The sequence below is a fragment of the Patella vulgata genome, chromosome 3 (assembly GCF_932274485.2).
Source record: "Patella vulgata chromosome 3, xgPatVulg1.2, whole genome shotgun sequence".
Classification (NCBI taxonomy): domain Eukaryota; kingdom Metazoa; phylum Mollusca; class Gastropoda; family Patellidae; genus Patella; species Patella vulgata.
Window position 1 is genome coordinate 69,258,951 of NC_065881.2, and position 72,089 is coordinate 69,331,039.

At 33.8% G+C, this 72,089-nt stretch overlaps 1 protein-coding gene across 2 annotated transcripts; it reads left to right on the forward strand.

Moving 5' to 3' along the window:
• Positions 1-33,584: 33,584 nt before the first annotated feature.
• Positions 33,585-58,475, forward strand: LOC126816893 (homeobox protein caupolican). 2 transcript variants are annotated; one of them, XM_050543694.2, is made up of 7 exons: positions 33,585-34,178; positions 38,416-38,661; positions 39,693-39,796; positions 41,296-41,657; positions 47,208-47,873; positions 56,049-56,199; positions 57,597-58,475. In XM_050543694.2, the coding sequence occupies exons 1-6, from the start codon at positions 34,110-34,112 to the stop codon at positions 56,084-56,086; spliced, it is 1,485 nt and encodes a 494-aa protein (XP_050399651.1). In that variant the 5' UTR covers positions 33,585-34,109; the 3' UTR covers positions 56,087-56,199; positions 57,597-58,475. The 2 variants fall into 2 exon arrangements, with proteins under 2 accessions (XP_050399651.1, XP_050399652.1); XM_050543695.2 differs by having other exon boundaries at positions 33,587-34,178; positions 41,323-41,657.
• The last annotated feature ends 13,614 nt before the right edge of the window (positions 58,476-72,089 follow it).

The window sequence follows — 72,089 nt, forward strand, 5'->3', positions numbered from 1 at the left end:
AGATTTTTCAACACTTCATTTCTATATAACAATTTCATTTGTTTGCATTTATATGACATGGGAAATTATTCTCGTAATTGTCCATTATGTGTGTTTATATTAGGGAAAGCCATTTAATCTCAGATGAATGTATGTAGCAATCATTTAACATGGTCGCCATGCCATTAATTCTTAGTTAAACATGTAATTCTTTCTAAACAGATTGATACTTTATTCAGAACTTCCCACGCTTCGCAAGATGGTGTCAATCTGTAGAAGTGTCCTATTTCAACCCTCATGGTCAAAGTCAAAAGAATATAAGAAAGGAAAGTTCTGATAAAAATGGCTATGTTTTGAAACATAATTGCCCATATCGGTGCTGGAAACCAAAGCATTTTTCCTCAAAATTCAACAAGATTATCAGAGAGGATAACTCTAGGGGTATCAATGAGAAACCTAATTCCTTTTTTATAAAAAATCACTTAAAGCTGCATTTCGTTTGAAAAATACATGGTTTATTCAATTTTTTTCTAAAGAGGGTGGAATCTAATTGGCTTATACTGAATTTGTTAAATTGTTTTTATTTATTTATAGACGTAAAAGCAATAGAAACTAATGACTAATATTTAAGTCAATATTTTTTTTGTCCACAGTAAGAGTAGGTTTGGCGTTGGGTCTTAATTTGTTACTTTGCGTCTACCCGAGTACAAGAAAACCAACGAATGTACTGACTTAAACTGACTTACATGGAATTATGTTCCGAATTATTACTATTTTTATGAATCCAATTAGAATTGATCAAATTGAATAGAGTGCATGTTGATTATTTTTTGTTGTAAATTATTATTTTTGTGCAATTAATAAATGTATCAAACACATCATTAGTTTTGAATACTACTCTGGAAACATGTTTATTAAAGCAAATACATATTCTTTTTTTGAAATCTAAAAGGTTGATCACTGAACATGAGGACAGTACCGTTATTTTATCAAGTTGTCTAACCATAAGTGTGTATTGATTCGAATCTTAGCAATTCATCTAGTTTATTATTTTCTGATAACAAGATTATTCTGACAAACTTCCTAACTAGAAAACAGGATTTTATAACTGTTAAAGCTGCCATGCTGTAAAAATAACACACATTTCCAAAAATAATTTACTTTCGCCGCAACATGGTTTCCATTTGACAAGTTAGAAATTTTGATAAAAATCGTAAAATGTGTGATATTTTTTCATCATTCACCTGTTCAGTTGATCTATGTTTAATGAAGAATATTTAGTCTGTCAACAAAAGTTAGAAGGCAGCAGTGATGTGCCAAGGTTTTGCTTAGAATACCCGCCGTTAATCACAACATATATAATAGCGATTTAAAAACAAGAATAGGAGGGGGGAACCTATATCATCTGGACACGTGTAGCACAGATGAAGTACAGGATTTTTTTTTTATCATAATCACAGATTAATATAACTTGTGCACTTTTGTAAAAAAAAAATTAGCAAACCCTCTACCCGTGAACTACAAAATCAGGGCATATTTTATCTGTCCCGCGCAAATCTAAAGAGAAGACCCTAATTGTTGTTGAATGCGCATTCGCATTGATCCCCTCTCCCCATGAATCCGACCTACTTTAGTCTTCTAAAGGGTTTTAATCAGTATACCTTTAATTTTTGTTACAGAGAAATAGATTTTAGTTGAATTTTTATGTCCCTGTAATTATTTCTACCAGTTATCAAGTGTCCTGCATAGCAACATAAGATAAGTCGCGTATATGGGACCTAAATTTGATGAAATGACTCCATATAAGAATATACATAGCTGAAGCTGAAACATATTTGTTGCAATTTTCGCCATAACAACTCTTTTATTTACTTAATGATTTTAGTGCAGAACTTTCTTTTAATTGTTGAAAGTCTCCAGTGATGTATAGCTGTATATCATATCAATGTGATTCCCCTATAATAATACCACATGTATTCACGTGTCTTGGTTTGCACAAAAAGAGAGAAGGCGTATGTTGTTTGGTTGCTGATAAACATTGGGCGGACATGCGATCTACATTATAATTAGTCAAATATGCCAATAGAATATTTTTCTTTTGGTTAGTAATATTTCTAAAAATAGTTCTGCAAGTTTGATGGATTACTTAATCATGCAGGGGTCAAAAAAGTTTCAACCCAAGACAACAAAGCTTAACCGAAGGGAGCCCCGGGGTGCCAGAACCGTAAAAGGACTGAACAGGGTAACGATCGTAATTTATTAACGAATTTTGAGACATTTAATATAATGAGGGGGCTGAAAGAAGGAGCGATCAATATTATTGACTCAATAAGAATAAACTCAAAACACACATATCACTGGGGGAAGGGGAAGCGCGGATGGGGTATATCTTATTGTTTACAATTAGTAATAAAATACGCAATAAGAGGAAATACTTTTTTCTATTATTTGTTCAAATAATTAGCAATATTGATGTCATTGTAAATTGAAGAGACAGCCACGTCTTATTTTACAAATTATTTTAAATTACATAATTAAAGTTTTCATTGATGATTGTTATCGGTGTTCTTATCGCCACATTTTATATATCGCCATTTTGTTCCAGACCGATCAGATTTTGATCCAAACCGGAAGCGTGTCAGCGACACCTGTTAACATAAAATGTGTTCACTTCAGTTTTTGTGTGATATAGCAATTTGCTGGGTGCCAATGTAAGTATAGTTCAGACACATGTATTATCTATATAAGCCACAAGTTACTTTGAAGAAACGACACTCAGATTTAAAAGTGAATTAATAGAGCAGTTATATCTTTAGATTTTTTGATTGGCTCATTAAAATCCCGGAAGGGGGCGTTAATTGCTGGCAGCGAATGTGTAAACTTGGTTTCTTTCGTTTTATCATGTAGCGAAGTTGCAAAGGAAGTGTTGAATTTCTTAAAACCTTAATTGACACTAAAAAGAGATTCCAACTTCGATAATAAAGCATGATAATGTTTTTTCTTTTCCAAATTTAATACGGTTAGAACGTTGCTCTATAAAGTAAAACTTAGATTTTGAAAATCTAGTGATATTGTTTCTGACAAGAGCCCATCATGGATACAATCTCTGGATTATCAGAGTTGGAATCTATTCAAATCCTAATTTGTTTTATCTTGGTAGGCCCCATGTGTGTTTGTATGTCGTTTTTTTTAAAATAATGCCTATTATCTCAGGATTATCAAAATCGAAGTAAAATCTTAATTTAATGGTTTTATATTGGGGATGCCGGATGTAAAAGTTTTAGTATTAAAGGAGCTAAATCGCTAATATTTGGGACCTAGGAATTGACACAAATGGTTCTCGACTCATATAATAATGTACCGGCAATATGAATGTATATTATATGAACTGATTTACATTCAATCGTTTCTCTAGCCTCTAGTTATTCCAGTCTACACCGATAGTATTTATTGCGTATACACTCCAGATAAGAATATGGCGTTGCCGTTTGACATGACTTGTGGAATATGTCTAGCCTCGTTCTTCAAGTCCGTTGTTACAAATGGCACTGAATCGCATTATGGTACACGATTCGTGTACCAATGGTAAAATGATTATTTTTTTTTTCAGATAATGGTTATCAGAAGCCCATCTTTTCCCGGTAAGATCACAACACCAATGTTAATTTAAATTGACAAATAATTCGTGTTTTCAATGTTGAAGACTTTGGATAATATTGAAAAATAAGTATTTGTATCGTGTTTCTATATAAATCGAGTTGACAAATATATGATACACCTTTATAAAGTACTACAAAAGGAAAACTTTCCCAACTTCTCTATCAAACTACAACGTTTCAAAATGACATTTAATGCTGAAATTCCCGAACAGATGAGGGTTTTATCTTGTGTGCTAGAAAGAGTAACAATATTCAGCCCAGTGTACAACACCCGCCGCCAGTTAATTATGAATAACCTGGAATTCATAAGCCGTTGTTATTTGATAGAAGGCAAACATAAGCAATGGGACACCAATAGACTTATTTGAATGCAGTTGTTATGTATAAATAAATGAAATGAAATGTGGTTTAACGTCCTACTGTTCTGTTCCGAACTGGGCTAATGAAGACGGGCGTACGCCATACAGTGTGCTATGGAGGTAAGTTTTGCCCGGACAGCGGCACTACAGCCTACTCTTATATCGAATTCCAACTGTCAAGGGGTCTTTTACGTGTTCGCCAATATGTACAAGGGACCTCGTTATTCCGTCCCATCCGAAGGACTAGACAACTGTTCTTATCAGGCTCTCCGTCCTGCATCACTGACTAGGGGGGTGCAGGACAGATGATCTGACAAGAAAAATCAGGTGTTCTAAAAACATTCCCTGCTTTGGACATGACAGCTATCAACATCTAATGTATATTCAAAAAATGTCCAGCGCCGGCAGCGCGAAATTAATACATAGTAGTCAGAATCCCAATTTCATTTCAATCGATTGTGTGTATAGGAAATGAAAAGGAATGGGATTTAACGTCCTAGATTATTTGGCACCAACCGAGATAATAAAGCCGTGCAGTATGCTACTAGGAACATTGGCGTTTCCGCCTACTCTTCATCGAATTCCAACTGTCAATGGGTCTTACACGTGCAGGTGAACGTGTACACGGGTGGGCACCACATTTTTGTCCAATCCGAACGACTAGATGCACTTTCGTTGCCAAGGGATCCGTTCTGCACCACTGACAAGGAGAAACCAAGTTTGAAAATCTCGATGACCTTCTCGGCCAACATCAGGATCGAACCTTCTACCCCCTGGTTAGTAAGCTATACTCATTCAAATGTAGGAAATAATGTGAGGGATTATTCATATTGACTTTATGGTATTTAATCAGAGTTCCAAAAAGTAAGCAAGTGTCAAAATGTTACAAGAACCTTTCTGCAAACAAAAACGTCCAAAATGAGTGACAACCTTTGTTTCCTTTTCATCAAAACATTGAACTGGGTGGCATTTTTCTCTTTAAGACGCATACATCAACTAATTTTAACAGTGCCATTATGAAACTAAGCTCCGATTATAAAGCGGAATACGAAATACAACTGGCAGGGAGATGATTAATCGCCTATCGAGAAGTGATTAGAGGCTAAAATTGATCCATTGGCCCAACATTACAGCTTCGTGTTCCTAAAGAAAATAGGCTTTCACAAAAAACAGGATTGACATGGGTATAAAATGAAAAAGAATCGTTGTCGCATTTTCCTCGGACAATAAGCTGTGTGTAAACACTAAAAGGACTAATGTTGTTTGCTCACATTAAGATTTCAATGCCATATTTATCCAATTTAAATTATCCACCAAATTGAGCACCAAATGGAGTGGAAAAACGAACAGAATATTAAAATGTTGAGATTGGAATTTGCATAAGAAACGGTTTCATGACGTTCGCAGCAGATGGGAAGATGTCGCTCACTAAAACCTTGGACAAGAAACATGTCAGACCAACTTTCAAATATTGCACACCAAATGGCGCCACATTTATTTGGTCTGGGTTATTAATTGTAACAGTTTAGTTGTCCAACACACGAAATGATGTCAGCTTTTCAAGTGGAGAGTTTATTAAAATTCTAGTGACAGCTTTCCGTTAAAGAAAATTAAAGATTTTAATAAAATGTTTTGTAGTTCCCTAGAATTACCAAATAAATTTACTTATCTTCTAAATATTTAGAATTTGTAATTATTATAGGCAATCAAAATTAACTTACAGCTGTAACTTTATATCTAACCCCCTTGAAAATATTAATATACGAATTCAAGAACTTACAGCTAAATTCTTAAAAAATAACTCACTAGAAAATATTTTAATGTAACGTTTTTGTTTATTAATTTCTTAAAAGCTATTATTAAAATGCATAAACATCCCTATTGTTCTTTAATAGGGATACGCGTTGTATCATAAGGTCTGTCATTGAGTCAATTGGCGTGGTTTCGATTCTCTGGTTGTACGTGACAAGGAGTAAGGTCGCCTGTGCAACCTCGTGGGTTTTCTCCGGGTCCTCTGGTTTCCTTTCACTACTAAAGACCCCTACGCGCAAGCGAATTGTTGAAATAAAACTGAACCATGTCAGTTCCAAAATGACCCAGTTTGTGTTGAGTGGACGTTAAACCCCATTTCTCTCTCTCTCTCTCTCTCTCTCTCTCTCTCTCCTCTCTTTGGTGCCCCGTTATCTCGGTCAAATTATTCGCCCTTCAAGTTTAGTGTAATTCGAAACCTATTTAGTTTAAAAAATATATTTTTATCCCATTTTATTTCAGCGTAATTAATGCTTCAGATATTCAAACACAACGTATAAACAGTTGTTAAATATTTCCTGTTGAATAAGTAAACTATTACTGATTATCGTGTAACGGATGATATATTTGTGTAAATATTAATGAAGTAGAATTCTTGCCTGTTTTTGTGGGAAAATTTTATAGATTTTATTTGAGAGTGGTGCCAAAGCGTGAACCTGTTCCTTTTATTTTGACGTTGTTTGAAAACACACCTGGTTCGAACAAGGTACAGTGCAAATTTTATACTTGTTCATTTCATCCAACAGACTCTCGAACATATCTCTTGTACGTCTTCCATGTCAAATTGGGCCGATTCAGACGTTCTACAACACAAAATGCGTGCAAAGACTCGTTAATACACGCTTGCACCTGTTTTCCCGCGTTACCAGCAGACGTCAGTCAAGGCAGATGAATATTTCTTATGACAGATTTCACCAGAGGGGCCTATCAACAATCACGTGATCGTTTAAAGAACGGAAGTGTCGATACAGTTTTTACCAAATGAAGTGATCCGATGCTATCGTTATAGTCTCGATCAAATGACATTTGGTTATAATAACGCGTGTATATTTAACGACTGGATATTCTCGGTTATTATCTTTTAAAGTGATGGGTGCTTGGTTTTGAAATGACGGGAATACAAGTGGGTATTGATCACGTGATAAACTAACAGCAAGAATTCAACGAACCGAGAAATAAATAAATTACAAATCTCACTCCCACGAGACTATATAATCACGAGATGATAAGTGGAAAATGGAGGGTAAATGAGATAAAAGTTATCATCATCATCTTCAGTAAACAAGCCTTCAATTGGCGTCATTTTTCTTCGTTTAAGTAACGATAGCCAATTTATCAGCGCTACATGCATGGCGCGCGCGCTTTCGTGATGAGCAGACGACAGGCGTGCCTGGATTTCGGGGTTTTAATGGAGGATGAATAATGAAAGGTGAAGTTTGATACAAGAAGCAGAGGAAGACACGAGGGTCTAGTGATAAACAGACAGACAAATGTGTTAGGAAGATGAATGAATCATATTCTTAACACAAGTCGATAAGATTGTTTACTCTGAAGCGTTCAAAGTAGAATTCGGAAGCAAGATTTATAGTATTTTTAAACTGGCCCGTTTCATGTTCATGTTTTATCAAAATAAGCAAATTTTATTTACAGTACATGTTTATATATATTTAAAATTTCCTCCAATATAACACTATTCAAATAAATACAGGGAAACTGTACAACGCACTGGACATATATAAAAATGTACTTGAAATATAAAAAAATGCGATGACTGAGGTTTTTGGTGCATTCATACGAAGGGTTATTGCGGACTTTAAAAAAAAAGAAATTTAAATGAACATTGATGGTATAAATACGTTTTGACATCCAATTTCCAAGTCATACGTATTTAAAGAATTCAAATAACGTTTTTGAAAAAAGAAAAATAACGTATTTTAAATAGATCTGTGCTTGATTTTTTGGTAATTGGGTAAACTGAAAGTTATTTTAAATATACATAGTATTCAAAATCAATTACTTTTTTTTCGCGGGGAAAGTAATAAAGCCGCTTTAAATATATTTTTATAATTATACAGATTTGGTAGTAAATATCAGATGATTTTGTACATTATTAAAACCCCAGCTGTAGGTATAACTCTTAAAATATCAAACACATAAAACACACCTAATTTGTAGAATTAACCCTAAGCATATCTCATGAAAGGTTTATCTGAAAATCTACGACCATAAAACTCAATCTCAGATAATCATCACGGTATCAACGATGCAGCTTAATATGCTATAGAATAACATCATTTCGCACCCGATGTGGCCATTTTGGGTCAGAGGTCAGCTTAGGGTCATTAGGGTTAAAGTGATAGCGCGACCTGGAGGCAGACTAGTGTATGATGAGCAGTTCAATTGAGACATCTTGAAGAAGAGAATGATAAAATCAGGAATTAAGAGGGGTTTTATTTATCAGTAGCGTTGCAGTTCGTTAATTACACATTAAGACAGATTGAAGATGAAATGTAAAATAATTTTGACATTTTAATGAGCTGAGATTACATTCGCCAAAATGGAGGAGAAAATGACAACTTATATTCAAAGAGGACAAAGTTTGACAACGTCACTTTATTTCTAATGGATAATAATAGTTCAAAAAGAAAAGTCTTCTTATCTCATAATATTATTTATTTTGTCCATTTTGGAAAATAAGGAATTTAATTTGCAATGTGAAATATTCCGATTTTTTTATGCACATAAATAATGATACTCCGATCAGTAATACCTCTTTTTATTATGCTGATAATATTCCTTTAGTGGCTGATTATATTCAATATAAAAGCACCGAAAAGATATGCAGATAGAAATCTTTATTTACATTTGGATAACATATTATGAATTTAATTTAAATACCCACACGAAGACATGTTTTAGCTAAGTCCCACTTACTTTATTTAGAAATGCAAATGGAAAATCGTTGAAACAGTGCAGCAAGTCCGATATTAAGGTGCAATCTAGATTTCAGCTGTACCGTACACGACGTATACCCATGTTCTCCGGTTTCGTTAGAAAATTATCTAATCCATGTCCCCTTGGGTTTCAAGGGGCTTCATGTTTGTTATCATCTTGAAATGTCGGTCAGACGTCGTCTGAGCAACGGGAATTGATAATTTAATCAGCGTATTAAACTTTATTCTATGTAATTTGTGTTTGTTTTGTGTTCTAGCGGTTGTCTGGGGGTTGTTCACGCTGTCCTGCTTGCCCTATTACAAGTTGAAATATAATAGGTTGTACAAATCCACGTCAAGTATTGGTATTCGGCCATGTAACCCAACAATCGGGAGACAGTCAAGCGCTTTTTACATGTCACCTTATGTACGACCATATAAGTTAATATATTTAATCTGAACGGTAGACGTTTTACTCTTAAATACATGTCAACGTGCAGACATATTACGTCGAACATGGTATGTGATCTCATTGACATTATTAATAAAGTTATGTCCACAGAAATTTGATGCTACTTTTATTATGAAATAATCTGTATAAAACCAGCCTTTAAACATAATACACATTGGATTGACGAAGGATAATAGCACAATAAATCCGATTCGATCTGTTTTGTATTCAACCACAAAGTTTTTTTTACAAAGAATATCAACGACTGAATCACGACTGAGTTTAAACCCTTTTGGTCGATGGAGTTCTAGATAAACTGTATCTTACTACCTCTCACACCCTCGCCCTTCCCCAAGTCTGCTACAAATCAGGGCGTCTGGAATGCTATATGTGTGAATTGGAATCATAAATTCCAGAAATATTTTTAATACTCGCCTCGCACGTCGATTGAGATTCCAATAACCAATAATGAAAATATTGGATCAACCAGTTGTAGAAATGAAATGAAATGAAATGGGGTTTAGCGTCCTACTGCAACCAGTAGTAGAACACATGAGATTATTATATGGAATATAACTACTGTTTATAACTAGTTTTTATTAAGGTGTCATAAATATAACCAGTGGTTGCCAGGCAAGATACGTCCACGTTTTGCAAGAGATGGATAGAGAACAAGCTAAAAAACAGAAGCAACTGTTCGTACTATCAGGGGCCATAATCCAGGAATTTATAGTCTGAATGCGCGAATATCGAAATGGGCTGAGTTATTTGGGACATAAAGATATATTTTAAGTTTCATCAAAATCAGATAATAATTGTGACTTCTAGAGAGTCCACAACCTTGGTATTACATACTTTTACACTATTTGCGTACAAGTGGCGGCCATTTTGTTCGAAATTCGAACTCAACCTTCATTAGGGTGTAACGGCGATGTATTCAAACGTTTTTTTAACCGGATAAAAATTGTTACCTGTAGAGGGACCACAAGCTAAAAACGCGATTTTTCGTACAATCAAGGGTCATAACTCAGGAAGTGACGATCCGATATGCGCAAATATCGAAAGGGACCAAGATCTTTGGGTTATAAACACGCGTTTCAAATTTCATCAAAATCAGATGAAAATTGTGAACTCTAGAGTGTCCACAAGCTAAAAACGCGGTTTTTAGTACAATTAGGGGCAATAATTTATGAAGTTTCGATCCGATACATGCCAATATCGACAGTAACCGAGATCTTTTAAAGATAAAACTATATTTCAAGTTTCGTCAAAATCGGATAATAATTGTGACCTGTAGGGAGTCCTCAAAACAAATTGTGGACGACCAGACAGGGTCGACGACAATATACGTACACATGAAAATGTTGGCGTATAAAAAACATGATGGGGCCTTCTGTATCTAAAATAATACTTAGTTAATGATGGCCAATCCCGGACTTGCCACTAATCGCCTTGAAATGTACCTAACTTAATTGAAGATTTGATGAGCAGGCCTGTATCCTTTTGTTTTACATGTTCCATCAAAGATTTCAGCGAAGGTTATGGGTAGCGCTTGCTTGTTTTGACCATATTATGCAGTTTATATCGTCGCAGGTGATGCCGAATGATGACAAATATCTATGTAAATATTGAACCGAAATATGCCATTTCTAGATTGGTATTCCTCTATAAGAATCAGCTTTCGCAATCCATCAAATGACGGGGCCCAATTCGCAGAGCCCAAATTCGCCCAGGGTTCCAATTTGATGGCCTAAAACATTTGCGGGAACATGCTACCACATGTGTGGGGTAGAGCGCGTCGACGAAGCGTTATTCACCGGGACCCAGGTCCAATTCGCCCGGGGCCTAATTTCGATGGCCCAAAACATTCACGGGGTGATGGTGGTTAATTTGATACCACATACTATGTGGAGATGGAACGCGTGATGGGCGAGAATACACAAATACATCTTTGATTTTATTTATATAGATTGTGTTTTGTATCGCACTAAAGGTGAAAAATATATATCGCAAATGATGTTCTAATGTGGAGTCACAGTAGTTCGGGGAGCACCGCACTAGCATACTAACAAGGCGGTTCCGAGTTCGATGTCGATAAATCTCCTCGGATTTTTTACAGTCTGGTTTCCCAGTGTCAGTGATGCAAGTAAATGACAGAGTTTATTGTTACAGTTATTATAACATTATGCCAGTAGTCATAGGACACCATAAATACGGGCTTGTTACATTACCCCCCCCCCCCCAACTAAAACACAGCGTCTCTAACTACGCATATATGTCTTGTGTGGATCGAATTCGGACCACACAGGCTTCTGATTCAACCCGTTTGAATCTGTATAAAAAAAGAAAATGTATAGACTCAAGAGATTCTATATCAAAACAAAGGCCATTAATAAATCTCTAAACATTTTTTTATATTCAAATATTTTTCAAAATACATTTGTTCTGACAAGTTGTAAAGACAATGACAAACACCTTTTTACCCTCTAAAGATAATTACAGCTGCTTCCAACACAAATTTGTCACAACAATGTCTCTTGATAATAGATTTTATGCTTCACTTTAGTTAAAAGAAATCTGTGAATAAATTTGTTCTGACAATTCGCAATGACAATGATATGAAGCTAGTCATAATTTTTGCAATTGTAGATACGATGTGAACACGATTCTCCGATCTTTTTATTTCACAAATCAGATGAAGAACAGATTTTTCCGTTTTTTTGTATAAGGGACAACCATAGCAATTCATCTCTCTTGTCTTTCCATTACAAAAAGTCGAGAAAATTGTGAAATATTTCTAATTTTTATGGTCTTTTAAATGCTCTATAATGTGAAATGTCTTATTGTATAATTTTGTCCTTTGATCTATAAAAAAAAGTTGCCAGTAATTAACGTGATAATTTGTTTAAGAGTTTGACATGCGTGAAATAGAAATTTAAAAGTATATCATTATTCTTGACAAATGTTTTCATTTCCTAGAGTAAATAATTATTTTTAACTTCAAAGGTTATGACTCCGGGTCTTCTGTTAGAACTTGTCAGTGTATATCAAGACAATTTCTAAAATATGAAGGAGCAGTTAGACGGAGATGTATTGGCCTTTATCAGCAAGAAAATATGAGAAAATTTGTATAATCCATTTTAAAAGATTGTATGCCATGCATATTGTATTTACTTGTATTTAAAATATCTGCGCGATTAAGAAAAGCAAACTTCGTTTTAAAAGTCCAATATAAACTCAATTTCACGTACAAATAGCTTCCTACTCTCCTATAAGTTTAAACGAAATTCAAGTTTAAATCTCCTTTAAACCTTCAATAATTGGGATGTTAGCGGGGTCACAGAACCCACTAGCCTGTTCTATATATTTAATTGTATCGCCATCTAATTGGGGGTTTAAAGGGTCACATAACACACTAGTTTGTTCTTTATTATTATTGTATCGCCCCAAATCAACTCTTCAATAATTAGGGTTTTAAAGGTCCTCAGAACCGACTAGTTTGTTCTATATTTTAATTGTATCGCCCCAAACCAATCCTTCAATAATTGTGGTTTAAAGGGTACCAGAACCTACTAGTTTCTTCTACATTTTAATTGTACTGCCCCAAATCAACCCTTCAATAATTGGATTTTTTTAAGTAAGGGATCCCAGAACCCACTAGTTAATTTTATTGCCCCCAAATCCATTCAGACAAATTTGGTGCCTTAATCGATACAAAAAAAATACGGTCGCCATTTTGGAAGCTCACAAAACATCTCAGATCTGACAATGTCCTCATATGCTTTGAAGGTCTGTTATCTGTGTGTGCCAAGTGTTCCGCCACAAACATGTACCCGCGACACGTGAACATCTGAGATTTGATAATATTGTCAGATAACCATTATCATTTTTGCATTTATATATAAAAATTAAGAAGACTGATTAAATTTTTGTAACGAGAGTAGAATATTTGTGATTCTCTTTGATATTGGTATTTGTTTCCCACTTGTGATTCAGTTCGTCTCGCATTGTTTTTTGAAACGAGTTGGGGGTAATGTCTGAAATTTGATTTTATATATTTCGAAAGGTTTACCGCTATTCTCTTTATTTTCTCGTTTAAAACAAGGTGGTCAAATTACCAATTTAACTGAACGACAACTATAAAAGAAATTTAATATCAACCGGATAAGAATAAATGATAAAATCAAAATAAAGACTGTTTCTCTAGATTGTATCATTATTATAATCATCAGCAACTGTTTGATGTTTAACCGAGAATATATCATCTTCTAATCATAAAAAGACTAACAATTTTCACCGGAGCGTAAAAATGGCAACTTCCGCTATATTAACAGTTATTACTCATTTCAGGCTGTTGAAAGCAAATTGGATAATTATATAGGTTGCTATATTTGACTTTTTTCGCATTTACCCAATGTTACATAAATATGATTTTTATTTGGGAAATTAATTGAAATACTATATCGATAACAATTCAAGTAAAAGCATGTGTGTTTTCGAGCAGGACGCGCTTGAAGTATCGCGTTTCGCCGGGTTGTAGTTTATTTTTTTGTTGTTCGGTTCGTTATTGACAGAATCAAACGAGGCATATTAAAGAGGAAATCCCAATAGAGTAACTGTTAGAATATAATAACAAGAACCGGGTGATTTTGTCTATTACTTCGTTTCATAATGAACACTAATGGGACTTTTCACGCAATCTGAATCCCTTCGGCCCATATTTCCATACAGGACTGGAATCGCGGACAGCAAAATCACGTGGTTGACAACAAAATTCTGTGTTCCAATCAAAGACAACACGGCATACAGTCCCCAGGTATCGCTAGCGCTAAATTAAAAGACTGCCTCACATCGAGAATGATTTCCAGTTCTTGTTTTCTAAAGAGAAACCATTATTTTGTGGTTCATGTCTTGTTCAGATTTCTCCCACTTTTTGCAATTTTTCAATTTAGTCTCATTTTCTGTCTTAATTGAATTTAAAAATTGAAGTCTTACACGAGAACTGTGTGGGTCTAATCCCCCACGGCCAAGAATACCAATTCTGCGAATTACGATTTTATTACGTATTCGAATTAAAACGCGTGATTGTCCTTTTGTTTTTGGGAAAGCCAAAGTGATTGGTTTTGTCGCGTCACTTGACTGCAGCTGAGTTATGACAGAACCGCTTCCTGTCAATGATGTTTTAAGTATGAGCTTAAACGAAATATATCTATCAGTTACGGAACCATGGGTTTGCAAGGTGTATTTTGGGTATTAAAGGGTCCATTTATATTTCGCTGAGGTCCCTCTCAGTTTTCATGAAAACATAAACTTTCTATGAGTGATCCAAGCATTATACCTGCCATTTCATGTTTAACAATAAAACTTTCCCAAATTTCCCTCTTCATATATTATCTTCAAGGATACTTACTGGTTGTAATCTTTGGATTTGAAACATTACATTTTCAGGAAATAGTGGTAGATAAATGTTTTTACGTGCGCTCTATAAGGTTAAAAGTATATATTCTACAATGCTCACCCGACCGTGGACAAGTTTATAGTGGAACTGCACACAACCTCCATTGGGTTAATCTTTACATCATACTTTGCACTATAGAATGTTTTCGGCGATTGTTATCGGAGTTATTAACAACGACCGTTTTTCAAAAACCAAGTCAAGATGGCGGGCGAAGTCTTATAACCAATTTGTCCAAAATTTGTATCTTCCCAATTTTACCAGAGTTAATCAAAGTTTCTGTAACTTTCCTTACACGAGCGTATAGTACAGATATGACATGTAGAATATGTGATAGCGTAATTATTCACAGACTTGTGAAGCTGATTTAAAAAATCTTGTGATTAAGATGGAGGGGGGGGGGGATTTTCTAACGAATTATATGGCCATTATCATAAAAGACGTATTATTATTGTTAAAAAATAGTCACTGGTAATACTTTATTTCATAAACATTAACGGATGGGAGCATTGTTACGGCGACTATCAGGACTCAAAAGAAATATACATCTGAAAATGCAACGTGTAAATCGAAATTTAACTCACGGTAACAACATGTAAACTATACATCACAATATATACATCTTATAGCCGCAACTAATTTTTATTATTATTTATATATCACACGAAAAGATGGCCATACCCTTGGGAATTCTTACTTCAGATAGCTTTAATTGCTTTACAATCTGTGCCATAATTTTTGCTCTGGGTTTCGGGATACGGATTCCAGGGCTAGTGGCACCATATGTTTTCTCAATAACGGTATGTAAAGTCATGTGTTATTTCAGACATCATAACATGAAATAAATCAGACCCCAAAATGAAAACATCGCCACTTGTTGAAGACAAACACTCTCGTTCTTTTAGGGTGATACAGCTACAAGTATCTATGAGCTACACTTAAGTTACATCACATCGTGTCTGCGTCGGTCATTACAGATTTTAAGCCCACGGGAAAAAGTCCGAATTCATCAATAATCTTAACGCGGATTGGTTGCTGTGTAACATTACGCGTGAGAAGGGTCAAGGGAAGTAAACATTCCCCGTAGAATAATCTGAATGTTCAAGATTTTTAAAGTACGTTCTTAACTGACTTTTCGAAGTGGTCTAATTAGACCGATTTTCACCGAATCCAATGTCTCATAAGCTGGTATTCACTCCTAAATGGCCCTAACTATACATTTTCCATGAACTGAATGCTACATTAAGCACGGCGTATACGTTATGTTTACATCAGCGCTCTGAGAAAATACAAATCCCAGGAATGATCTGTAAACAATTGGCGTAACAATACAACAATTCGCGAAAATATTTCCAGAAACCTTATAATAATAAACGTATATGATAATAGCAATAATATTGATGATAAAACCACGTTTTACAAACTGGAAGAATCCATGTTGAATACATCAACTACAGGAATAACATTTTAAATTTATAAACAAACTATTTAATAACTAACATATAAAAACTTTATGTTTTCATGTAATATTTTTTCTTGTTTTTAAGTAGTTTCCCAATTCTAAGTGATTGAACCTTTTCGACTTACTGGTCCCCGGGGGCTTGAGAGAATGGCCTCCCTTGTTCCACTTTACAACTTCCATGTCATTCCATGAAGAGTTTGAAGCAAGTTTTTGTCATCAGCAACTTGAAGGATGTGGATGTCTTCCCCAGCTGCCAGAAGACTCTTTTGCTCCAGAATAAATAAAGCTAAATTACCCATCCCTACAAACAACAACAAAACTCTCTACACCTGCAACCTTACTAACTTGGGAAATTTTGGATTTGTCATGTTTGATGTTAGCCTGAGAAACTTTGTCTTTAAATATATTTATGTATTAGTGGGCTATCATAATAACTTCATTGAAGTGGGCGGTATTGATATATACATGTACATTTAAACGTACAATACAACTTATTGTCTATGTGAACTACCCAAAATATTAATTATATATATAATATACTGAAGTCCAAAAGAAAGTATACACACTAAAAATATGACTAAGTTTTGTTAAATCAAAAAAATGTGATAAAACTACACTGAACACGTCTCGTGCGTCGAAACTCTATATTTCTAAGCAAATAAACGGCAAAACAAATGGACATTGTACCCAAATACCGCATACAATGGAAAAACGACTTTGTTTGAAACAGGACGAAATGAACAGTGTATACTTTCTTTTGGACTTCAGTATATATATATACAAAAACTGCAATGAGTGTTCTTTTTCATCCAGAAACTAATCTACATTTATCTGTTACCGGTATCGATATTTCGTCTGTCATTTCTCGCCAGTTTCACTTAATTTGTCGTAGTTATCTACATTATAAACATTTTAGTTGACTGTGACATCTTCTTCCACTTTCTTCAATGAAAACCAGTCAAAAGCAAGATCCTGTCTAAAATTGCGTTAACCATTCAGTGGCTGTCCTTATTGACCTTTTATGCAATAAAAAAAATATATATTTCAATTACTACTTTATAAATAAATAAGTATTGACAAGATGACGCACCGTTTGGCTCTAACAGTTCAATACTCGGATAATATCTGTAACGTATTGGTTACACCTAATTAATGAGGTGAACTCGAGCCTCTTCCAAGCGACAAATTGATAAGCAAGTGTTTATTACTGGGTTTAGTAGAATGTAGCATGCGATGCCTTCATTACTAGGTGGGCAATCTAGATGTGATCAGATGAGATATGTGTCTCTAGACGTAAGATAGGGGGATTAAGTAGTTGAATCAGGGTTAGTAACAATATTAAAAATTTACATAAACTGATGTGTAGATAAAAGCGATTTGTTTTGTTCTCAGTGATACCGTGTTCCGTGGCGATTAAGGTGATGTTTGGGGAAATCAACGAAGACGAACCTCGGTGCCGAGAAAGACAAATTACATACTCTAAGGATGTGTTCAGATAGGTTTGGATCATAATTACATTGATCGAATTGAAATCTGGGAGAAAACGATATCCTAGATACAATATACTAATACTGAAAATTTACTGGAATCTTCGGACCAGAATCGTATGGACCAAATGTATCGGCGTTAACTTGCAGTATGAACATAGCCTTTGTCAAAATGAATAAATATGTTTTTTGATATTGATGAATTTTACGAACCTTTATGAACGATGGTTTTATGTTTTATGTATTGTTTATTTACATAAGGTATTTAATATATACAAAGGCGTTACACAACATTATCTCAAAATCTAACTTAAGGGCCATGTAACCCTATATACTCCTATTAATTCCGAAGTTTACTCTTTGGTGGCCATTTTAGATGCAGTAGTCGGTGGTAGCCTATTCAGGCTTCAGCTATGTTATTCAGTAGGATGCGCTTATTTTAACATTTTATTGCAGGTCTTTCTTTAGGCCTTAAATGTTATTAATTAGACATTTATTAACATGACAAGCCCATAATCAACTCTCGGTGCCATCGGATGTTGGAGTTTAGCCATTTAATGATTTAATTTAAAAATGGAGAAGCGAGGCCAAGATTCGAATATACCAGCACTGTGGTTACGATAATAAGCAAAGGATGCACATATTTTGTCAAAACTACGGTGATAACTTGGCTCAGAATAAAGTAATTTGAATCTTAAATCTTACATAATGTATCTTTAACTATAAATTATTTCAAAGAAATCTCAAAATAGAAATTCTGAATAATTCATCTAATGAGATCAAGTTGTAAACAAGTAACATCTACAAACTTGTGGGCTAAAGGGTCAGTAACCGACGATAGAAAGTCGTGAGAACGACTAGAAATTCGTACTATTAATATGCGTCAAGGGAGCAGTTATTGTGTGGGTAGTATGATAGAAGAAATAAAACTGGTAATTAGTACCGTGGTGTTTAAAGTTTAACAAGAAAATTTGTCACAACACCTTGTTACTATAATTGATGACTTATAAATATTCATGAATATTCATGTTTTCGCGCTTGTCTCAGACAGAAAGGTGGTAGAACGATTTCTTCTGTATAAATTGACACCATTGCCCTATCATGACGTTTTTTTTGTTTTGATCATATTTGTTTTTGTATTTTGATAAAGTTGCTTTTTGTATTAACATGACAAATAAGATCTTTACGAAATTATCACATTCAGCAAGAAGAATGGAAGAACAAATTCACATTATCACACACATTTCGTCTTTAATGTAATGACCAATTATTGCTATAATCAAGATTATGGTTTTTGGATGTTGTGAATTAGGTTTGATATCTTGAATAAAAGTATGTAAAGAAATCATTGTCTGTCTATCTGATTTGTGGACAAATAATAATATAACTTTAATTATGAAAGAATTGGTAACTATTTGTTTTCGAAGCAGTGCTTGTGGGCCTGCAAATGCTATTAAATTTGCACCGGCTTCGAATTCTCGCTTTTACAAAGCATGTTCGTATTTCTGTGCTGTAGCGTATACATGTGTCTAGTCTGGTTGGGTATTTACACATTCCAAATACACATTTGCAGTAATGTGCACCATATAATGTGGAATTCGAAATACAACTGATGGAAACACTACAGTATACGTAAATCTACCCCTCTTCGTACTGCTCGCGTGCGCATATAAACATGTTTAGGGGTTTCGTCCGATTAAAATACAGATCTGAATTTTGCAGCTCTGACTTCAGTGGCCATATTACACCCAATAGAATTGAACGTTTTGTGATGAAAGCGGTGAAATTAAATTGGATGGTATAAAATAGGAATGGTGAAATAGTATGTGTAAATAAATAATTTAATGGAATAAACTTAGAGTGCCTGGAATTGTTGATGTTTGGGGGAGTTGAAAGAAAACACGGGCCGAATGTCAGCACGACAGAATTTTGATTCGTTCTTTAATTGAACTCAATGGGCGGGTGTCGGTCATCAAAGTTTTCTTCTTATCTCAACTAATTGGCATTAATAGACAACATCAATAAAACAGGGGGAAAGAATCAACTTGTAGCACACCTCATCAAGGGGTTCAAACAAGGCTCTTTTCTGGTATTAATAGCTTTGCGTTGTAAAGCTATTTAATACGCATGTATAAAAATTTGATTACAGATAATTGTACATTTATTAATGACTATACATAAATGTTAATCAATGATTATGAAAATAAAAAACTAACATTTTTATTGCAAATGCAAAACTATTTAAAATACATACGTTATATAAGAGCTACATGATAATTAAAAATACAGAAGGTACATGTATATGGTCATTAACATAGTACGAACTGCACATATATAGTTTATTATTTTCATATTATAAATGATTTTATCTTTCATTTTAATTTAAACGTTTAAAACAAGGGCATTAGAAAATGTAACGTATTTGTCGATAGCAAATCAATAACGGGTTTATTTTCAGTTCCGTGGTTAACAACCAATAATGCGATATCCGTATGGATGCTGAATTTATTACCATGAAATTGCAACTGTAGCTTCTTTCTGTTTCACCTTATCTGAACCCCCCGAAGCTGTATCACCGGATGTTGTAAGTAAGTATTCACTTCACCTGTACCCACAAATTTTGAATATGTCTGACAATTAGTCACGTGACGCTAGTCTCGTGGCGGGCGTTTAAAGAAAGTGATTAATTCTCGTTGCTTCTCGTTGTCAGTTGCTGGTTAAAATAACTGTTTTTATTACCGACAAATGTTCGTTGATTAAAGAACACATGCCGGGGCTTCTATCGCCTTTTTTTACAACTTGCTTAGCAGTAATTCCTCAGTAATTTCTTCGACTAGTTTGGAAACGATTCAAGGTAAAAAAGCGACACGCGGTATGTAAACCCGATAAACTTCAATACAAAAAGCTTAGTTCGCCAAATAAAAGACGTTGGAATTGCGTCTTATCGTAATTCGAGTAGATTTGTGGCATTATTTACTATCATTTAAACTATCAGGTTTTTATTTCTTCTTTTAACGTAAGGTAAAGTATTTAGAAGTTATTTCACGCCATAACATCAAAGGGAATATAGATAAACGTAACAATTAATTCTATCACATATTGAATAATAACGCATAGCAAACGATTGATTGTATGCTGCGGGAAAGGGAAATGAAAATAAGATTATAGGAAATGTACCTCATTTGCTTTTCGGTTATGCCAAGGTCGATTTCCAGCTCGTACAACGTGACAATGAGTTGGATTGCCTGTCAAACCTTGTTGGTTTTCTACGTGTCCTCCGGTTTCCACCTACTGCTATTTAATTGAATCATATGCTGGGTTCCGAAGTGACTAATGAGTGGTCATTAAATCCCAATCCCCCCCTCTCTCTCTCTCTCCAATAATTTTACCGTGTGGTTGTATTTTGTTTCTATAGTTCATCCAAAGTTATCAAGATAGCAAAATACTTGAAGGACATGGACCAGCATTGTCATATTATAAGAGCTATTTCAAAACATTTAACAGTATTTTCTATAGTTATACATTAACTGAGCGCTAACCCTTGTTCACTGACCATGGACGGGTGTTGGTATCTCGTCATCTTCTATTTTATTTATTGCACTTCGTATTACCACCCCTTATAAATAAACGGGTCCAATTTGAGATCTTTGAAGATAACACCCTCTTTCACAAGATGTATAAGGTCAAAATTTAAAGTCCTGATACCCTAATAATTTAAGCAATAGGAATCACTTGTGATAGATGGATGTATTCTGTTGATAATGTTTTTATAATTTTGTTTCGTGCATCTGAAAATAAAGGACATATCAGCAGAAAGTGATAAGGATCTTCAAAATTGTGTCCACATCGGCAGGATGGAGAGACGGTTATCTGTCCTAAAATTACATGTCCATTTAGATCACGGTAGGATAAACGAAGCCTTGAATGGATGATCTGAACTTTTCTTTTACCGATATTGTAATAAGAAGGTACCAAGTCGCGTAGTTGAAGGAAAGAAAGAATTATAAAATAGATTAGTTTTACAAAAATAGTATGGAAGGTTTTTATCGTTTCTTAATGAATATTTAATTTGTTTTTTGTTTAAATTATCATAAAGTAATCAGGGGTTAAATGGTTTATTATTTTAAATAGAAATATCAACTTGTGTCTTTCACACTTATGAGTGAAAAGCGAATTATTGAAATAACATTTAACATGTTAGTCCCACAATTTTGCATTGAGTGGACTTTAAACCTGCGTTTGTTATTTAACATAATAAAATGGCTTCATTTCAAACAACGTAATACATCGAATATGGTGGAACTAGTCAACTATTCATGTCCTGATCACTATGAATATCACCCGGGTTCCTTTTTTCTAATTGTCTCCGTTGCACTAACATTCCGTTCCTTCTGACATTAAAACAGAAATTGAGAATTCCGGTAATCAGTCTGAGACCGCTTGGCTTTGATTAAATGCGTAAAACTAATTCGTAATGTTTCCTCGCAATTCTGTTTTCCGGACAGCGAGCGTTCATGGACAATATACTGAAAACATGTCTAGAAACGTGTTATATTTTTTAGATTACAAGGAGAAACAGTTCAATAGAAACGCTGGATAAAACACTAGCAGAAATGATCTTATTTAGCAAAATGCCAACTAAAATTTAGATAACCTAGGTTCGTCTTCAGTTAGGACTTAAATGTCTTAAGAGTTGGTAATATTAATATGGTCGACAAGTTTGACCGCAATCTAAATAAAACAGAAAATTTAATCAAAATAGGATCAACGAGTTTAACGCCTGGATAATCAAAACCAATTGACAGACGTGATCTAATAGCTCATTTATCTCTTTGACTTCCTTTGGTAGCAATTTGTTACTGATTTCACATTGTGGACAAATAAGGTAATCCCATGGGATCACGTGATCATTTGACTAGCCATGTATTATCGGTTCGAACAGATTACTATTGGACCAATCCTCGTAAAACTTCTAATTTAGAGTTATCCTGTCTGAGTCGGTGTTATCCAGGTAATTGCACCAGTATGTATTTCACGTAAAAGACGACTGGATTAATCTTGATTACAACTTGATAAAAATGGCTGATTAGACAGGGGTAGATTTGTTGAATTCATTGGGGAAAATGTCCAGGGAAAATTGAAAATTAGTCAAACCGTGATGCCAAATGAAATAACACACCGTCATACATTTTAACATTCTGTAAACCATTCTTCTGACAAATTATCAGATTTATCTGCCCTTGGTAAAGGTTACACGTATCAACACGTCTGGCGCGGTTAATCACCTTCTTCCAAGGGACCGGATACATCACAAATTTTTTATTATGATGCAAGTCAAAACATTCATTTCTTTCTTCAAATAAGAGAAAAAATGATGCAACTATTTTACAATTATTTCTTAAAACGTTTCTAATAGCTCAATCTCTTGGGAACTAAATATACGACTTGACCGTATTCTTTTAAAATCTTAACTTATTTATATTCCTTGTAGATAGGTAATAGCTGCGTTGGTTGTGCTATAATAATACTTGTAAGTGATCTACTGCTCCCTACACGATACCTTTACTACTTTTAGCTGCTTGTAAATGGCTCAATATTTTGGACGTGGATTTCAGAATTCGGGGTTAACTGGGTAGAATATAAGCTAAAGTCAAGAAAAGCAGGTAAATGAAAATGGAGGTCTATATCTCCGCAAAGAAAATAATAAAAAAAAACACACACACTGTATTGAGGCTGATTTGTTTTTCTTTGGTTAATAGAATTCATTATGAAAACGAGAATTATTAACGAACGGTTAAAAGTTACTAATGAAGTATGGAAATTGGTATTTAAAAAACCCTATATAACCGCCTTTCCTCAAACGCAGAAACCCACAAATGGAAAATATCACGAAAGCTGTCCACAACAAAGTGTTGAAATTAGCCCTTTAGCCAGCTAATCATACTGATCAAATTCATTTTTCATATTTTCTTTCTAAATCAGACACAGTATCAAACCTAATGACGTGCTTTCTCTGTACTTTGTTGATAAACACGACATAAATGAGATCTATTCTTTGTTAGTTTTTGCTGTTGTAAAGCCGCTAACAAGACCTGTCGTGAATTGAGGGGATGGCAACACGCTTTGCTACCCACAGCGACACGTCAAACTTTCGTATCGACGGTTGGGGCGCAGCAGGGGTCTGACAACACGTCATTCACGTTCAGTTTCTTAAATAAAATAAACGACACAAATTACAATCATATTCACAAATGAAACAGACGGTGAAGTAATCTGATCATATTATCAAAAATAAATGATTGTCATCTCACTATCATTTGGTCTTGTACACGATAAAGAGTAGAAACGCGATTTATAGTACACTTGTGTGCTAGATTTGGTTTATTGAAATGTGTACGTATATACACAAAATGTTTAAGCATGTCTCTTTAGAAATGTCATTATACGGTATACTCCACAGATTTTCAAAAACATTTCCTGGAAGTTACTTTACATTTAAATATCAGAAATAACATTTTAGCAGCCATATCTGTCCATGTATTAATTGGCAACGATCCGAGCCAAACCGGATATCAAGCAAAACCGGGACACCGGCTACCATTCTGTATTGGCGGTACCTTTGTCCGTACATGGGTTGTCTTGTAAACTCCATACAGGTCAGAATTATTGATGTTCTTGACCGGGCCATCTGGAATTTCTCGACTGACTTTGAGAATGAACCCTATCCAGAATCCAAGCCATGGGTGCATTTAGTTTCCCCGGATACATTGTCTTGTATCGGAAACCGACCAGTTTTCTAATTCTCTTTACATGTATTCTCTTTTGAGTTACATGATATGATATACTATACTATGACGTTTTGTCTTCCCTTCACAAAGCTTTTGTAGATCTATAATAGTTGCCTGGCAAGACTATGTTGTAATTTAAAGTACCGAGAACACAAAGGCTTTTACTGTACATAAGGATTTTCCTTCCATCGGTATGACATAGGTACTTAGCAATAATTCCAATATGCTCGCATTCTTAAACATTCTTAATCTACCCTGACCGTGCTAAATCAGTAATAATATTTTTGATGTTCACAATTCGAATGATCTATATTCAAGTTGATTATCATTACTATTAAAATATCAACATATTTTCCAGACATATTCTCCTCAAACTGCAGATATTAATGAACATATATTAGTGATACGCATCGCATCATACGCTCTCCATTATTTTTCCTAATTATTGCTATTGTATTGTCAGATTCAAGGGCAATCCCGCCATGATGAAATCGATTTATATCTTTATAATTGATATCTAATAGTGTCATTATTAATCAGTTATTCTTTATTATCAGTTATAAACATGTTGTGCTACATGTTTGTTTTATAAGTTAGAAATGATACGAAACAATGTCTGCTATTAATAGTCAGAAATATCGAAATATGATACGAAACAATGCCTTAAATGACAGACGTCTATTTATCTCATTTGAACATGCTGCTGATATTAACTACGAAAACAATGTTTGGTCATTAGTTATTGTTTAATATCATATTCAATAACGTCACAAAAACAACGCAATTTGTAACTGTAGCCGATAACATATCTGTCGCTTATTCGAGAGACACGAAGACAAAGACTAAACATGGAGTAGTTCGTATTCTGTGTTACGCAGGACATTTTTGAATAGTAATTCTCTGTTCTTATGAACTCTGTAAAAACGGCACGGCGATTGTTTTCAGCGACAGCCAGACACAATGCAAAAACAGCTATAAAGGAAATTCATTACTTGTTATTATTCCATTATTTTTGAATGGGGGATAATGACGGAATGATTGTATTCCAAGTTGTTATTATTACAAATTATGTGTAAAAAGTAATTTTCGATTTTGAACCTGGTCTCCTAACGGCGGGACAATCAAAAACACAATCAACAAATGCTAAAGGCGTATATGAATTCATACCTTTTTACAATACCCACCCAATTGCTTTAATAAATAATTGAAAACCCATTTGAATTTTACCCACCAATTAATACATCAGCCAAACCGTAATCATTTTTTTTATTAGAACCCTTTTTTAAAAAAAAATCCTAAATTGCAAATTTTAATAATTGAAAAAACAATAAAAAAAAACATTGAAAAAAGACCAATATTCTCTGTTGATACTTTAGAAAAATCATAATACACTACAATAACACTGGATATATGTAAAGGCATCTTCAATAGAAGGCTTGATCTCGCTTTAATTACGTACATCTTATCAAGGCCTTAACGTAATACCCTGCATATTTCGGCACTAATTTCGATTAGGTACAAGCCCAGCTTGTGGGCCTATCAGATTCCTCGATCTTCACGAATACCAAGTCTGTCGCTTTCAAGCTAAAATGTCTACCTGTGATAATCGAGTTGCAAAGCTCAAGGTTCGTTCAAAGTCAAGGTTTCCGTGGAAGTCGCTATGTCACAACCTCTGATTGGACGCAACTGTTTACGTGTCTGTAGATAACGTAGCTATAAGCTCTAATCTAGCAACGTCCGGATGTTGTAAAACTGGCAGTAGTTGCTTCAGGAACATGACGTAAAGGTTAACCTTGATGCAAACCAGGTTCGGAGAGGGTGAGTTGTTATGAACAACAATATGTACATGTACATGCATCAGTTGGGGACGTCCGGGTGTAGTGATTAGAAAAGCGTTTCGGAAGAAGTGACAGAAACCAGTGAACTAATATAGTTTTAAAATCTCAAAGGTCCAATAAGACATAAGTCGAATTGAAGTTTCGTCATCGATTAGGAATCAGTGTTTATGCTACATGTATTTAAAGGGACGTTGTCTATTTAAAAATGTTACACTACTGACTCCATGGTAAAGAGTACAGAACAAAATAACACTTGGTCGTATATCTCGTAATGTTTTCAAATGTAAAAACACACAGATAAGGGCGATTAAACCTTTGAAAATCGACATTGAAAGTATCCTCAACAGCATATTCACCGACGGTGTTGGCCGAGAAAGTTCATCTTGATTTTCCGGCGATTTTCCCCGTTATCAGTGGTTCAGGACGGAAGGCCAGGGATAACGTATAGTCGTTCTGGTGGGATGAAAAAAACAAGGTCCCGTGTACACCTTGACCTGCACATGCAAGCGCCCTTGACAGTTGGATTTCGGAATAAGAGTAGGCCGCAGTGCCGCTGTCCAAGCAAACGTTCCCTCATAGCGGAATGTCTGGCGTATGCCTTGCCTTATTAACCCAGTCGGAGCAGAACAGTAGGACGTTAAACCCCATTTCATTTCATGACCAGAATTATTTCTAGAACCTTTGATACGCCTCTTTTATTGAGAGTTCACATAGCTAATAATTTGTATATCGTCATAAGTTTTTTTTTTGCTTTGTTTTATGCTTTGAAGAGTTTGTGACAAGCCACAACAAATTGTAACGGCTCAACAAGTGCCCCTTATTACCATAAACACGATGTTGTAAACTAACTTGTCCAAACGTATTCATAGTACATCTTCCGCGAGGACATTGGTATGTATTTTATGGTGTCTAGAAGAATTTTACATTGTTTTATACATTTTAATAACAATTTACATGTCTCTTTTGTTATTTATCCTGGCTAATACAGTGACATTTTGAAAATTTAACCAAGAAAACATGTTTTATGTGAATAAACTTGTGTGTGATTCAGATGTACATTCATGATAGTTTTTGTTCCGTTTTTTTTTCTGAGAGAGCGGGGGGGGGGGGGCGGGGTAACGTCCACTCGACACAAACTAGGTCATTTCGGGACTAACATATGGTTCAATTTTGTTTCAATAATCCGCTTGCGCGTAGAGTTCTTTTGCAGTAGGATGAAACCGGAGGTCCCGGAGACAACCCACGAGGTTGGACAGGCGATCCTACTCCTTGTTACGTACAACCGGGGAACCAAAACCACGCCAGTTGACTCAATGACAGACCTTATGATACAACTCGCACGCGCTTACTATTCGGCCATCCAACACCCCCGCCTCCTTTATGTAGAACTCTAATCTTCCCTTACAACGAAGTGATGCACAATAATTACTTGGCTACTCCCAATATTTATCTTGTTGGAATAGAACAGTATATTAAACAATTAATATAACTATTTAAGGAGGACAATAACCTGACATAAATGGGTGGGGTCACGTCGGAAATATTACATCAACCACATTTTACAGTGAGCAGGAGGACGAAATGGTGATTCTCACACCTTTATTCTAGTTGCATATTGTGGAATTTACACTTAGTTCAATTTCAATTGTCTGCATCACCGACGACTTATCAAATATATGGGTAAAAATATCCAGACAGAGATTGTAAGTGACACATTCCGCAATGTGCACTGTCATAAAAGTATGTTTAGTCCTAGGTCTATGGGATACCAATAGGTTCCTAAAATGAAAATCATGATGAAAAAGGCATTTACATGTATTATGATGTGAGATTTCTTTGTAACGTTTACAAGAAAATAAGATTCAGCGACCGATATTACTTATCTTTTATGGTAGATTTTGTGATTTATTTACAATAGACAATGGCTCATATGTTTTGCGGGGGAGTGGATGGCCGAATGGTTAGCATGTGCGCGCTGTATCATAAGGTCTGTCATTGAGTCAACTGACGTGGTTTCGATTCCTAGTACGTAATAAGGAGTAGGATCGCTTGTCCAGCCTCGTGGGCTTTCTGCGGGTCCCCCGGTTTCCTCCCACTGCTAAAGACCCATACGCGCAAGCGAATTATTGAAATAAAATTGAACTATGTGTTAGTCCCGAAATGACCTGATTTGTATCGAGTGGACGTTAGCCCCCCCCCCCTCTCTCTCTCTGATATGTTTTGCTGAAAACAATCGACATTAGACATAACATTAATATTAAGGGAACAAGAAAGGTGTGCATACTGTTTGGTCAATAAACACATACTCTTTTCTTGTACAACTAACAAACTCTGTGATTAATTTTGGTCAAATATACCCAAATCCTTAATTCAAAGGTCTAACATAATAAATCAATCTAAGATCAATAAAATAGGATTTAGCAACAACAGACGACAGTGGTCAGTGTTTCCTCATGGGACGCAACTCGTGTTGTCCTTCTAAATGTGCGGTTATTAATGGGATTAGCTACGATGTCCATCTGCACGCGACACAACGTTCTCCGCCCTGGGGGAATTTAAACTCTTGAGCCAAACGACACAACGAAGGAAATGCAAAAAGATCTGATTTCAGATCTGATGAAAATAATACATGTAGCTTGAATTCCAAACCGTTCATTTTAATTAAGGCTTGGGGTATATCAGTTTTTCTTGAAACCAATCAGTACATGTATTATCGATTGTGTTGCTTGTATACAGTATTTTACAAGTAATCAATTTTAATGAAGTTTATATTCAGAATAGTTAAACCTCTGTATGTTAAAGGAGATCGCCAGGAAATCCCGGATGTTGTCCTGAAGATTATCCAGTGTGGTTACCCCTTATCAGTGTTGCAGAGTGAGTGGGATGGTAAGGAAACAGCGTCTAGTCGTTCGGATTTTACAAAAAATCGGGGTCCTCTCGTGTACTCGTTCACGTAAAAGTACTCTTGATAGTTGGAGGATTAGGTGGAAACGCCACTGTCCGGATAAATGTTCCTCGTACCACCCTGCGTCACGTATGCATCGTCTTCATTAACCCGGCTGGTATATAAACGTGTGACTTTATGCCCCATTTCATTTAACGGAGATGGGTCAGTGAAGTAGCTCGAATCGCCTTAACAAACAATTCTAGGAACCACTCACCGAGTTTTCTCAATAAATAGTTCCGAAACCGGAAAACGCTAGATCGAAGACGGTCTATCGCAAATGACGTCATATGTGGAGTGTGGGTTAGGGTTAGGGTTAGCGCTAGTCCTGTATACATCTAGGGGCCTTGACGAAATATGCAGCCCGAACCCTTTCCCTAACCCACATATCTGCTGGACTATCTTCGATCTAGCGTTCTCCTCCGAAACCACTCACAGTGAAAATTACACATAAAACTATAAAAGTAAGGGGTTGACACATCTTAGAAGTCTGCGATACCACTTTAGTGGAAGCAGACGTTAAAGAACCAACTTCATCATCAACCATCTTAAAATGAATAAATCTGACCAGTTCTTTCATTACAACGCCTGTTATAATCTTAAGTTATTTCCTGTTATTGGAGGGGTTCCTAGAAGTAATTGGTTTGGTTGAAAAAGACCATTTCTATTCTATTGTACGTACATTAAAGATAAATCTAGGATAACAACACATTTTTTAATGTATGTATTTTAATATTGTACCCAACCTAACTAAGTTACTACAACTAGTTTTTGACTATAGAAGAAACTTTATTCCATAAAATAAACTTACAAGGTTATTGCATATATGAATACAAATCCATACATGAAACAAACAAACATACTGTACATACATAATTATACATACGCAGGGATATAAACTTACAATGACTCCAATGATTGGTATACAAAAGCTCCTAAGCAATTTGATATTTCTACATTTTTATTCTGCATCAGTATTTTAAATGTTGGGAGCCGTTCATTTTATTGAAGGTTTGTATTGGTTTGGGGGGTTTTTCTTCATAAAAGCAAAGTTTGTGCTGTTTGCGCACTAATTCCTGAAAGTTGGGTCTAACTCAATGTCCAAATCTGGAAACCGTAAACTTTAAAAGACATCTGACAAATTTATACCCTTAGAAGACTTTCAATCTGATAATATTTACTTATCATCGCCATCATTTTACTGATTTGGTCACGTGCTACTCTGTAATACGTCACAATTTATTACAAGTGAGGCTCGCGTCACGTGCGCCTCGTCTTGGGAACCCGTGAGTGACAGGAACAGATGACGTTATTTGTCAGAGTGTATATAAACGGAAGTGTGTAATTTGAATTACGTATGGTGTTTTACTCCAAATTAACTGTATAGATTAGAAAATAACTTTTGTTGAATTATGCTTTTTTGGAATGCGAACACGTGTTTTGTTTCCTGTAGGCTGTAGTGAAATTATAGTTATATTAATTCTAACGCTCACACTGTCACGGAATGGAAAAAAGAAATCCCCCTTTTCAAAAACTGTGACACCAGTGTGAGAAAATTGTAGGACTTTTTGTTTTGAATTGTTTCTGGCCAGTTAAGAGAATGTTTGACATATCTAACTGATAACTGTTAAAAATTCGGTGCTTGGTGGGAAAAGGAGGGGGACTATGTACTGTACATAAATGGCGATATAGTGTACTGTTTCATTGTACATATTAACTAGTCCGTCATTATTACAATTTCAACACGTTTTATGTAGCTTCAAAGACCGATCGAATGTAGGGTTTATCCAAGGGTCACTCGGAGACGGTCAAACGGGCATGCATATTTGTTTGTACTACAACAATGCTTCTTTATTATCATTATCGCACTGTCTTCACGGGGTAATTCGATTGATTATTCATAAGCCAAACATGATGCTGCACAAAACTGCTAGTCTCTAGGCTAAAATATGTTACAAATGCGGTTTTAGTGTTTTTAAATATGCGAGTAAAGTAAATCTTTATAATAAACAATCAAGTTTGCTTTTTTTTTCGAAATTAATATATAAACTGAACTCAGTGATCATAGAAATAAAAGGATATAAAATCGCCATTCTCTGTTTTATGTATTTTTGTCGACTTTTCTTTCCGCCGTGATATTTTATAGAGCCTCGTGAACTGTTAAATTAGCGGGATTAAATTAAGATAGAGCGATAACGCCTCTTCACGCTTCGTTAATTTTAATAGATAGCTCATTAATACTTCAATTACCTCCCCTTAGATGGTTCTTCAAAGCAGAAATGAAAAACTGCAAGAGATTGGAGATAAATGATGTGCGACTTAAGTGTGATAAATCAGATTTAGTTAAGAATAACTAAAAATATAGGTTTTATCTTAAATAGATACAAATTGTGTACGTTTTCCGAAAGTCGGTAAATTATTTGATACGAAACCACCATATTAGAAAAAAACACGTGGATTGTATCTCCGCTGTAATTCAGTGTACTTCAAACGTAGATTATTCATATTTCCCTCAAGCCTCGTTATTATTATTAAAGATTTATTCAAATAACTCTGCCCCCAGACTGGGTTTAAGACCCGAAACAGAATTGATCAAATTTTATGAAGAATAAGTCTGTCTCGTGCCTATAAATAAGGATATAAATACTTTAATACTGTCTGCATATACTATATATATCTTGATTATGCTGTATATAAAATAATAAAGGATTTATAGATCTTTGGTCATAACTCATGAAAGTTGAATATGATTCCTTTGAATTTACCTGACTTTTTTTCAAAAATACAAAAAAAGATTAATATATAAAACCCCATAAAAGACTATAATTTCAAAAATCTCAATGTTTAGATTAATCATGTAATTTTCTGTACGATCTTATGAAATTACGAATATTGTTATTCGGGTTTGGAAGCTGCATATGTAGACATATTGACTTTTTCAAATCACAATTTTAAAATATGTTTTGTTGAGATAAACTGTTAAGATGCGTCGCCCCTGGTGTGTCGGTTATTACCGTTATACATAGAACACAACAACATATTAGTTATGTAAGCTATGCGATTTCCCCAAATAAACTAGAAGCGGTAAAGACTGCTCTATAAACCAGCATAACCAGCCTCGCACATGACACACGTCACTACAAGACGGTAAAACGAGAGAGTTTGAGCTTAGGTTTTATAAACTGAAGCTACTTGCTAGAATGTACTATATGAGAAATAACCATATTGAATGCAAGAGTACCATATGAAACCCACAAATGAAAAGTGCTTTCAAGCTAAAAGTACAACGACAATGCTTATAAATTTCTAAATACAGTGACATGGCGTTTAACGTTCTATTTTTCTGCACCGACTGGGCTAATGAAGTCGAAAATTTCCAAAAGCCACGAGGAAGTGGTATTATAGGTAAGTATTAATATTCTTATAGTAATATACAGCAATGTATATTGGTCATTGTTTTCTATTAACTCGTCAGGTTTAGATACATATACATACAATATATCGCACTAAATATAGATATGTAAAAATATATGTTCCCATTATAGATACGGAATATTTACAAATTTGTTACTGTAGTAATACTCAGTCTAACTTATATATTTTCTAATCTTATAACCGAAGAGAAAAGCAAGTTCCACATTTTTCAATAGTTGCATCTTAACTTGTTCAAACAGCTATCCGTTGTTTGAGTAACGTAGATAACTCAACGGCCAAAATAAAACTGTCAAAATTCGTGTGTTTTTTCCACCGTTAAGAAGAAAATAAACAAAAGAGTATCGAGGCAGCTTCTATTTTCACAGTAGCATTCAAACGAGAAATCATTCTAAATAAACACAAAATTATGTTGAACACGCTTCTATGGACATTTTTCGAATGATTTGCCGAGGTTTGTTAACATAATGGACGACAAGACAAGCTAACTTTATCGAGTGACAGTTTAGGAAAAATTACGTGATTTTTCTCTCTTTATTCCAGTATTTTATATTCTCTCACACGCCGCTGTTGACAAAAGTCTAATTTAAACCCCAACTCAACAATACCGTGTGTACAAATCGTCCGCAGACAATACATTATTGTCTTAAAGGGGCGGCGTCGATAGTTGACGAATCTGTCGAAACACGTCTCAAAAGATGTTGTTATTTATTCTGTAACTTTCTAAAATAACCACAAAAATATTGATAATTTATTCCAGAAAAATAATCATAAAAAGATCTCTAACTTTTAAGCCGAAAAAGAAACATACTGCTTCTGTTTTTTTTAAAGTGCATTTATCTTACAAATTGTGCTATTTTCTCTGTTTATTTTTAAACTGAATAAAAGTCAAACCCATTGTGCAGTTCATCATAAGAGTCAATTGTCCGCTTTTCCGTTTTCACTTGAAAATAAAGTGAACAAAAAGACCATGATAGCGTATAAATAACGACACCGCGCCTCCGTTCTCTGTGATACTCGATTTATTAAAGTGAAGAAAAGGGGCGGAGCTAGAATCAGAGCTCGCGCAGTGGGCGGTACATGATATCACGTGTGAGATAAAGACTGCGTGTTAAACAAGGCCTGATACAGCGGCTCCATGATCTTTGGTCGTTAGCGATTGGTTTAAAACACTTGCTAATAAATCCACAAATGATGGAATTGTAATGAGAAGCAACGAGGAACAAGTGAATTTTGTTGTTTGTTGAGCGATTTCTTGTAGTAAACTGTGTGTATTTAGCGAAGTGGTGTTTCCCATGTTTTAGTTCAACTATAAGATCGAGGTGTGTGATGTGTGTATTAACTTTTACAGCTAGTTCCTAACGGTGTTTACTATTGTGATGCTTATCTATTGTTGATAATAATATACTATACCTTATATACCTATATGTATATATACCTCTAACCAGTGGACTAATACTATTCCCTCTAAGAACATTGATCGTTCTCTCCGGACATTGGACACTACCAGGACATGTCCACTACGGCTTTTACAGCATATAGCCTAGCCTCTTCTACTCCTACGTCTCTGCCAACAGCACCAGTAAGTCGATTTGATATTCTTGATTTTTATATTAATAATGACAGTTATACAAATTCAGTTATAACGTTTTATACATATCAGTTTTCTTTTGATTATCATTTTTTAAAAATAAATATTGAATAATGTTATAAAATCATTTCTATATCAGATATAATATGTTATACCATATCATCAATTTATTATTGAATATATATAACTATCACAATATTGTTTTCTTTATTATAATTCGCAATTGACTGATATTGAAATAAATATGTTTTACAAAAATAACCAAATTGACCACATTGATCAATAATACAACATACATATATACACACAAATATATATTCAATAACAAATGCACAGTCTTTGATAAGATATCTTAATAATGCCCTCGTTATTCTAGATAACTAGGACAAGGGCTAATTAACATTAACCAAGACTAATCAATCAGTAATCGAATCATCTAAATTTGTTTACACAATGTCATAAAGCACGATAAACGATGGGGCGCTATTGAATATAACGGTCGGGAAATTCGAGAAGTTAAACGTTAAGGCTATTATCGCAGATATTTAGAGAGAGAGGAGAAAAGCTTATCAGGGACTGTCAAACTATTAAGATATAGATTTCGAGTGACACATAACAGAGATAATCAGGGCGATAACGGGCTTTTTGGTATTCTGTATATAAATATTACATACAGTTATTTATACTGACGAGAAAGGGGACAATCGGTGTAAAACGTATTAAATATTCCAAGTATCGGCAGTTCAAATCCAGATGAATTCCACAAACCAGTGTTGTATGACCATAATATATAATATATTTAGGCTTAACTATTGGATATATTTCAACTAAAGGATGTCCCCTCGTCTTTTAAATTTCTACAGGAACACAATTATTCCATGTAATTGACGTCTCACTAGCTTAATCAAAATAAGTTAAGAAAAGAAAATAATAATAAAGGATAAACGATCAGGGTGAATATTTTATATAACATAATTTATGGAGTTTTCAATAATAATCCAGTATTATATATGTACACCTTGTGAGGGAATATACAAGTTTCTTGTATTAGATGTTTTTACTATAATAATGTATGTAATAAATGAAATGGGGTTTAACATCCTACTATTCTGCACCAATCGGGTTAATGCAGGGGGTATGTAATAAATGAAATGGAGTTTAACGTCCGACTATTCTGCATCAACCAACCGGGTTAATGAAGGGGGAGGGGGGGGGGCTGAATAAGTTATGTGGTATTATATATTTCACTGCATCGAAGACAATTTTATTCGTCAAATTCCGCTTTCAGTAGTTCGGTTGTTGCAGAAATGTATGACGTTAAACACCATTTCGTTTTTCAAAAAACACACTGAATTATGTGATAAGTTTATGCGTGGTATATTTTAACAATCCATTTGAATCAATAAAATCCATGGCATGCAGTGCTTGCTTAAGAACTATGAACATGCACATAAGAGAATTTAAAACTTCCATAAAAATCGCTAATAAAAATTATTCACACCACCCAGAAATCCTTTGTAGCAATTTAAAAAAACAACAATATTTCTTTTTTAGTGGATTTTTATATTGAAATAAAATAGATTTGAAAATAATATAAAACTAAAAAAAATTGCTAATCCGAAGAAAAATATTTTTCATGCACTTAAAGCAACCAGTGCTGTTTCAGTTGTTATCAGAAAAACTTTACGAGCCGTTTATATCAATCTAAAACAAAACTACAGGGTGTTAAGTTTATTTCTTTTACCACCCATATTATTTGAAATAAGTACACAGGGGGGTGAATAAATCCACAAAAGGATACTTTTTACATCAATAACATTTTATTTCATTAATATAAACCAGTTTTCATATCGAATGGTGTGTGACGAGTGAAGCTTTTTTGTATTTTGAAAGTTGCAGCTTGCCTCTGTTATTTCACATGCTAGACTATACGCGAAATCTTTAAGCATTCCTCCAGATGCATTGTGTCGACTTAATGTATCTTTCCTGGCTAAAGAGTTACAGGAAATGTATGTCTAAACATTTCAGTATATTCAATAGTCGGCTCTGCGTCTATTATGCTTTACATTGTGAAGCTTTCTATAGCATACATCTGAAACATGACTGCCACCTTTTCAAACGATATACATAAATCGTTTTGACCACGATAAAAAGAGCGTCTTATTTGCCCAAGAAAAATGTCATCCATAAAACCATAAATCACAAAGCATTAATTTAACAGCGTTTAGTATACAAACGCCATCTAAACATAAATTATAACAAAACGTGGAAAAATGAAATCTATGTTGAGAAACATGTACCGGTACTTACTGCATGTGTTGCTATATAACACCAATGCTTTAATTTTATAGCAAATTAATTAAAAACAAATAACTATCTATCAAAGTTATGGTTCAGTAAAACAATATGAATTAGATATTAACGTCCGACTGTTCTGCACCATACGGGCCCATGAAAACTCTCGGTAAAAAACTAAGCCTTTAACAAGCGTTATCTAAAATACATATTCACCTGGAGTATGTTATATGTATTGAGTGAATTAGAATGCTAGTATTTTGAATTTAACATAATGTGAACAAAATAATGTACAATAGTTCAAGTAAAACATAGTAATATTATAGTGTTAAATTCTAGTAAAACATAACATAAAAACAATATAGATTTTCAAATAAAACAAGTAATACCTGTATGTATATTTGTAACCTAATGTAATATAGCCACATTCAAATACATCCACTTTAAGCAAATAAAGATACTATTTAAAATGCAAAAACACCCATATATTAAAAGTTATAGCATAATATTTCACTGTGTACACGATATACGCACATTTATATACGCACAAATGAATACAATTCACATTCTAGCCACGTTCTACAACTAATTACATATCATACCTAAATTAGACGGCGTGTCAAATCATCTTGTTCAACGTGATTCTATGATTATAAAAGTCATCATTTCAACCGAACTTGTATATAAAACATCACCATTTTACACGAGTTTTACTACCATAATTTCATGTAAGAATATTATCATAAATAATACCTACACCATCGAAAAAATCTTATGTATAGTTTGAAAAAATAAGGAGATGCTTTTGACGTTTAGAACTGAGATTGTTATGTTTCATATGGGTCCTAGTTAAATAGTAAATAATATAACCCAGAGATACAATCAATCGAACTCGGGTGGCTAGAAATATCATTTAAATTTATATTTCCGTGAAATTAAAGCTCAAATAAACGAAATACGAAATGTCTGCGCGCTTACATGTACAGACGAAATATATTATGGCCAATCAAATTTAAAATACTGAAACTTGCGCATATTCGACATAGATTTAACAACAAACTGACAAATCACAAATCTACCTAAACAAAGTATTAGAATTGAAATAAGTCAAGAATTTAGAGATTACATGTAGATCTTGGTATATATTTATCCCAAAAATAACAGTAATTATATAATCTCTTTAAATATACAATATGCTCATTGTATACGTTCATTTATCAGTAAATAGAATTAGGTATCGTAATTCTAAATACACTTTTTGGTCAAAGAAAATATTCAAAGAATTCCATTTTTTATCCCGTGATTTAGAATACTGCAACACTGAAATCTGCTAAAGTCATTATTTCTAGAATTTTAAGTCGCTCTAAGATCACATTTCTTGTTTTTCAAAGTGGTTTTTACACACATACATACAAATTACAATTTGAAGAAACATGGACGAAATATACAAAATACGTATACTAGGAATTTATAGTCATAGGTGCCCTGAAAGCGGATGTATATTGGTAGTTTACACCTGGCTCTTTTATATCCAATCACTTTAGGAATTGTGAGGAAAATTGAAGATACTTTTAATCATGAAAATACAATGTTTTCTAAACTATTACACCAATTTTGATAAATATGGCCAATTCATTGTTGCAAAATATATTTTAAAATAATTATTTTAGAAAAGTTTTTTTTTTTGGTATGAAGTAGTTAGTTACAAGCTTGTATGACTCACGTACACAAACATGAAATTGAATGATTGATTCTGTATGATTTAAGTACAGTTTTGACATTTGAAATAATTACATTGTCATCTCGCATTGATCATAAACCAATTGATAAATAAGCAGTATATAAATCATGTTTCAGGTATGTATATTATCACAGTTTCGAATTTTGATTGTATGTATTTAAAAAATCAAATTATTTTTCATTATTTTCACAGATGACGTCGGCGCCATCAGCAACCCCCGGTGGTCGAGCATGTTGTGAAAACGGACGTCCCATATTAACCGATCCGCACACAGGGCAGACGATATGTTCCTGTCAGTATGGTGCCGCCCTTTTAAATTACCCCAGAGTTCCTGGTCTTGCTGAAAGTGTGTACAGTGCTTCTGCGGCTTATGCTGCAGCGGCATCTCAAGGTTACGTTTCCCTCGGCGCAGAAGGATCTGCGTTTTATTCTCCTTTGGTGAGTATTACCGTGTTTGGAATAAAATCACTTTTTTCAACACACAATTTGTGATATTTACAAATGTAGAGAAATGGTTATTGAATAAAAAAAATCAACAAAAAAACAACCGGAGACTCATTATAAATCCATTTCTCAAAATATTGAAATTTCAAAGAAAATTGATGACATTGTGACTAGCTAATACTTTAAATGCATTGCCATACTTAAATTTTTTTGAGGGCCCTCTATTATATTAATTCAAGAAGAAAATAGAAATCCAATTTTTAATTGTCTTCGATTCCTGGAATGTTTATTACGGTTTAATTATTTATGAGGAACACTGTGTTTATTTGCCATCTTGAACGATCCATTGTGAAAGTAAACAAAGATTATGATCTAAATGATCAAGCTTTTCATTACCAACGTAGTTTAATCAACCTTAAGTATTCCGCCATGTTTCCTATTTCAAGTGAAAGTCACGGGGAGGGATCCCCTTATTTATTTACTCAAGAAGAAGCGGTGACGTCTTAATTTCACACCCCTGCTAATAAAGCCCTATCAGTTTACTAGAAGTACTTGTGATCACTCGGCACCGCAGTGGGCAGTAAATCACACATGGGCCACGTTTAAACAGGTTCAATTTTATGATCTGTTTGATTACTTCATTATGGACGTCAATATAATTCTTTGTCCATACTGCAGCTCTCCAAATTGAAATATTATAATTTGACGCTTGTCGCTATCTTTCAAATTATCCACTATTCGAATGATGTAATACGCACCCTTTTTTAAAATTTTTAGTGTGAGCCATTCATCAAATCACGCACACTCCGATACTTCATTCAATTAAATTTCGATTTACAAAACTATTTTAGAACATGCTGATATTTAGTCATACAATACTGAATGGTCGTATACTAATTTATTCAAGATTTAGGATACAAAACCGCTTACATATTCACGCTTACATATTCATAGATAATTCCATGCACATTTTGTATTAAAAACATTATATTTTGTATTGAATATTTTCGTGTTTATTCATTCAGGCTGGTGGGCCGTATGAGTTGAAGGACAGTCCCGAAGCTTGGAGGGCGCTTACTCAACCAGGGTTTCCCTATGACCCTACAATGATTTATCCATACGGCGCTGGGTGAGTGTTCTTTCTTTTCTTAACAAAAACAGTGTACTGAGACACCCTGTGGTTTCATTCTGTTTTAATGAGCCAAAAAACGCTGAAACATGTACAGTAACGTACACTAGATCATGGTTCTTTCATAATCTGTCAATTCGTTAAAAGACATTCGCATAATGACAGCTTTTCATAAAATTATTATTTAATATGTTGTTTGGTTATGTGAATGGTTGGTATTTTCATGGTTCACGAAGTGTGATACAACCGCGTCTTTAGTAGCTAAATAGGTTTTAAAGCCCCTCGCACAATATCTATAATCCGCCTTTCTACCGTTTGATGTACATTTAATAAATCAGTCAATGAGGATGTTTAAGCGATCTCTAAAGTGTCAAAAATCATAAAGTGGGTTTAGCTTATACAAGATTCAAATCGTAAATTCACATTTCGCTGAGCGATTATTATTTTCTTTTTGTAAGAAAAAAAACCCCTCAAACATTTCTTATCAATTTAAAATAAGCATGGAAAGATTGACAAAAACTCAGATGCTTTGTCACGGTGTATAAATAAAAATATATTTAAAATATACATATATACCAATGCCACACAAGTCGTGGAGAAAGGAGGGACGAAATAAATGTTGTCGTTACTGTGTTTTTATATGGAAGAAAAGTCAACGAAAATCTTCAACACATAAAAGGCGCTATTGATCCGGGTGAAACTTTACAAATATTATGAAAGGATAGCGAGAATAATGGCTTGTTTGGGCGAAATGAGAAAGAGGGAAGAAAGGAGAAAGCGAGATAATGTTTTCAATTTTCTCTGTCCATTATGTACGGTCTATTTCCACTGACAGTTTTTCTAACAGAATTTAAAGAGTCTAATTTACTAAATGGCATGACTACATTTAATTCGTTCTTCAATCACAGACAATTCACTACCGCCATATTGTCTTTCTTCTGTTGTGACACTAGTTTGTTCTCCCGCGGGTTTCTATATTTTATTTGAACGATTCATTATTTTTGTTTTTCCCTTTATGTTTATTGTAATGATTAAGGGACATAGTAATGCAATAGATATCTTCTACGGTCAATTTTCTTGTCCATTTTACCGTTTGTCCGGAACGAAAGTTTAATTCTAAAATATACACTACAGTACTGATAAATATAATGTTAAAAGAGCCAATGTTGAGATTTAAGTGATTCCGTGTTTAACTGTCGACAGTTCAGATATAATGGACTCTGTGTTCTGATGTCGGCTGTTTAAGCCTAAAACGAAATGAAAGCTATTAAGGAAACAGGCTTCCGTTTAATATCTCCAAACGAAATACAGAGCTTGCCCCATTATTAATCGAAATAAAAAATCAATTCAATATTTTATTTCGACCTAAATGAAACAGGTTTAACTCCTTTAAACTAAATATGTTTTCAGGCAGTACATGTCATCAAACATCATTTCTACCTGTTGAAACGGGTTTTCCATATTTTTTTCATTTATCTTTATCTTTTTTTTCCGCCCAGGTATGGCGGTCTTGATTTAAATTCTAGACGTAAAAATGCCACCCGAGAAAACACAACTACATTAAAAGCCTGGCTTTATGAACACAGAAAAAATCCTTATCCTACGAAAGGGGAGAAAATAATGTTAGCCATCATCACAAAAATGACCTTAACCCAAGTTTCTACCTGGTTCGCCAACGCTAGAAGACGATTGAAGAAAGAAAATAAGATGACCTGGTCACCGAGAAACAGATCGGAGGACGGAAGTGATGGATTGGATAACGGGGACGTAGATTCCGACGGCGGAAAGGAGGAAGGAAAAGACGGACGGTCAACTCCAGGTCTTGGAGATTTGGGTTCCGGTAGATCAACACCAACTGGAGGTAAATTGAATTCTTTATTTGCTATTAAGTATATATCATAGAATGTCATGTTCAATAATACATGTATCTTGTGTTCTGCTGTATTTGTTAAAATCATGAATAATGTCGCTGCAAGGGCTAAATACCACATTTACAAAGAAAAATACACACAATGAATTGAATGTAAATCTGCCAAGTATTCGACATTTATATATGAAACACTAACACAAATATTGATTCTACAGTGTACATTTATTTCAATCAAGATTTTCTTATACCACTTGGGCAATTGACGTATTTAAAGACACACATTAACACAATTATTCTTGATCATACCTCTCCATCATGCGTGTTCAAATTAGATTGTAAACAAAACCAGAGAACCATCGATGATATGTAAATTCCAGTCTACGGGTCGTACAAATATTTTAATGGAGTTTACGAACGCTGTCGCAAAATTCTTTACTCTAAATAAGTCGTTTTTCTGTAATTTGGAGAGTCAATGGCTATTGCAATTTTTTCTTAGTGAGAGTGGTAATTCCCCTTTAAACATGAATTTCTGTTCTTGGTGAGAGTGGTAATGCCCCTTTAAACAGGCTGACAAATTCTACCGGCCACTTCGTCTAGGTACACCCGACCCTGCCCCCCACCCACGTAACAATCTTCCAAGTAGACAGCTTTTGAATTTCAGGCATATAACCACACGGTCCTTTTTGTTAGAACTGATTGCAGTACACCAGGCATGATATACTTCCTCATCGTAGAACACCCGCTTTCACTTCTTATTTATGTGGAAAGTTGGCATAGCTAACAAATAAAATTGTTGTTTTATTTAAATTCAAAATTACACAAGCCTTTTTACACCTGCTACAGAAAGCGAAAGTCAGTGACCTTCAATTCTCTTAACATATTCACACGACTTTTTTTGAAAAAGTACATATGTAGTAAGTTGATATTTATTTGGTCAAGATTTGTTCTTTATGGCATCATCTGTCATATTGAGTTTATTTTTGTCGTGAAAATTATTTCATTATTATTTATATTATTTGTATTTTACGAGGGGAGCCCCGAGCGAAACATGGTCACAACATTGAGTAATTTATCACAGACAAATGGCAGACAAACACAATTTGATAGGGGGATGTTTTACAATATTATACTCACTAGTTAATTCGCTATTATGATGAATTGTTTTTGTTACAAATCTGATTTATTTCTCATGTAAATCCTAATTTCTTTGTTGTAATTCAGTTAATTCTTTTAGAGGTGCAATAAAATTCAAATTTTGTCTAGTAAATATAGATGAATATTCCCCGCAGTTATTTGAAAGCGTATATTTTCGTCTTCATTTGACAGGTCTGTGTGCTCGGTTTCATACATCAATCTTCTACGTATTTAACCCGATTAATATTTTGTATGAAAATCATAAAAACGCATTTTAACCTAGTAGGCTATAATTTGCCATTTCCAGTCGTTGAAAATCGACATTTGATGAGAAAGAGTGTTCAGGGAGACATTTAATAATGCAGCCATTAGGCCAGAGCGAGGAAAGAGCAGTAACTGAAATATTAAGGGGTTCAATAATGAAATTAAATCGCTACTTGCCAAACAATGAAGCCCCATTGAATGTTTTCAGTTGGAGGTCGGTTCGATTTCCATTAGGCTAGAATAGTTTGCGTATTCGTTTGTTGATCTCTGTCACGCTAAATGATTTCAAGTTCATCGATGTTTCCATTTGTAGTTGTTCATGTTCTAGTTCCACCAAGTAAATAGTGGGATGTTGTTTTTTTTGCCGGTTCATTTAGAAACAACTGTAATTAGCGTTTTTATTTTCCTCCACACAAATTTGTAAAGCCAGATCGAGGACAAACATCCCAGAGAGGATGATTGAAAATAAAAAGAGTAAAAAATGAATTAGTTTGTATTATTATAAATGCATCATATTTATATCAGCGCATTAAGATACAAGGGAGCATTATGACTGAACACCTAATACCATTTCTCATTTTTGAGCAGATCCCATAACTGTTGTCTCTTTCCTCTGTATTATAATAATAAGAAAGCATCCAGTTAGTTACGAGTGTCGTAAAGGGGACAGGATATGCGTATTCTTCCCAAAACATCCGATAATATTTCTCACCAGATGGAAATTTCACATAGCTGCACTTTTGTAAATTTCAAATATCAAATAACTGGTATATCTTCGCACTCTTTCACCGAGTGTTGATATTTTCCAAATACCAAGATAAAACCCCGCTAAAATATGATTTATCTTATGGTGGCCTAAGTCGTAAATTCGTATAAATTGACTGCAGTCGCTCACAATGAGTTTATTCAGGCTCTGATATCGCTAATTCCCCCAGGCAAAGCGCCACACGACTTTTATTTGTTAAAATAAATACAAACCCAATATCATTCTATTACAATAAGGTTAGATTTCAGATTAAGCGTTTCATTTCACTCTAATGCTGGATAAATTTGGCAATTACTCGCTTATTTGGAAGAATAAATCGTAGCTTTGTTTGAATATGTAACTGGGAGGACAATTGGGGTTGTTACTTTATCTAAAACCATGTTTAAAATAAAGATAATTTTTCTAATAAGCTGTGCTATAGGCCCTGTGCTTTTAGCTTATAGTCTGTCTTGGCGATTTAGTTTCAAAATGACCTAGATCAAATTTGGACCAGACGTTAACCCCCAGTTCATTCCTACTGTGTCTTTGTGCTTGATTTTGAAAGGCGTAAATGATTACCATTTCGTAAGCCAGTCAGTTAAACAACTTAATGGTGTCAGAGCTGTAATGGAAGATATGTACATTTATAAAGGGTCTATCATTCATCAATATACACACGGTGTCAAATTATCGTTTCTTCATAACCACCAATTCCTAACCGGAGCCATTTCTGTTTTAACGTTGGTGGACAAATACTGATAATATATTCATGATCATGTTTCTGGCTGCCCTTCATTTAAACAAATCTAAACAAATGTTTGAAAAAAAGACGAACAGTATTAAACAAATATAGTTTTATTGGTGATAACCTGGATTGGATAACATCACGTGACTAGCCCTCTCACCTGTGTGATAAAGATGCAGAGTGTTTGATGTTGCCGCCCCACCTGCCCCCTCAGGTGTTATCGGTTCTACAAGATTTAGCTAATCTTTCCAGATAAAAATCTCCACTCCTAACTTTTAATACAACCCACCTGTCAATCATTGCGTTTCGTTTCCTCGTTCCTGGTGCCGAATTTTTGTAATCAGCCAACATGGCGACTGTTGTACTATGTTTGTATTACAAGAATTTTATCTGTTGTGTCAACTTGAAACCCTTGTTACTGATAAAAATATAGATGAACTATTGATAAACTAAAAAATCTTGAACTTAATGGGTAGTGGAGGTTTTACGGATACGCCCTGGCATGCCAATGTACTAATGTACCGACCGATGCCATTTTAATTGCTGGAACTATTTGTGGTATTTTAGAAAACTGATACTTGTGTTAGGTGGTCTTAGTACTACATCAGTTTTATTTCAAGAAAACATGACAATTAAGTCGACAGATTTATAGTACGACATCGTGTTATTAAGTTGAAACCAAGATTCTTCAACGGTTTGCCCTATGTAACAGTAAATGTTCTATCACGAGTTCTTCCTTTCCCCTATTCCCGCATTATCTGACTATTTAGGAAATTGCTCAAGTTTTGCTAAACATTGTTCTATTCGATGTCTCTGATGCATGATACAGGATATGCTTTCTCTTTCTTGAACACATGATGCCACTTCAAATTTTAGAGGTTTACACAAGTAACACATTTGTACTTTGTGTATGGTGATTTAATCATTCATCCATTGAGTTTTATAATATACAACAATGAAAACTTCATATCCACAATCCCTCCCATTTTGGAGAAAAAAAAGATAAATAAATCGATAACAACTGAAGTTTTAAATACATAATATTTTGATCTGTATGAGTAATGTGGAAAAGAAAACGACCTCTGACTCAGATAATAAAGTCAGCGCTGACTCCCAGAAGTTTGTCAGAAAAAAAAGGTAACAATAAACATGTGAAATAGATTAGGTAATGTCGTGGTTCTTGTTCGCCATGTAGAATTCCTAGTAGAATCACGCTCAACATAATGCTACCGTATATTTTACATTGTTGTATTTGGATGTCATTAAGAGTTGGAATCAAAGCCTGATACAGACGTGATTAGATGCTTATTACTTAACCCCCTCTTTACTACTTCAACTATATAATTTTCATCTCAACCTCTAAACTAACAAACAATAAGCCTGTAATTATTTTCAGTTTTCCGATTAAATTGCGATCGTTTACTGAACAAACCTTCAGAGTGGTACAAGCTGCTCGAGGGAGAGAAATTTGTTACCCAACTGCATACACATGTTGCCCGATTACATCCGCAAATGTTTCAATTCTCCACATGTGAAAATACAGACAACGAAACCCGACATGTATCAATTTCTGTGATATTTTTCAGAACTCGATTTGGGGATAAAATTAGCTGCAAAACAAGATCAGTCGCGTTTACATCTAGTTTAGGGTTTGTTTTCGCTTCGCTTTACTAAAGTTCCTGTCATTTTTTACACTTAGTTAAGAATGTTACTGCTGCCGTGATTTTCTATAATCATGACCACGGTGTTGATAGTTGAATCTCACTTTAAAAATAACATATTTAAGGATGTTTGAAACAATGTGGTTTATTAGGTTTCATTTTAAACGGTGATACCTTTAGATTATGAACTACAAAAAAAGTACGAAACAACACTTCATTGGGATTTCGATAGCTGGACTTGTTGATAGTTCTTGTAGACAACGATATCTTGAGATTACGCAAATGATTGAAATAATACGAAACTAACTAATGGCAGCTGTAGATAAAGAAGAACAAAGAACCATCACAATATGTGTATTGCTTTCAGAAAGTCATTAATTTACGAGCTTAGAACCATCCATCATTTTCTTGAACCTAACACTATTTACGACATAAGAATTTATTAAATACAAACAAATGACTATCTTAGATATTGTCTATTATTTCAATGGGTGGATATTGGAATGTATTCCTTTTATTACAATAATCTTAAAAAGAAACAAACACTAAAAAGTTGTGAAAATTCTTATCACGATTTCATAAAAATATACGACTAAATGTTGACGTTTTGGAGAAAAAAATAATAAAAAGAGATGTTAAAAATTCTTTCTATATTTCACTTTAGCAAAATACCACAATATTTTTACTGATGGACAAAATAAATAAATGTCTTTGAAATATTTCAACATTGGTATATTATTATTGTTCATATAATCGTGTATGAATTTTAAAGAGAAAATAGAACGAGAAAAACCCCACTATCAAACTTAAAAGACTTTTTTTCTGCATGCAATTATACATATAAGTAAGGGTTTTCTGTCTGAAATCCAACTTTAATAGGAAGTGGTACCTGTTGTTCACGAATGCATATTTTCCAATTTTCCACATGTCTTCTCTCAATTCATAGTTTTTATCATGTTTTAAATCTATTTTTATTATTTTGTATTTTCTAGGTGATGATTTAGATATGTTAGATAGTAAAGATGCTTTTATTAATGTTGATGATGAAGATAGTGATGATCACAGTCTACACGATGATAGTTTAGATCCAGATGATGAAGTGTTACGTAGAATGAAAGCTGGCATTGAAAAAGCTGACTCAGACAAAGTGTGTGACTCAACGGAAAGTGTGTCCGAAAATAGTTCTAAAAATAAAAGCGAAAGTAGTGACTCAAGTGTACGTAATGAAGGACATGCTACGGGTACATCGTCCTCGTCTCAGTCAAATAGAGACACCGAACAATCATCTCGTCCTAAAATCTGGTCCATATCTGAATTTTTACACAAAACCTCATCTTCAAGCAGTTCATCATCCTCAAGACCGGCTGCTATATCCACACATGCGCGACCTCCTCATACTTCCGGTTTATTTTACCTGCCAGGAAATCCCAGTGCATGGAGTAGTGGGCGTTATCATGGGGTTCATCCTTACCCCATGTCTCTCAGCCACTCAACCATCTCCTATCCTTACAGTATCACATCTCATGCGGCGGGTAAATCACCGCTTACATCTCCAGCCAATATTCGGGCATTAGACTCTTTCAAAGATGGCGAGAAATTAATGCGCCCAAATGTACTATTTTCACCTGCACGAGATTTGGATGGATTACGACCCAGTGGTAAGTGTATTTAAATATTTATTTCATAATTTATGTGTTCACAATGTTGTTGTCTGTTTGAAAGTCCATTATTATATCATTTACTATCTTTCTAAGACCTAAAAACCGAATAAAAAGATAAAAACCACAGCTTTGAAACCGTAAACCTTAAATCTGGGAGCTTTAAGAGTTGATATGGGGTTGTTATTATATGATATTTATCGCAATTATAATAATACCATTTATTGAAACAGAAATCCGATGTTAGTCTATAATCGTAATGTGTTGAATGACTTCAAAACTGCTTTACGTGCTAAGTCTGTGAGTTGTATGTCGCCAGCTAGTTCAGACTTAAACCAAATAACGTGATTTTAACACTTTGGGATGGTCTTAAACACTGGCGTACAATTTTCTTTTTAAACGTGCATGAAATAATAGAAGAGAGCTAACTTGGTTATTTTCTATTGTATAAACTCGAGTTGGTGTTGAAAACTTTCTTTACTGATGTTATTGTGTTGGGTGTGGGGTCGAACAACCTAAGAACAGATCAGAAGCTGCAACTCTTTGTAACCGAGCACCCAAAAACACCATGATTGTGTAAAATGATCCCCGATACGAGTGTTCGTTGGTTTTCTTCATTTACAAGTTAGTAAATGTCAGGCGTATACAATGTCTTTCGATTCGTCTATAATGTTCTAATGTTGAATAATTGTTACAAAGGTTTAGGCCGGATATGCAAATCTGGCAAGCTAAACTGCATCCTGCTGTATCCCCATTTCTCCGAGTGTCAATCGGTTGTGGTTAAGTCATCAATATTTCATATATGCCCGTTAGTTTGTTTTAGCGGTTGATGAACTGTTGATCGTTTGCTAAAAAAGGTAACACGAACTTTTAGAGAGAGAGAGAGAGAAATGGGGTTTAACGTCCACTCGACACAAACTAGGTCACTTCGGGACTAACACGTGGTTCAATTTTATTTCAATAATTCGCTTGCGCGTAGGGGTCTTTAGCAGTGGGAGGTAACCGGAGGACCCGGAGAAAAGACAACACGAACTTTTAGCATAAAAGTTACCTTGATACTTTATATAGTAAGCCTTATTCTGAAATCATACCAAGGACACCCGACATGTTCCTTTATCCAGGATTCATCATTATTTTTTTCTTATTGATTTGAATCCCACTCACCGCTACCTAATTCTCTTCTTTAAAACCCATGATGTGGAATTTCTACGACTGCTACAAAGATTCTTTCATTTGCCCTAATATTATAATGGTCGTTTATATGGAATTTAGCTATACAATTTCCTGTATTTCACGACCTTGTTTAACTCAGAGACTACATTTAGATGAACGGTTTTGATTCAAGATTTCTCAGTAATCACAGAAATTATCGTGGAATGGTTGGATGAGTTACAGACTGGTTTCGAGCGGCTGTCAACCTCACCTCATTCTAATTACAAGCCATTTAACCTAAACATGTCATCCAGTTTATTGTGAACGCAGGTTCAAGTTGTGCCACTTAACTTCCGTTTCTTGTCCGGCTCCATTCCTGATTTTAGACGCCACTGATCACTAACGCCACTGTTCATTTCCGGTATAGTCGGTTTCTGTAATCCAGCTTGATCTAGGAGTGTGATTGTGCATCTTGCTAACAATGGCTTTAACAACTTCCAAACTGACAACGACTGTTTCAACCAATCAAAATAATCCAGTACCGGAAGCTGAGACGGGACAATCTTGCTCAAAGAAATTGAACGTATTTAGGAAGTCTAATTCGTATTCATGTCGGACTTTTAACGATTAAAATCGAGGTTCCTCGTCTATTCTCTCTGTCAGGCGTTGATGAGTGGTAATCCACGGGAATTGACAAAATGTCAGAAGAAGAAATTAATAAAGAGATGTCCGAAAAGAAATCTTCTTCAAGCTGAATAGAAAAAAGATGGAAGTGCGCATAACTGTTAAAAGATCGTAGAGAATACAATTAAAAACTAAAAGCAAAATCAAATAAACCCGATGTTTTAAGATTGGTGTTAAAGCAGTAATTAATCTCGACGAAGTAAGATTGATATCAAAATTTAATAACGAGGACTGTGACATTGTAAATTTCACAGATGAATCAATCTGACAATATATGGCCGCTGTTGTGGCTTTGATTTATGGACTTGAAACATTAAGGGATGGGGGACGCCAAAATCAGAATGTTTAAATGTTTTTTTTCATAAGATAGGCTATTATTTATTTTTAAAAAAAATGTAAATTGCTTTAATGTTTGTTTAATACGATAGACTTATTATTTATTTATTTTTAAAAAGTAAAATGTTTATAATGTTTAATAAGGTAGGCTTGTTATTTTTAAGTAAACGGTTTTAATGGTTGGTTAATAAGTCCCCCCCCCCCCCCCCCCAACACTGCTTAAAACCCCGATGCGCAAACGAATTATTGGAATAAAATTGAACCATGTTAGTCCCCACTGGATGTTAAACCCCAATTATCTCTCTTTGTTTAATAAGATGGGCATATATTATTTATTTTAAGTAAACTGTTTACATTATTGTTTAAAAGTAAACTGTTTTTGTTAGCAATATAGGCTTATTATGTTTTACATATATATTAATCAGATGGACCCGTTATTGTTTTATTTTCCCAATAAGCTGTTCTTCCTTTTACTAGGGGATTCTGCAATAAAAAATCTATAAGCGTATTACAAAATAAAGGTACTTGAACAAAGTATAGGTAATTTTTTAAAATGGTAATCAGTAAGAATTTATTTTGAGTGTTATAGAATTAACACAAAACTGTGAAAATTAAAAGTTCTTCTGGCTTTAGAATAAAACAAAGAAGGGAGTTCGGTATACAATACGTGGTCTAGATAAATTAAGTCAGAAATCATTTACGATGTTTAACTATGGTCTGTAAGTTGTCCGACATTGAAGTAGTAACCATGTTAATTGGATGTTTTGGGATGTTTTCTGATTTGATTTACATGCTCCCGTTGAAATTTACCAGGTAGTTTAGCCTCGTTAGAAAGATATTAAGCCGCCATCTTGTTTATGTTGGCCAAATGAAAACAGACAGAAGTAGCCCAGAGACAGGCCAATAAAAACTTGCCAAAGAGATCGAAATTCCTGCTTCATTTCTCAGTTTAGAAAGATTTTAATTCAATAGAGTGGACGGAATCATAAAATGAGTATTGATTTTATTCAGTGTATATACATTACTAATATTAAAGTTAAAAATCTGGGTCAAGTGGAAATTACGATATGGACATTTGGGTTACAAAACTAGGTAAATCGAAAGTAGTTGGTTGTTGTGAAACTTGGAATTGTCAGTTGTTCGTTTGTGTTGGTCCATTTCAATGATAAACTTTGTATTTGTGTATTCTAAATTATGCATCCCAAATCAATATTATCCATTGATCATGTCTGCGAATCTATTTCTAAAAATACACCTCAATTCCAATATTATGAGATCAGATATTTCCCTAATATTACACCCTGAAAGACTAATTCATCTGCGATTATCCTTAAAGGTATTGATTATCGAAAGAGTATCATAAAACCTGGCCGCCACCCACGTAGCAATCCTTTAGAGTTTATCCTTTCGATTTTCATTTTTCATAGAATATGTTTTACAATCAATCGACACACCTATATCTTTTGTTCCGTTCTGAAACCCAATAAGAACAGTTCATATACATTATTTTTTTATATATTTATAAAAATCTCAATGATTTTATCAGACAGAATTATTTCAGATGGGATTATTTGGATACAGATGTTTCTTGTTGGTTAGTTTAAGACTTGTCAACTAAGGCATTTTAAATAAATAATACACGAACAGGAAACGCGCGATAATTTAAGTTAAGAGTGACGAAACGTTTACATAATAAAATCAACACCTTTAATCTTTTACTGCACTAAATTAAGGCTTGGTTCCTGAGTTTTACAGCTAACATTTTTCTTGCTCGTTTTTCGTTGATAACCTCTAACCCCGACAGCTACTTGGGTCAAGGGTTGAAGTAAAAAGACAAGGGGTCAGGGGTGATGAAAAAATTAATGGTCCGAATTGTCTTTGAGAAAAGTGGAAGAGATAAGATTTTTAAATCAGTAGGTTTCGGTCAAAGGCAACGTAGACATTCATTTATCTTAAAGTTAAGTCGTTGATTTACAAGAAAATCTATTAATACAACTCACAGCTTAATGCGGTTGGATATTGGAAATGTATAGGGAAAAGGGAAAATTCAAAAATCTTAATTACCACTCAAGTCAAATTTTTATGATTAGCACAAAATTTGATTCAATCGACTTGCGTTCAAAAGAACTTGCAACTTTGTACTGTTTCATGTTATAAGACACACTTCATGACAATGCTGTTTAAAATACGATATGTGTTGAAAATGTATAGGGAAAAGGGAAAATTCAAACATCTTGATTACCAATCTAATCAAATTTTATAATTCGAACAAGATTTGGTTCAATCAACCCAAATTTAAAATACGATATGATGGATATTGAAAATGTATAGGAAAGGGGGAGAATTTAAAGATCTTGATTATCACTCTAATCATATTATGATTCGAACAAAATTTGGTTCATTCAACCTACATTTGAACTTTCTATTGAAGAAATTTATTATGAGAGAGAGAGAGAAATGGGGTTTAACGTCCACTCGACACAAACTAGGTCATTTTGGGACTAACATATGGTTTAATTTTATTTCAATAATTCGCTTGCGCGTAGGGGTCTTTAGCAGTGGGAGGAAACCGGAAAATTTATTATGGAAGTTCAGTAGTCTGATATGGAATTAACAGAAAATCATACATGTCCAATAGGTTTTGTAAACTTTTTCATTGCATCTTCTATTCAATATATAGTCCCCTTAAACATGCACATGTATCCGGAAAAGCTAGAAAGATATTAGAAGCTTTATTTTTATCGTCTTTCTTAAAAACATTTCACTTAATCCTATGAAGCGCACACGGGGTTTTATCTATTTATTTTATGTTTATCTTAGATAAGTAAAAACATTTTTACAACCTTTTCAAAGAGTTAACGATTTAAGATACCATAATATAGTGTCCTGTAAAATTACTTATATCTTGTTAAAGTCTACTCTCTGTGAAATCTATCCGTGGTTTATCATATCTTTAAATTCTCCCCCATCATGGTGGTAAAATGTTATCTTCACACCACAAAGTCCTGATTAGTAAGTCTTTTTTCTGGATCAGAAGATTAGTTCAAATATTACTAAATTCCTCTTAAAGGGACATCAAAATTACAAGAAATATACTTTTGCGAATGTCATATTAAAAGTATAAAGGAACAGCTATTTCTTATTAATTAATGCGCTGTATCCCGGATTTCACGTTCTTCGATGCAAACAATGGTGAGATAAAGGTGATAGAAAATTATCAAATTTGCTAAATTGGAATGTCTTAAACTTAATTTGAAGGAGATCTTCGTGTAATAGGTATAGCAACATCTATTCAAATTGTTTGTCGAGAAAACGATTCTCTACATCAACTGTCCACATTTAATACCAGAATATCTTTATCTATATTTATCATTTTTAGATAAACCTTTTCTCGTTTTTTTATGCGGAATCGCTAGCTACAATAATTTTGAAAAAAAAAACCTCTCCTAATTATTTAAAAAAAAACGTTAAGAAAAAAAGTATAAAAGTATTGGTTATCTCATTATTTTTTTTATTCACCTGACAACTGGTAAACCGAGACCTCCTCCCAGCATGCATTTGACTGGAAGTGATTAGCGAGATTTGTTATAGCGAGAAATGAACAACCTATTTAGATAATTTTATCATCAAATAGCGGCTAACAAAACTTGTTACTGACAAGAAAACAAGAGGTATTTTATCTGTGTGATAAACTTTCTTGGTACAGTGTCTAGAATTATTTTATTTTAGGCGAGCACGTGTCCCTATTTTTATTATTTATCTCTTTAACCCCATCTTTGTTTACAATAACTTATTTCAGATAATATATAAAAGACACAATTTATTTTCAAGAAAGAATAGAGACGCGTTTTATTTCATTTTCACACGAATTTAAGACATCTCTGTAAATATAATTACACCAATATAGACATAAATGATAAATCAACTCGCAATCTTTTTATTTTTTATTGTATACAATTTTTTTTTATTTTAAAATAATAAGCCATAATTAAATATATGAGATAACAGTATGTTATTCATTCATTGGGAAGGTTACTTTAGTAAATGACGTCATGGTAGGCTAAAATAGAAAAAAAAATCTATATTATGTTAATCCTTTATACCTTAATACAAATTAAAATTGTTACCAATATGAATTAACTAAGTAAATGATTGCCATTATCTTATGTCAATGAAGGTAGAATAGAAAATATTCATGGAGTTTTTATGTTTTGAAACAATATGCTGTACTCGAAAATTTTCAAATAAATAGATAGGCAAAGAAAGTCCCCTTTTCTTTTCCACTGTGTGTAATGACAACTGTGTTTAATATTCCCAATAATTGTTCTATTTGATGAAGTAAAGACAAACTCTAAACCTCTTAATTCATCGATATTAATTTTGGCATTGACCTATTAGGTCATCTAGCAATCAAGGCGCAAGGTTTTCCGTATGGCAGTGTTAAGACGTGTGACATGTCGTAACCCAGGCGATACGAGGCGTCAGAATTGATGGAGTTTGGTTTCACTGATCAAACATTTTAATAAGAGCTTGCCGACAGAATATCGAGAGCTTAATACTCCTGATACCGGCTAATTATCTGATTAAGCAAAGAGATTTAACATGACTCGATTCACTGGCGTATTGATTTGGGGCTATTTATGGAAACAATCATTGTTGAAACTTTAATAAAGCGAGACTTTAGGGTGAGGACCACTTATTATTATTATACAAATAAGCAAGTTTTTCAAACAGAGGAAGTTTATTAATCTGCTATATGAATTAATTCGACTTGAAAAGTCACTATGCTGTCTTTGATTGTGTTCAAATTGCATTGCGAATGTTAATCTTTAATACCTTCTTTGAAGTTGCGGTCACCTTCTGTGTGACGTTTGCTCAGCCTTTTGTTCTTGAAGTACCTTTTATTACCGTATGTCAGGAATTAACATGGGTTTGTTCAAGTGGTAACTTTGATGTTCGGAACTCAACATGGAAAATATAGACGAAACACAGATGGTTTTTAGATATCAATCTAATCCGTTCAAAATGTATCGATATTCGTTGAATAACAGTCGTCTTAATATCATTTCATAAGCAACAACTCAATGGCCATGATTGATCTTTGAGACGATTATGCTGGAAGCTTATATTCTTATAAGTGCAAGGAACTAGGAAAAATAGTTAAACCCCTTCAATCATATTAGTACATCTATATGAATTTTCAATCAATTTTATTTAGAAGGATTTATGTTATATCCTTGTTGCAGAATTACGTGTTTAGTAAATTTAAGCAAAAATAATTTTTATCGCAAATAGTAAACATGTGCACGAATGTTTCCCATGTATTTGTTTCGCCGTTGAAAACTCAAAAATCTTGATAACTCTGGGTTACTCACGTCTAAACATTTGGCAGCGTCTTTTAAATGATATCCGCTCCCTTTAGAGGATCATATTAACACATTTATAAGGGTCATCATGGATGATATCCTTCATTGTTTCAACCTTTTTCCGAAAAGGGGTAATTCTTTGGGGAGTACCTCGTCTAGCCAATTATAATCTAGACCAGCTTCGAGTCCCGTATTCAATTTCTACAATTCCCAGCAGACTTTCTGTCAATTAGTCTTTTGAGTGTCTTTCCGAGCCCTTGTCTGACATGAATACTAAATGAATATTTTTAATTTCGCTTCTTTTTATAAACCAATATTAAATTTTAATCCCTGCTAACCAGACATTATTAAAGTTCATGTTTCAAACTGTCATGTTAGTTAATTAGGTAGAAAATTCAAAAATTAGCTTTACAAATGCAGCGAAACGAAACTGTTTTTATTTGTTCGGTACTTGTCACTTTGATGTTCTTTATAAGGATTGTGTCTGAATTGTCTTTTTTTACTAATTAAACAGAAACAGGCAGCAACATTGCTAACACCATTCAAACATAATATAAATATTTAATATATGAAAAGAAATTATGTGACAGACATAATTTTTTTAAAAATTTATCGATTTTTTTTATGTTTCTTTCAGCTGTTCCGGCAAATCGACTAGTAGAATCTAATATTTAGAATTATCTGCCCCTGTCTCCTGTTTGTTTTGATGTTTTAATTATTTATAGATTGGTTCAGTATTAGTTATGGAATAAAATTACAAGACCGGATCAAAACACACGTTAACAAAGGTATTATTTTATTGCAATTTTATACTTACAAGTTTGATACACACATACTAAATGGTTATACCTTTAACCACGTGTTTTAGCTAAATCAGCCTTTTGGCGTTCCTAATTTTTAACAAAAAAATATATTGCGAATTGTACATATAAAGTTAGTCCAGAATTGAAGAAGACATATCATGTAAGATGGGGGTGTTTCGCCAGCCATTAGACTACTTTGCCGTTGAATTTAATCACCCCTTGTTATCTGTTTAAGATAGTTTACATATAAAATAGAAATTTGTTAATTCCGCTGATAAGCATTTTTATTTTTTTTCGCTTAAAAAATGAATTGTCCTTTGTGTGTGAGTGTGATACATCAGAATGAAATTTGGTAGCTTTAATTAAAACGCGCCTCGCTGAATAAAAAATAAAACATTTTGAAAAAGGGTCCATAAAGAAGTGTCAGGGTGGTTTTTAAGAGAAAGCTACCAGCTTGAAATGTTTTAAATAAATCTTCGTTTTTTCAAAATGTTTTGTAAAATTGTATCTTTGTTTATGAAGATCGTCTTTTGTTTATGTTTAAACAATGCGATGGATTGTGGTGGGGATGTCTTATCAAATTTATTACTTAACTAAACAATTAGACACAGATGTTCTGTAAGAAGTTCTCCATTACGTGAAATAGTAACCGACACTGTTTGGAACCAATCTAAACTAGACCTTCAATTGTTCGCGAAACCACTTAGATATTTCATCACAAAATACACAAGAGCCCCCGGGGTAGTTTATCTTCATTTTGAAACCGTGAAATATACAACTGTGTGCGATTACACTTCAACTTTTCAACATTTCATTTGGCACGGTATCTGTTTAAAATACCGTAAATGTACCGTTATAAGCTATTTACTTTTATACACATATAGACAATAGTAACCATTGTGTACATTTCAAAATACAGGTTTTGAAAATCGGTTAAGAAAAATCAAAATCTACTTTTTGTTAAATGATTTCATTCGTGATTTTCAAAATCCATGCAATGGCCAACACTTAGCCGTTTTAAACAGTTAACAACGAGGTGTAAAATAGAAATAAACTTTTTATTATCTCGGGAGATATATTCTGCTTATGAGATTGTCGAAATCGAGGGGGAAAATCACTATTTTTTATGATTTCATTAATGAATTCAAAAAATCAGTATAAGACAGTTTATTCTGATGTCGGGGTTGATGACATAAATTTATATTGTCTTGGGAGGTGTTCTCAATTTGACTTCGATTTATCTTCACGTTTTTATACTTTTCGTATAAAAAAGAGAGTCTATACATTTTGTTTTTATTTTTAGTTGTTGATTGACGTAAATTTACATAAGATCTATTTGGGAGTTTGATTTTTGTAACCTTTATTTATTTGTCTATTTGCAGACTTGTGAGTTAGAACGGTAGACGGCGATCTTCTTGTAGAAAAATCAACAAAGATTGATGTCTAATCACCGTTTGTCGACAAGTTGAAAAACAAAACAACAAGTGAAGGCGACAGAAGTGAGCCGTAAGGTGGACACAAATCGTGAAGGAATACAAATGTTCAACTCTACCTGCTTCTTCGAGATTCTTAGACACGAAAACCCACTCAGTGTGTGCTCCTCGGTCACGATGGCGTCATGACAGACTGTGGAATTTGCATAATTCAACGTTTTAGCTTAATGGTGGCCATTAGAGGTATTGTTTTATCACGCACGCGAACACCTCGCGCTAATGTAGACTTAAAGAATTAAGAGAGAAAAGAAGCGCGTGCAGTTAGCGTCTTCATCATGGGGTGTGACAAACCAGACATTTTTTCTTACCTCCAGTGCTAAAGATTTAAATTTTTAAAGTGACACGCCATATTAGTGAAATTGTTGAGAATGTTTTAAGGCATTAGACAGTGCTTTGGTTGTTCGTGAAACACGAAACTCGCCGACGATAATTTGAATAAATAAATAAATAAATGAATGCATAAATAAACTGTTTTGATAACAATACTGAATATATTGGTGCAATTACAGAATTATTATTATTATTATATTATATATCTAATGTTTGTTTATTATTTGTAAATATAAATACGTATACAATGTTGTGCTATAAACAGAGAGATATAATCTGTTAGAACGGACACTTTTTGCCAACCAAAGACTGTTAATTGGTTTTGACATAAACATTTTAATATGAATGTGTTTGTGTGAAAAGCCTCTAAGAGAAATCCATTCATGTTTAATGTTTTGGAAATCTTACGAAAAGTAGAATTAAAATATTTAAAATTCATGTGTTCTTTTTTTATTATTTTATTTTACATTGTACTTTATAGAAAAGTGGGTATTATTATTTTATTATACGTTATAGAAAAGTGCATTATATGTTATAGGAAAGTGGGTATGCTTATTATATTATAACTTATAGAATAGTGAGCGGGGTTATTACATTATACCTTATAGAAAGGTGGGAATAATTATTGGGTATGGTTATTACATTATATGTTATAGAAAAGTGGGTATGGTTGATACATTATAGAAAAGTGGGTATGATTATTACGTTATACGCTATGCGTATGGTTATTGCATTATACGTTATAGAAAAAAGTGGGTATGATAACTACATTTTACGTTATAGAAAAGTAGGTATGGTAACTACATTATACGTTATAGAAAAGTCCACTGCATATTCATTTATCTCGTTGCAGTACATAGAATTGCCACATTAATATAAACTCATTTACTAGAAAATGTATGTCAAAAAGACAGGAAAACAAGCATAACACTTTTCGTATTTAAGGCAATGTTATAGTAAATCTGTCTGCGATATCACCTCGGTGGAAGCGGACGTAAAATACAACAAACTACTACTAAATCTACAAGAGGCACAAATCCAGATTGACCATATACTCGCTGTTAGTATATAGCTAGTGAAATCAACCCAGACTCTTAAATATCGACCTTTTGACTCACTAAATGACTTTCTACAACACCTTTGACCAAGCAAATAGAACGTACCCGATTTACCCTTTGCTGATGTCCCACACGCCCAACACTTGGTCCAACTTCTTTACAAAAATTCACACACTCCACTAATTACTCATTGTACCGTATATCGACGGTATTTATCACTTTAATATACTCAACTAATGCAGCTAATCTTGTCGTTTACCTTAACACGTTTATAAAATACACAACATTCCCTCAGCATCCCCTTATCACCTTGGTTGACTGGAATTCTAGACCCATTAATTGGTTGATGATAATCGGATAAGATTTGGGCGACAGGTGAAATGTTTGCTCTAGCACGGTGGAGTAGGATTAGATGGTAGCCCAATGGCTCTTCATTAATTACCTACTTTCGTTCAAGTGGTTATTTGAGGGATTTTGTTATCAAGTATTGAACTGACATGTTTGACAGAGTTTGACAGTAACGTGCTAGGTGGCTACCATTTTGATAAAATGTCCAATATGATTACAAATCCCATTTCCTGATTACATTGCAGTCAACATCCGGAGTATTAATGTAAATGTATATATCAGTTGATGGTGGGTGGGAATATCGTTTTATTTTCTAAATTTAGCGACTCTACAAAATAAAATCAGTATTTAGTCATAACGTTATGTTCTAAATAATCGGTGGGCTAATACATCAGCAGTATAACTTCTTGCTTCATGAGTAAGGTTTGGATGCCAATTGACCCGAGGGAGTTAGAGAGAAAAGGGATTTAACCTCGACTAGATACAAACTAGGTCATTTCGGGACTGACATATGGTTCAAATTTATTCAATTATTCGGTTGGGCGTAAGAGTCTTTAGCAGTGGGAGGAAACCGGAGGACCCGAAGAAAACCCACGAGGTTGGGCAGGCGACCATATTCCCTGTCACGTACATGCGGGAAATCAACACCATGCCAGACTGTCTGATCCAACGCGCATGCGTTAACTATTCTCTCCACGACTTACTAGACAATTTAAATCTACATTGATGTCGTTATCAATATTTGATATCCAATATTTAAGACAAAAGGAAAAATTTAAAATTGGCACACGAATTGCGTGTCAGAATGCTTTTTAGCGCCATTTATGATGAAGTGACTCGATGAACGAGGCTAAACATATCCCACAGGAGAATACTACCAATGTAGACTGGAATAACCAGACACCAAAGACGGCCATTCAATTGGACTCTTCGCGTATTTCGACGAACATAACTGATTAGAAATTACAGTACAAACAGAAACGATTGAATTAATGTAAATCAGTTTATATACATTCATATTACATTATTATATGCGTTGTGACCCATTTGTGTCCATTTCTAGGTGCCAGAGAATAGAGATTTAGCTCCTTTAATGTGGGTACTTATCTTTATGCTCCAAATCGTCGCCTTAATTAGCTGTAAGTAGTGAAGGGTGTTGTGTGTATTGCAGAATATTTTTTACAGTTTGTAGAACCTCTGATACCACATCGCTTCCGATTTATCGAAAAAATGTACACATCTATGAATTTCGTGTTTATACACCTTAGAATATTTCCAAAATCTAATACAATAACATGCATATATATAAGAAAAACAAATAAAAACCTGTTTTAAAATGATTATAGGTATATTTAAATAAATCTAGAAGCATTGTCTAAAACTTTAAGTTAATTGATATTACAGATGGAAAAAGTTTACGACTATTAAAAACACATCCACTTTACCCAAAAAGATAAAGGCCAGTTATGGACACTGTCTGAACTATTACCATTATGATAATGATGCCAATTTAAACCACGGTGTTTTACGACATATTTCTGGAAAATGCCCCAACAATTGATGGTTACAGAAAATGCCCCAAAAATTGATGGTTACAGGTCCCAAGAAAAATCACCTGACAAAATCATGTAGGATCTTACCACGGAATAAACGTTTAAAAGAAATATAGATTCCCCTTTATACACGAAAGAAAACGATTTTTAGTTCAGACTGGTATAAATGATGCCGGAATAAAAATCTTTTACTCACGACAGTAAAGTAAAAAAGCTGGCAGATAATAATAACAGTATTGTTAGTGAATAAAAAACAAAACACTGAAAAACAATCAATCTTAATAATTCTCTCCGTCTTTAAAAACATCCATCATCCGTAAAACTGAAAAGGACACGAAATATTCTGTTTTACCTAGGCCAGCAATAAAGGATTGTATTGTTCCATAATCGCTGAGTTTATTGTCTTTTAGCAATGAAGACAAAAGATTATTATATTTTCTCCAGAGAGATTAAGGAATAAATCAGGATGTAACTGTAAAATACACGTGTAAAGATATTAATTGACATGAATCTGTCATTGATTTTGTGTACACGATATGGAATAAATGTCGATGTTAACAGATTAATTTCTCAAAGCAAATCAAGACTTCAATTGGATATCTCAACCTTTGTTTAGAAATAGCACAATCTGAATTGTTAGCTGTCTGAACTTCTGTTGTTCTGAATATAATACGTAGTTTGAAATATTCACACAATTTGAATATCAAGTAAACCTAAATTAAAAGTGAATTCTAAAAATAACAATTTGCATACGTTATTAAATCTTTGAAAATACATAGTATATTAATATAAGCAATTATCAAAGTAAAAACCAAATGATCCGTAAATATTTCAATAATCAAATAATATACCCTTTTTTACTTTTTAAAATAACACAAAACAGACCGCATAAATGAAAATGGCTATATAATTATTATTACTTTTATCAACTCAAAGCGATGAAAATGGCGGATAAAATCAACAGAAATTAATGGGCATAACTTTAGACAGAAATGATCGATTCAACGACTCAAATGACAGAAGACTTTCTGTGTTAATATGAGTATTTGCCATGGACTTTTATGGAGTTTGAATTAAAATTACCAATACGCACAAACTTTCAACCTCGAAAAGTAGACATACACTTGAGGAAATATGAATCGTGGCTGACTGTTTTTATGACAAGAAACAACTATCGATATGGGTGGCTTCATCTCAAATCACGATGTTCACACAAATTATAGAATTAGTTCAAAACTTGTTTTACAATTCAATAAAAAGATTGGGTTTGATGTGATTTACAGTAGCTCCATCTAGCGATGAGGTATGGGCGGTAAAATAAACCGTCCTTTGATCTTCAGCTCTTCATTTATCCTCGAGTGTTTTCAATATTTGGAGAAGGCATCAGAAATTCACCCCGGGTCGCAAGAAGGAGGGCCTCGGTGTCGTCTGTTTTAATCTTCAATTGTTGTTTGGTTGACTGGTTAGCAGACGTGAACTGAGAAGAATTTCCCGCGGTTCAAGAGGGGGAATTGAAGAGTGTTAGACCTGCTAGAAATGCCTCTTATAATAATCATTGAAGTTTGGAGATGTTTTGCTACACTTCAGGGAACTTATTTTTGTTCTTGAATTAGCCAAAGCGGACACTTTTTTTGCAATTGACACACGATGGAAATAAAGAAACAAAGGAGATAATTTGTCGAAAATCCATTGGTTAAGTTTGAAAAGTTAATGATATAAATATGAATTGTTATCTTTGTCCACCTATTATTCAATGAAGGAATTTAAAGAGCGCATCACCAGAATATCTAATGCATGATTAATTAAAGACGAATGTATCTAAGCAGTTTGTATGATTAAAAGGAAACAGAAGAAAAGCGAATCAAGTAGGGTGAAACCTCGAAAAGTTTTCAGTTTACTTCACATTGTTCGTCGTTTGTTTGTAGAGAATTAAAATTGTTTTGACTTGTCCTTTACACGTCTTTGATGTTGAGGTTTCGTTCTATCGCTCCTTTTAACTCGTGTCCGCATTCCGTCATTTTTTAACTGACAAGTGCGTGCTCACCACAATATGGCCGCAGTCTGCAACATTTCACACCCCTAGTAAACACACATACATCACTGGAACTAGTCAATCACACCAGTAAATTGAGTAAATCATTTGGGTGAAATGTGTTGAATGTTATTGCCCATATCAACAATGATAAACTACAGCAACTATAAGCATTCTAAGCATAATCTTTTAACTTAAAGAGGATCATTTGTCTTTACAAAATCCAAATGAAATGCAGGAATACATTCCATTAGCAGCAGTGCATTAAAGGTAATTATGTTCTATGGAGAAATATATTTGGGTCAGATATGCGCCCCTATATGGAAGTATAATAGGTGTAATGACAAGGAAGAATCTATTTATAGACTCAAATTAACTAATAGATCACAATAAATTAAACAAACTCGTTATTACAGAACGACAGTGATTGATCCTGGCGTTCATAATATCTTAGCTGGTTGTCTTTCCCTGAAGTATATCTAAAGAAATAATGCTTTTTGAAAAAGATATGTTTTCCTGGTATTTTGGATATGTTTCCAATTGATGGTTATATATTTTGGATCACATCTTTCGGGGAAATATATTATCCCGGCAAATAAACAATTTAAAGAAAATCTTTCAAATACATTTTCCTGATATTTAAAATATAAATCTTTTATGCATAAATTTCTGTAAATGCAATGCTAATACTATGTTTACACTGGACTATTAACCACTTTAAAATTTGAAATAAAATCATAATAAATATTTATAAAATTGAAAGAGAATTTCTTATATTAAAGATTTGAATTCATAAAAATAGATAACTCCCAAATGAATTAAGAGTTATCATTATATCAATATAGCCCATTTACTGACGCATTAAGATTTACGATTATGGCTACTAAAGAGTTAATTGTCATCTTCGCATATCATAAACATTATTTCATAGCTTAATTATACTGTTTATAGTAATAACAATATTCCTAATAAATTTATTTACTTCATTTGTTTAGAATTTATTGATTATAGCGATAACAATATAATACTACTGATAAAAGGGATAAATTTTCACTGTGATTGCGTCGCAGCTTTTTTCAATCCGGGGCTGCGGGGTTTTTGTTTGCTTTGTAAAATGCAAATAATTCATATTTCTCACAGAAACGAAATCTAGAAACGTGACCTAAACATCATAAAAGAACAGCTAAAATAAACTATTTTCTCTCGTGCAAATCCACACGTGCACAATGGCCGTGCATGAACGTATGCACTCACTGTACACAATAGCAGTTAAAGGCATTTGGTGTGCCTGGTGTGACCAAGGTTTCAGAAAGAAATGATACGTTTTGACAGGCTAATAATTCATTTACACGTGCTTTTTCGACAACTGATGGCTTATATACAATAAATCTAGACTCGACAGATTAAAACTTCAAAAGAGTGTTTGTAGTTTGCAAGGTGTTACAAGGTAGCCGAGACACAAATTCGAAAATGTTCCTGTCAATGGCAATACGCTTATAAACCCCAAACAACTGTTTTACAAATGAAACGCTCTTAGCGATCATATTGAAAGTCGACATTTCAAAATATAAATTCTTGATAGTCAAGTATGCTTAGTCCTCTGTTCTAAAGTTGAATAATGAAACTGGGGGAGGGGGTGACTATTTTCGTTATATTTAATTCTATAGTTATTCAATAACTAAACATCAATTAATTTCTATTCGAGTGGTTTATGATGAATATAGTTTTAACTATATACAGTATTTTAAACTATTATAGTTTAACAAGCACATAATTCGATTCCTTCTGTGGCAATATTTTTTGTTTTTACTTTTAGCAAAATAATTCTCTCATTTAAAGGTACAATTTCATATTTTTAAGTTATATTTTTAAAATTTATTAAAATAAAGCCTTAAAATAGATGGTATCTATAAACAGTCCTACCTTGTTAAAGAATAGTCCTATGAATCCTATAATTCACTATTGCCAGTTGAGAAATTGGCAAAAATATCATTTTCAACTTCAAATTCAAACGTTTGAAGATAGCTATTCCATAGGGGGAATAGGAAAACCAGGGAGGTAATTGTGTTATTATTTCCTGTGTCAATGATTTTTAAGTGTGGGAATAATGCCTATGATCGGATAATAGTGAGTTGATAACCTATTGCGCAAAAGACATAGAAATAATTATGTTTTGACTTTCTTAGAAAATATGAAATTCACGCTTTAAAAAAAACCAAAAAAAACCAACAAACAAATTGATGGCCCTTTTTATTCATCCTAATCTGTGCTATTGCACGAATTATCTAAACATCTATGTTCGCCATCTTTGTTGACGTTTTGCTCATTTATATATATCGTTTGTTATCTCCCATACACCAATAGCTATATGTACAAGTGGTAGGTGTTGTTCACGAAACAGAGTATGATACAACTCATAATGTCCTGTGGTACGATATTTTGATTTCCTAGCCCCCCACCCTCTTCTTACGAGAAAATAAATGAAATGAAATTTGGGTTTAACGCCCTACTTTTCCGACGAAAAATAACCACAGCGGTTACTTAACTTATATTTGCTGTTATTAGCAAAAGTTGACCTTTTCAGTTTTTATTTTTATTATACAATAGATTAGTACACCATATGTAAATATTAAACATTTTCTATGTATCCCTTTATTAGGGGAATATTTTAAAATACATTAATCACTGTGACATTTGCTAGCAATACGTTATAAATAACAATGCCAATGAATAGAGATTTAGTTAACAAAATATCAATAAGGTTTGGTATGGAATTTCTGGAAATTTGATACTAAAAAAACCTCATATTTTTTGAGGGAGTGTATTAATATATTTATATATTTTATTGGAGAATTGATATTCATTATTCATGTTAATACAATTGCAACATGTGTAGTTGTCATATATAGTTTGATTGTGTTAAATGTGCTATAGAATATGCGTGTAGTATTTTATTACCCGAATGTTACCCACCGTGTTTACATTCATCGTTAACTCCTAGACTTGGCCTGATACAAAATCAATCTAAGCCGAACCCATATGTATACAAACATCAGTGCCGTATTTATTTTTCAAATATAGCTTCAATTCCAGTTTCATTGATTAGCTCATATGTATTGTAAATGTGGTGTCAAACCATGAAATGATAAATGTAAATAGCTTAAATAATATTCGATTTTAATACACCACTTATATGATGTATCATTGTATGGTTGGAGGTTTATAATCGTTACTAATTATTATTTTATAAATCGATGCCGTTTCGATAGAATGGCACATTGGTGAAAATAAATACAAAATATATAGAAGCCACAGGTTAAATAAGTTGCAAAATGTTTCGATAATTAAAAACAAAAAAAATCAGAATAAAATGTAATCATATAGTCATGTTTTAATATCATTAGTAACGTTTATTCAAATAAGCCTATTTGCTGAAAACCCCAAAAACCCTTGTTCAAGAGAAAGTTTGAAAATACAAATATCTTTTTGTTGGGATAGTGTACACACAACAATACCTTCAGTGGACCAGAAAATGGCTTGCTTAAGATATACCCTTTATGAGATCGATAAATAACAGTGACGAATTGCTGTGAAGTTTACTAAGTTATTAATCCATAACTTGCTTTCTAATATTTAGACGCGATTTAAAAGACTTCGTGGAGTGTCATCAAATAATAGATAGAGTGTCTGGAAAACCGTGAATAGCAGATTACCCACAATACTACTTTCCGTTGATGTTGACTGTTGTTAGCCTCGTTTCCTGTCGTGAATAGAAATAACGACATCGAGTGAACAATGGATGAGTTATTCCGTTGAAGATTATTAAGATTCAAGGCATGTTAGCCCCGGTTAATAATGCTTCATAAACCTGTCACACTCCATTCTCACCTTTTTAAAAATATTACATTAGAAAATTTATCATCGGGGTGTACGAAGAAAGAAGATATGAGCTTACATACATTACAATTTATGACATTTTACATCTGTCCACAGACTAATGTCTTTTTCTTGATTTATTTGTCACTTAATTGGTAAAATTATTAATCAACGTGATATTTACCACCTATTTGATCTTGGTAATACTTTCTGTATTATAATTCTTTGTTTACACGAATCTACGAACAATGGCGGTGTCGGTAAATGTATCATTATAACGCTAAATTAACCTTTCGGTATTTTTGATGCGCATCTAGTTATTAAAGGCTATGAGTAATGGACGGGAAAGAAACAAACAAGCTTCTTCGTCTTGTCAACACAATATGTTGGTATTTTGGGAATATTGCTTAATTAAGTTCACAAGCTACGCGTTAATTCATTAATTTTCTTGGTTTTTTTTGTTGTAAAATGGCGTTGTTTCACTTTTCAAGGTATTAAAATTTTATTGGAAAAATTGCAAAGAACATCTCTTCTTTTTCAAAAAGAAAAAAAAAACTGACAACGCTTGAATTTCAAGCTGATTAAAATCATGGTAAGAGTGAGTGCAATCGAGTGGAATTAATTATCGAAGGTTTAACACGTAAATTTACACAGATAAAATTATATTTAATATTTTATGCCGAAAACTTGACTCTGGAAACACCAAAAAAATCTTTTCATGCATGCCTGATGATATTGGGTGATCATGTCACGCGCATATCATCACGTGATAATCGGCACCTCGTTCTTTATATCCGAGATGAAAACATTCCTAATTAACTAAACCTTGACTACATATAATCAATTTATAAAATATAAATGTATTTTTATTCTTTAGTTCAACTTTAACACGAGAGTAAAACATTGACTTGAGCAGCATTTATCAATTGATTTTTAGCATGCGTAATTAGATATATTCATCTTAAATCCCCTGGGAGATAATTCATTTGTATCTTCCAAATATCAAAAGGAAAAGAAGCAAATTTGACCCTAATTACTGCAAGATTTACAAATTACATTTTTAAATAGAAATCTGCCTGCTGACAATGCCATCAGTAGACAGGACACATAGCACTATACAGAAGACTAAAATGAATGCAAGAACAAAAATATTTTAAAAACAAACCCAAAAGAACACGGTAAGCAAACATAATCATTCCACAGTTTTCCGTTATTATACAGACGGAAGGGTAATTACACTGCATAACCATACGCGTTATGGGTTTTACTTCGATGGACAACTTTGTACATCCAATTAAAGTAACGAACGAAGATCATATTATGCATTAAGTATATTCCGATTTATATTTACATACTAGTTATTTTCTTCCAACATGGCGGATCGCTTACTTTCATAGAAATACGAGGGCTGGCTGAAAAGTTCTAAGCCTATCTGTGGAAATGGTTTCCATTTATTTTTTTAACATAGTCGCTTTTGAGGTGTACAAACGTTTGCAAGGCCTGGGTGCCTGTCAGGAAGAAATTTTCTTCAGCCACCCTAAAAAAAGTCGATTGCAGCTGACATGACGTCATCACTTCTAGGAAAATGACGACCGACTAGTTCCTTTTTAATTTTTGTAAACAGGTCTCATCCATGGTTACAAATCTGGCCAAAACTTTGTCATGATCTGCTTCCAAACGGCGCAGATTAACAGGAATCTGACATGTTTCTAATCCGCAGTCAAGAGCTTTGGCACTCATCTTGCAGAAACTTTTGTCATCTCTAACTCGTTGGCGATAATGTGCTCAACCCTCTCATGGGAGATGTCCACAACACTGGCAAGATGTCGAGTGGTCAATCATCGATCAGCCATCACCCGGGTAATATTTTCTCGAATGGTTGCTATTGATGGCCTTCCAGGACGCGGGTCATCGTCAAGGCTCGCTCGGCCACGCTTAAATTCCACAGCCCACTTTTTTTTTACTGTGGAATAGCAAGGGGCACGTTCCTCTAAAGTGGACAAAAAGTCGGCATGTATCTGTGTTGGTGTTAGTCCTTCCAGTTGCAGCTACTTGATGACTGCCCTATAGCCAGTTTTGTCCATTTCTGGTGATTTCAATGGGTAGGTTCACAAGATGGTCTGATACGAAGACAATAATAACACTACGTTGTAGTTCGTACGTCTGTGATTCATTTAAAGATTGTATTTGTTGGTGGCAAAAGTTTGCTTCAACCTTATATTATCTAATTGATCTATCCCTTTCAGTCTTAGAACGTTTCCGCCAGCCCTCGTATATGCTTTAGGCATGACCTAATGCAAATATACAAGAGGCGGTTACTCTAATGTCTCTGCCCGCTTAAATCGTAGGTTAGTTTGGTAAAGTATGGACCTAGGCTCTACACGTAAGTGAGAATCAAAACAGATTGTAATTTCCCCCGTAAATACCTTTGATAGTTTAGTGATTCTAATCACATAACTGTGATGGAATCTATTTGCACAATACATAATAAAGATTGCCCTAGTTTAAAGATACATTCCCGCGTACAAACTTGTTAGACGCAATGTCTGTCAACTTAGCTTCATTGTGGGAGGGTCCATTTTTCAGAATGTATTTATCATTACTTACTGTACAGTTAGCATACATATTGAGGCCTAAGTAAATTCTTAGTTATTTCTGTCAACTTCTTTTTCCGCCGTTTATTTGCAGGGTCTTTTGTACATTGACACCCCTCAGTGTTCCCAAAACCGCCTAACCATTTGATCAAGAAATAACCACCGCTTCCTCACTTAAGCTGGCACATAATAAGTTGGCAGATAACAGTCGGGTTGCCAGTTAGTGACACCCTGACAATTTTGCCCAGTGCTTGCCCCATGGGCGTTTTTCAGGTAATCCAGTATTTTTCTAGTAAGATTAGGTGTCTATACTTTCCATATATACCAAATTTGACATACTTTTATTGGAAAGAACCACGAGATAAATACTTTTCTGGGAAAGTATCCTCAACTCGGGGAAACCCGGCTGGCCACATCTGATGGGAATGCATATTAAAATTGTTATATTTGTACCACAACGTTTGATATATGATTTAAAAAGTTATAATTACTTAGACATTATACGGGGTTAGAAGAAAAATGAATATCATTGAAAATTAAGTCAAATTACTTTATTCTGGGTGAAGTTATAAATAACTACTTTTATCGGGATTCAGACAGACGATGCAATCACATTTATATTACTTTTAATCCAAATAACCCATTATATATTTTAACCTATTTTTTCCTGAATTATTGTTAACTTTTACCATTTTAGCGTTCGTATGAATGTATCCGGATTATCGCCCTTTTAACGTTCTAATTTATGACGTAAATTTATTGGCCCGCCAAGAAACGCCAATCAGCAGACGAACTCCGTCAAGACCAACGCATCATTTCGATTGCGCCTTTCTTGTATTCTGCGCTGGGATATTTTTTTCTGTTTTAATGTTAGTACAGGGCGGCAATGGATTCTTGCAGCTTGTCCCAGAATTCATTCACTTGATTTCATATTTGTTGTTTATTTCTGGCAATGTGTGTATATTAAAAAACCTTATATGGATATACTACTTCTGAATTTATTAACATGCTACGTTTCGATACACATACAGATATCGTTATCCAGCAAATAATGATATATAACAAAAATGTGGTGCAATATATAGTTAACAATTGGAAACCATAAATAAATTCAGAAGTAGTATAACCATATAAGTGTTTTTAATTTGTAAAATCTACCTCTATATATGTCTTATAAGGATAATGTCTGTATAGTTTGTCTTGTCTGCAGGTTTGTCTTATTGGGATAATTTTTGCGTGTAGTGCCGTCCTCCTGCACTTACTATTGACGTAATTATGTTTGCCATAAAAGGGTGTTTGTCAACCTTGGTAAATATGAATGATTTTAGTTGCTACCATTGTAATTCATTTAATTATTCTGTATTTGAAATGAAACGAACATGCTAATTTTACCTATTTTATATACGGATTAAACACAATTACTCATAACACTACCTTAATTTCTGTGTCTTGGTCATGATTTACTGCGACTGTTATTTACAATACATTGGCAACATCTTGTGACATTAGATCCTTCTTAAAATCAAATTATTGAATATTAATTACAATTGTATTGAAAGGTAAAGGGTTGTTTGACTTAATGTGTTTTGAAGAGTAATTACTGACTAGAGAAGACATTCAAAACCATTGAATTATTCGATGTTGAATGCAACCTTCAGTCAATAAGTCACATTAAAATCGACATAAAATTAGCAACAACAACATCCAAAATAGAAAGTAACCGTTCCACCATATTGCTTCTGATTGATGTTAATATGGCTCATTTACAATATAAACTGAATGAGAATAAGAAAATATAGATTTTGTAATTATCGGTAAAGTATTAAAGAAGCTCGTAAATTAACTCCCTTTGATTCTTGTTGTATCAGAAAATGACACCACAAAGACAACATAGAGCATAGTTAGTATACATATGTTAAAGACCAAGAACAAAATAAATTAAATGTTGCAGGTGTCGCTATTTTATGATTTCAATAACAAATCAATTTCTTTGTATATAACCAACTTTCCAGATTGTCATATTTTGTATTCGTAATAAAATATGGGATATGTACAGGGACTAGGGTGACTATAGTTTTCCTATACACAAGATTAGATATTAATGTACATATAATTGCTTATGTTTACAGCCATTTTGTAGGCTGGTTGTTTACCCACTTTGGACTTAAACTGCCGATAATTTGATTCTTGCTTATACGAAAATGTATGTACTTGCTTGATTCCTTTATACTGTCGTTTTATCTGCCGTTGTTTTTTTTTCTTGGAGTAACAAATGATACCCACGCAAAGACTGAATATTATTAGATTGTCTTAACATATGTAATTAGGGAAATATCAACTCTTTGTCTTATATCACGATCATATAAGCCAAGAAACGCATTTAATATGAGTGATTGAATTAATATTAAACACACAAATACAACAACAAAATGTCCCCAATATCAATTATCGCTTTCTATGTAAATCCACATTTTTATTATATTATATACTTATGCTATTATTTGGCCACATTCTGATAATTAGTTTAAATTAACTTTTAGTTGTATCTTGCATGACTACTAATATTGACCCGAGTAAACTAAGTATATTAT

Coding starts and splice junctions, on each gene's coding strand:
- LOC126816893 (XM_050543694.2), top strand. CDS start 34,110: ATGTCCACTACGGCTTTTACAGCATATAGCCTAGCCTCTTCTACTCCT. Junction 38,662..39,692: donor CTGCGTTTTATTCTCCTTTG/GTGAGTATTACC, acceptor TTATTCATTCAG/GCTGGTGGGCCGTATGAGTT. Junction 39,797..41,295: donor ATTTATCCATACGGCGCTGG/GTGAGTGTTCTT, acceptor TTTTCCGCCCAG/GTATGGCGGTCTTGATTTAA.